Raw genomic sequence first — 72,089 nt, forward strand, 5'->3', positions numbered from 1 at the left:
TGATCAAAATTGAGTTTATCAGACTAGGACTCTGCAGCAGTGTTTTTCAAATGACTTACGTGATAAATAATCAGCCCCCACTTTATATACCGTGCTAACATTTTCTATATGCTAAAGTGCTGTATTTATCTTGTTCAGCCCTGTGTCCACAATTTTGAAAAGGTTATTTTGAGTAAATGAAAGGACAGTGTCTACAATAGATATGTAATTTCCAGAGAAGGATTCAAAAGTGTCTCTATATATTGGAGAAGGCATTGGAAGACCTTCTCTACTTTGTTATTCTGGGAGAAGAGTGTGCCTCTAAAATGGGAAAGTGTGGCTTGGCAGATTTGTTTCCTAAGCAAAAATGTGAATCTCAGAAAGATGATACCTTCAGTACATTTCGAATCCTGCAAGCCTAAGGTACAAAAAAGTAACAAAACACTCATTGTAACTGTTCCAAAGCAATTAGAGGGATGCAGAAATACTAGTTATCTGATTTTGTCACTCCCTTTTAAGACTCTTGAGCAGCTGTTAAATGAGATTTTAAATTGTGTAACACCTTTGAGCTATAATATTTCTGGGTTATAAAACCTAAGTAAAATTGTGTTTATGTAAAAAAAGAAAAATATTTAAATGGAAACAGTAGAAAAGAATTCTCCTTCACATCTTGTTGTATAAGAAGTAGTTTAGAGAGATTCAGCTATTTGAGTTTCTTGCTTTTGAAATAAAGTGCAAACCAGCTACAGGGGAATGCTGTTCTCAAATAAGAAAGAAATACTTTGAAAAGAAAGATTTTTTAGTCTTAATGATAATGTGCCATCTTCAGAGAAGTGCACTTGCTTAATCATCCCAGGCAATCATCCGCTGGGGGAAAAAAAAAAAACTGATTTCCTTTTCTATTTAGATTTCCAAAATAAGCAGGTTTCAGCCACAGGTATTAGATAACTCATTCAAATCCAAAATCATATGCTAACAATGGTAAAAAATGAGAGCTGCATTGCAATTCAGAGCGCTCAATACTTGGCAAAAGAGTTCTACATGAAAATTCCCGAAGCCAGAGCAGAGGAAACAAAGAGCATAAAGAGGAAATAAGGCAAAGGGACTTAAAAAACCTTTTTGTATTCCTTTTATTTTCTGTTTATTTACTTTTTCTTTATTTAAAATGAACCTATTCCTCATAGTGAATTAACTTGGCCAGCCTTAAAACAAGGAGAGGAGTTTAGTTCTACCCCAACTTGATATTCTTGTTGGCATCCATGGGATGCTTGTTATTTTCTGAACAGAAGCAGAGGAGGAATGGATTGGGGGCAGCTGTGGGGGGAAAGCATGGGAAGAGAGGAGAGAGGGGAAATTGTGGTTGGGATGCAAAATAAAGGAATAAATTTAATTAACTCATACATCCATCCTAAAAAGAAATTATCTCACTGTGTAGCTCTGCCTGACCTGGAAATTGCTATAAAGATCAAGTGGGTTTTGTACTCATGGTTATCCTCCTGCTTTACTGTCTATTCTCTAGTGAATACTGGTATTACAAGTGTACCACATCCAGCTCTAATTTTTAAAATTATTTTATTTGATGAAATGCATTAATTAGCTTTGTGAATAGCTATAAATACTATGGTGTCTGTCAAAGAACTTATTTCACTATATCTTAAGTGCAGTAATAATATAAATAAAAACGAACACATTTAGTAGTTATCTTTCACATCGCAGTAACAAATCCCTGGCAGATACAACAAAATGGAGAAGAGGTCTATTTTGGATCATTGTTTCAGGTAGAGTTCCACCTTCCGTTATGGGGAAGGAATGGAGGATTTCACAATGGAAGCCATGGGCAGCCGATTCTCAGATTTTGTTCTACCAGAACCAGCAGTAGGTTAAATTTTCAAAGACATATCACTGATGATCTATATCAATCAGCCAAGCTCCACTTCCTAAAATCTTAAAAGTTTTCAAACTAGATGTACATGCATGGAAATAAACAGTTGAAACATGAAGCTATGAAGTCATTCTAGGTTCAAACCATAGCAACCTTAAAACAGTCATGTAAGTAAAAAGGACACATGAAAATGAAGATAACTTGTTCATTTTTTTTTCATTTTTGGTTTACAAATTTAAAAAGTGAATTTTGTGTGGATTTTGTTATTTATTAAATGAACCCATCTATATTTAAGATTTCTCATTTACCAGCCCCCCCCCCCAAAAAAAAAATAGTTCAGACATTGGGAGTAAGTTACAAAAACTGCTTGGTCATTCTTCATCTTATTTATTTGTACCTATCATTTATTTTTGCCACACATGCATCCACAGAAGCAAAAGGCTTAACATCAGTCCCCCTTTTTTGAGATACTTATAAAATTCCATGTTCAGAAACTTGCATAGCTGTATAACTAACTGGTAAATGATGACGATAGAACCTCATTCTGTTCTTCCACCTTCTATTCCAAAACAAACAAGGGTACCCACCTATTAACCAGCTATGCTTTACTATCAGTCCCAGAAATACATATGCCCAAGCAATAGTCATGTGAAATTCTGGCATTAAATTGGTAGTTATTAAATATCTTTGCTTGAGAATTCTGTCTATGTGTCTCTGTTGATATGAGTCTCTTGTGGTTCTTTGTTGGTTCGTTTAGTTCTGTTTTCTTTCTATTTTGTTTGTTTATGTTTTATTTCATCTTATTTTATTCTGTTACTAGATTTTTGATGCCTATTTTCTAACAAGAGGCAGCCAGGGTGTGGAATCTGATGGGAGGGCAGTTTTTCAGAGGATTTGAAGAGGGGAAATTATAATCGGAACATATTGTATTAAAAAATCTATTTTCAGTTTAAAAATAGAAAACAATTAAATGAGAATTGATTGGGCAAAACAGCCCCAGCATCCCTAATAACTGAACCACAACTGAACCTTGTGAACTTTACAATTTTATAACCTCCAACTAATCAATGTATAGATACTTTACTGATCAAAACCTGCCAACTGTCCTCTAACATTGTGCTTTCTGTTGCATTATTCACTTTTCCATTGCTCTGACAAAATATTTGACATAACTCAGATGACAATTGATGCTCCCAGACCTTTGAGTTCATGATAGCAATGCTGATTTTGGACCTGTGGCATGACAGTTCATCATGGAAGAAATGTTTGGAAAAGAAGCATATATGGAAAGATGATGTCAGAACCACAATATTCTCTTCATGAAAGCATTCACAATGACCTAAATAGCTGCTACTAAATTCTAGCTTCTAAAGACCCCATTACCTTTCTTAATGACATCACATTTTCAGATTTAATGCATTGGGTACCATTTCAAACCTAAAATATAGCCTCAGTGGAATGCTTTGTCCCACTTTTCTAGATACTTTTTTTTTTCTCTTACAACTCCTTGGTGAAGTCCCAGATTATGCATAGACTGAAGCTTCCTGACTCATGAATCATAATTTTCTCAAATAAACTCTGAAAATTCAATGTACCCAAGTTCATCTTTTAACACCATTAAGCCAATATTTGGATTTTCTTTTGCCAGCCATGAAATACATACATAAAAATGAAATCAAACTACAAAATCATCAAGCCAAGAAAAATGATAACTTTTCTACCTCTTGTAGTTTCAAATGAAAATGAAAATCTGTACATTTGTCTGTCCACAGTCTTCAGTAAGACCCTTACCACCTCACTGCTAACAGATTTACAGATATAGCAGCACTCACTGAGTTACTCATGGCAGAATGAAGGCAAGAAAATTGCTTTTGTCAAATACTACTTTCGCTTCTGAAAGGCATCTCTTTAGCTAAATCTCAGAGCAAATCAATAGCCTTTTCTAACTGCCTATTAATTAATTTCCAAAGCCGGAATAAATGAAGAAAGCATCACACTGCTTCTCCCCCTACTCTTTTTGCCAGCTTGTACAAAATCTGCTATTGCCTTGCTGTGTTTTGTTTCCAATGAGGAAAAATGTTACCATAGCAACCAGTTAGTCGATCTACTTTGCTTAGTATTTTTCTGCATAGTTGATGAACATAGATTGTTACACTCATTTAGAAATTTTTATGTGTTTCCATACTGTGTTCAGAGATCCAACCAAATCCCATCTATTATCAAAAACTCACCTGTTGGACTTAAAATACAAATTGCTAATGTAACAATAAATAGATAATGACATAAAACGTATCTAAATGTGTATATTTTAAATAATGTACAAATTGTAAGATGTTGTGTGTAGTTATAGGAAATATACACATTTATTTAGTGAAAGTTTTTAAATCCCTTTGGTTTAAGATGTTTTGTGTTGTTGATTTGAATCTTTGGAATTTGAGTGGTATTTTATTTTCTTCTTTGAAATGCAGGAGACAAAGGAGGCTGCCTCACATAATTCAAGAATAATTGCTTCTCGAATACAGAACAAAAGAATTGCTAATAATTTAGTTGAGCTCAGCTTTCTTTTCAGTGCACAATATCGTCTGGTTCATTTATTATAGAGAGCAATTGTTGCAGGGACAGAAATGAGAGAATGCCCTTGTGCAGACATAGTCATTGCACAGAATTTATAAGAACCACATCAACAGGCTTAGTTTAAATAATAATGGTAATTATTATTTTGAAATCCTTTTCATTGCACAAAATTTTGTACTTTAAAAATGTCCTATAAGATACTGTAATATCATACAACTCTTCCAAATCTTGTAGATCATAGAAACAAGCTCCTAAATGATTTTATTTCAGTGCTTTGTCGAGATTGGATTTTGGGGACTGCTGATGTATGAAACATGTCCCCAACACTTTTTCACTCTTTGGAGAGAGTAAGACAGAGACACACAGAAGGACAGACCTTAGGAACTAGTGTAGTTTGCTACAGACAGAGACCACTACAAAGAATAGCAACCGCCTGTGTCAAAGTTAAGCGTGGTATTCCACCATAGTGAATGGGCTCCAAAGAGCCAGTTCATGTACCAGAGATAAAGCCTTGGCCCACTGCCAGGGGCCACATAAAAGAGGGCTTGGTCCTGTCTCAACTTAATATGGCAGGCTTTGTTGACTCTCCTTGCCCTCTCTGAGGAGTGGATGGAGATGCAGGTAGGGGAGAGGAGTTGAGGAGGAACTGTGGTTGATATGTAAAATGAACTTAAAAATTGAAAAAAGAAACCAAGACAACTCAAAATGCAGAGCTGTGGAACCTAGTACCAATGATACACCTGCAGAGCATCCCCACAACTAAGGAGAACATTAAAAAGGGGAAGGAGTAAGATTGTAAGAGCCAGAGGATCAGGGCATTTGCTTTGCAATTGTCTTGTAGTAATGTCAGAAGCTATGGCCATAAAATCTCATCAATATGACTCTGCAAACAGATGAAAAGGCAGTAACAATAGACATGCTAAAGTGGATGGGGAAAAGCCATGAGGGCCCAACCCTACACATAGAACTAGAGGCAAATAGGGAACATGAATAGTGTTAGAAATAGTCTTCTCCAGGGAAGAGCACATCAGTTATTCATTCAATATCAAATGGTCATCCCTAAAAACACATACAAGTAACATTATACAGATTGAGAAAGTTATATTTAGGAATATATACATCTATAATAAATGAATAATAACAATTAATGAAGAGAAAGGCCATGAATTTGAAAGAGAGCAAGGTACAATATATGGAAAAGTTTAGAGTGGAAGAAAAGAAAAGGACAAATGTAAGCACATTATAATCACAGAAATTAGAAAAAGCAAAAGAAACATAAAAAGAATTAATGTCGTGTTACCAAGGTGCACTAGTCTGAGAGACAAAGCAGTGTATTGTAGTTCTTTAGGAACAGTAAAAGGATATAGAAAATCTATCTCTTGTATCTCTGTCCAGTTCAAAAGGCCAAATATGTAGTCTAAATTCAACAATTGATATCTGTACTCTCTGTCTCTCTCTTTCGCTCTGTGTGTGTTTTATAATATTCTTTATGTAAGTTTCACAATTCTTTTTTTATTTGTTAATTTTATTTTATTTTTTGTTAATTTTATTTTTAAAACAATCTTATTTTATATACCAGTCCTAGTTCCCTCTCCCTCCTGTTCTGCTCCCCACATCTCCTTCCCACCCTACTCCCCATCCACTTCTCAGAAAACATGAGGCCTCCCATGGGTAATCAACAAAGTCTGTCACATCACATGAGAGAGGACCAAGGAAGGCGTCGCCCCCTCTATCTGGGCTGAGCAAGCATCCCTCCATAGGGAAGATTCTTGAGAGCAAAGTATGTGACTTTCGTATTTTGGTATTAATTGTAAAGAACATCTCATGAAATGCAAAAGTTTACAAGAGAATTATTTTGCTTTTGCCATTTGTCATATGGTACTGAGACACTTATACAAATTTATTTATTTGCTTGTTTATTAAAATTGCTCTGGTTCCTGAACTTAACTTACTAAGGATATGTGACCTCTCTTTGGCAATTCCTGCTGTCTTTCAGGATTGTCATTATCCATTATGTCTGATGTCTCAAGCAACTTTTATGTATTTCTTTCTTTCTACAGATCAAGACCACTTCTGTCATATTATTCAGAGTTTATTTAATAAAAAATTTATTTCTATTTCCAACTATATATCAGATTAATTTTATGAATTTGGCAAGTTCTTCTTGGCAATCTATGCCTTAACACCCACAACTATTAAATGTGCCTCATTAGGTCTGTCTTGTTAATTTCATTTACTTGTAACAGCTATCAATTGAGTAAATGACATCACTTCATCTAAAGAAGTTTTCTTAAATTTGCAAAATGATAGAACCCAACATATTTTTCAAATTAAGTTTCCAATATGTTTATGTTTTCCTTCAACGTCTCTTTTGGTTAGGAAAGCGCTTATAAAGGCACATATGCAAACATTTTCCTGAATATGCATACTGTGATTACCTGAGGTCCCTCAATGGCTTCTGAAGAAAGCAAAACTGGAGTCAGAAATGGGACCAGTGTCCATAATAAAAGAAATAAAAATATTGCCCCACCTGCCAAAAAGGATAGAATATGAACCTGTATGTTTAATAAGCTAAATTTTGGAATCGTGATCTTCTAAGATGGTAGAAAAACAAAACAAAACAACAACAACAACAACAACAACAAAACATCTTCAGAAGGAAACTATTCCACCGAACTCACTTTCTTCTTAGGATTGCTGCTAGTCCTTATCATCATCTCTGTGCTGGCCACAGGCAGCAATGGCTAAGAGAGAAGTGTCTTAATCTTTCACTCCATGAACAGACAAATTGTTATAACAAAGTATCCATCTACATTTTGTGTTGTGTTGTTTAAACCAGGATTTTATTTTTTCTTACACAATGAAGGAACATCTGTGGTCAGTAGGAAGAAAAAGAAAACCTCAAAAAACATTAACCAGACAGTGCCATTTTTCAAAATTAAGGCATTAATTCTCAACTTGTCAGCTCTCTGAGTACATCCAAAGTAAGTTTCTAGCATACTTTCATGTGGTCACAGCAATAGATATTAACTGAAAAAGTTCTCCATTTGGTAAGGGTTCTAAAAAAAGAGTCAGTAAGATGGATTATATTTTGTCTTCTTATTGCTTAACACAATTGAAAAATGGGGTTCCTATATGGTGTATATCTTTCCCTAAACGATTAGCTTTCTGAAAAGTCTGTGCGATTTAAGAGAAACCTGTTTCCTCTCTAGTTCTGACACCCTCAGAGGCAAGCCCTTGATGGAGAGTATCTTACAACTTGTCTTGATATACTCTTGCTTGTTTTACTTCTCTACCAGTGTTGATCGAAACAGCACTCTCCAAAAGCCCCTCTAAATGGATGTGTTTCCTCCTCTGGGTCGGATTCCCAGCAACTCTGCTTAAAAAAAAAAGCTCGGGGGATTGGGATGGTTGGGATATAGGAAGGATGGATACGGGAGCAGCGAAGTATATATCCTACCTAAGGGAGCCATCTTAGGGTTGGCAAGAGACTTGACTCTTGAGGGGTTCGCAGGTGTCCAGGAATATGTCCCCAGCTGGTACCTTGGGCAACTAAGGAGAGGGAACCTGAAATGACCCTATCCTATACTGATGAATATCTTGCATATCACCTTAGAACCTTCATCTGGCGATGGATCGAGGTAGAGACAGATTCTCAATTTGGAGCAACGGTCTGAGCTCTTAAGGTCCAAATGAGGAGCAGAAGGAGGGAGAACAAGAGCAAAAAATCAGGACCACGAGGGATGCACCCACCCACTGTGACAGTGGAACTGATTTATTAGGAGCCCACCAAGGCCAGCTGGTCTGGGACTGAATAAGCATGGGTTGATTCCGGACTCTCTGAGCATGGCGGTCAATGAAGACTGATGAGAAGCCAAGGACAATGGCACTAGGTTTCAATCCTAATACATGAACTGGCTTTGTGGGAGCTTAGCCTGTTTAGAAGCTCACCTTCCTGGACGTAGATAGAAGACCTTCGTCTTCCCGCAGGGCAGAGAATTTGGACTGCTCTTCAGTATCGAGAGGGAGGGGGAATGGTGTGGGGGGAGGAGAAGAGGAGTGGGGATAGGGGGAGGGGAGTGGGGGGAGGGGGCAATATTTGGGAGGAGGGGAGGGAAATGGGAAACGGGGAGCAGGTGGAAATTTTAATTAAAAAAGAATAAAAAATAAATAAAAGAAAAAAAAAGGGATAATTTGAGGAATAATACAAGGAAACAGGCTCAAAGATGGGATTTTGCAGCTGGTGGAACTGTTGATTAGCTGGCAGAGCCCTAGTCTCTATGGGGTAGATGAAACACTGATAAGTACTGGCACGCATATTATTTGGACCTTCACATGTTGTAAAGTACAATGATGTCCGGCTAGATGGGAAGAAAAATACAATGTTTCTGTCTTTTGAAAAGTTTGTGGAGAATGTTACTGCTAAGGGCAATAGAATGAAATGGTTTTGGCCAAGTGCCATGAATTCATTAGGGGAAAAAAAAACTACAAGGAGCAACTAAGAGTAATACATCCCAGATTGAAGATTCAGGCTGAAAGTTGTGATAGCTTAAAAAGAAAGGAAATGCTATTTCCTGCAGCTAAAGGAGACTAAAGGCAAGTTTTATGTCCAAGGCTTAATTATTTGAATAACAAAAGTTACAAATAGGTCAATGCTCAAATCTTGGATTCCTTGCTCCACAGGTTCTGGGTCCTGGTTAAAAAGATTAGGATTCCAATACTAGTGTATAGGGAGTATTTGTACTGATTCACCACAAGGCAGGGAGTCCCAGTGTTCTTTTAAGTAGTTAATTTTCTTCCTTCATTATTTTAAGATATATTTATTTTATTTTACATATATAAGTGTTTTTGCTTCCATGAATGTATTGCATGTCCTTGCCTTGTGCCAAAAGAATTCAGAAGTGAGTGTATAATCCTCTGAAACTGGAGTTCCTCTATATTCTAGTTATTGCATACCTTCAACATCTTCTTCCACAATATTTCCTGAGCCTTAGAGGAGTTTGTATACAAACCTCAACTGTCATTTGTTCCAAGCATATTGGGTTGTCATGGGTCTCTGCATTTACCAAATCAGGAAAAATAAATAAATGCAATGCAATGAAAAAAATGAGTATTTTTTATTAAAACTGAGAGTCGATTTTGTGTGTGGATACAAATATAGAGATCTAAAGATCAGCGAGAGAACAGAGAAACCACTTATAAGACCACAAACTATAATTGCCTAAGTTTTGAGAAAGACACCAAAAATATACATTGGAAATGAACAACATTCTCAACAAATTATGTTTGAAAACTTGGATATCAATATGGAGAAGAATAAAACTCCATACAGATCTTTCATCTTATATATAACTCAACTCCAGATATGTCTAGGCTCTTGTCATAAGGTTGGATACTCTGAAACTGCCTAGTAAGATTAAAATTTAACATTTAAGCAATGACAGATAGTTTATAAAAAGGGCTTCAGTAGCACAGAAAATAAGACCAATGGTTGACTAATAGGAACTCATGAATGTAAAACATTTCTGTACAGCAAAAGAAATGTAATTAAGTGAATATGCATGCAAGAGATTTGGAGAAAACATTTTGTCAGCTGCACATCAGGGAATGGATTAGTCTCTCAAATATACAAAGAAGTAAAATGAACAAAAAACTAAATACCAAGACAGCAGCCCAGCTAAAAATGGGATATGGCTTAAAGAGAAACTTTTCAAAGAAAGAAATACAAATGACTAGAAAATATTTCTAAAACTGTTCAACATTCTTATCCATCAAGGAAACTCAGATTAAAATCACTTTTAGGCTTCCATTTCACCAGAGTCATAATAGCTACCATCAAAGTACAAACACAAATGATGACATGGTGTGATGAAATGGGATTCCCTTACATATGCTTATGTTTTTGTTCCATGTATGTATGCATTGTTGACCATTTTTAGGGAACTAGAGGAAGGTCCTTCAGGAATAGATTTACATCACTCCTAACCATTAGGAGGCATCTCAGAAGATTTAATATCAAGGAACTTTCTAATAATAGATAATAAAGTCATTTTTTACAGTAAATGGCAACCCTTTAGGCAAATTTGGGTGCCTAATTATACAGGGTAAATGTACAAACAGTACATTTACAAAATGTACAACACTTTAGAGTGTTGCGTGATTTGAGCGATTGAATCCATATGGGAGGGATAAAATGTAATTATCTTGTTAAAGAATTCATCATTTAAACAATGATTATAAGCAAAAATACACCAAATTATGCTTTAAATGGTGCTTATTTCCAGTCCTTCGGTGCTTACGAATATTCCTGAATCTAATGAGATTCTATTGGCTTTCATACATAGAAATTCTGACGTTATGTATTTGCACCACAGGAAAGCTACTCTTCAAAAGCTTCTTGAAATGATTCTACAGTTTATCAAGTTTAGGACTACAAAGACAATGGATTAAGTCATTTTATTTAGAAAATACTTCCATAATGTACTAGGTACATTATTATATATGATTTCTATGTTGAAAATTAATGTAAAACAATTTGGGGAATATATTTTTCCTTTCTTCAAATTCTGTAAAATAAAATAAATGTGTCCGCAAATGTACTCCACAGATATTATATAGCTATAAGCACTTTGTACATGATATTTACAAAGACAAATAGTTTTAAAAAATCATGGTTTTAACAAATGAAATAGTTTAAAGGGTAATATCTCACAGTACTTAATGTGTTTATGTGCATCATCAACCTATAAAAAGGTGATCTAAGATGGCATAAGCACTTGCCTGGAAAAATTGTCCCTCATTAAGTTTACTGTTAAAAAAAATGGTGAATGAAAAAAATCACACACCACTAATAATCAAACCGAAAGTCTATATAACCCATTGAGCTTCAATATGGTTAGAATCGCAATTTGAAAAGGAGTTGTTAGGGATTCAAAGAGTATTTTATTACGTGTCTTAGGGTTTCTGATAGTCTGATGAAACACTGTAGCCAAAATCAATGAGGGAGGAAATGATTTATTTCAACTTTCTCCTTATAGTCCATCATGCAGCAAATTTAGGGCAGGAACCTGGAGGCAAGAGGTGATGCAGAGGCCATGAAGGAATGATGCTTACCGATTTGTTCCTCATGGCTTGTTAAGTCTGATTTTAATAGCACCCAGGACCACCAACCCAAGGATGGAGCCACCCATAATGGAAAGGTCCTGCACATGGAACAGTAATAAAGAAAATGCCATACAGACGTTTCTATAGCCTGATCTTACAAAGACGTTTTTCAGTTGAGGTTCTCTCTTGTGTCAAGCTGATATAAAACTAGCCAGCACACACACTTTCACTATCAGGTATAATTTTTGCACTTGTATACCACCAAAAGTGAAAAATACATGACAGAGTTAAAAATTACAATTACTTTTACATCCTCTTTAATAGCTTGTGTCCATTATCTGTATCAAGTCCTTTGTCATTCCCTAATATTTAACCCCTTATTTATTTTACCTATTATATTGTACCCACATATATACATAGGTATTTATTATTGACTGGATTCTGCACATGAGGGACAATGGTGTTTCTTTTTCTTTCTGAGATTATGGGAACTCATTTAACACTATGCATCCTAAGTCCATTCATTTTTCTGCAACTTTTGTGATTACATTTTTCTTTGAAGCTGCATAGTATTCATATGTATATGTATTCATGTATTTTGATGTAGTATCCCTAAGTATCAGCAAATGAAACTACATATGAATATAGAGTTTCTGCACACTAAATGAAACTTTCAGCTTAGTAAACAGCTCACACAGTGGGAGAAATTCTTTACCAGCTACACTTTTAAACAAAGGACTAGTATCCAGAATTTACAAAGAATTGCAGAAATTTAATGAAGGCAAATTTTGAGAAGTATCTGACTTACTTTTTGCAGAAGTAATAAAGAATCATGGATCTAGATGATTGCTATGATACTCTTTAATTTCAATGTACTTTGGTACTTACAGTGTTCTGAATGCATCCCCCTCAATTTACATGTTTTTAACAATCAATTCCCAATAATAAATAATAATTATTTATTATTATTATTGTTGTTGTGTGGTACTGGTTATTTTTTTTAAATTCTTTTTTTTTTTTTTTTTTTTTTTTTTTTTTTTGGTTTTTTGAGACAGGGTTTCTCTGTGGTTTTGGAGCCTATCCTGGAACTAGCTCTTGTAGACCAGGCTGGTCTCGAACTCACAGAGATCCGCTTGCCTCTGCCTCCCAAGTGCCACCACCGCCCGGTTATTAAACATAATATATTGCTCATGTTAGGCAGGTTCAGTACCACTGAGCTTTCCTCAAAATGTGTGTTAGTGATATCATCATGCAGTTCATGATGATATTTCAATCAGTATTTGACCACATATGTAATAGTGATTCCAAATCATTAAAACATAGTTGAAGAATCCATATTACCTAGTAATGGAACATTACATGATGGGGCAATACATTTCTTAGAGTTTTTTTCATGATGCTGCTATAAATGAACCTATTTAGATATGCTTAGATGTTTTGATGCATAAATGCCATCATGTTAACATTTACCTATTTATTTAGTATAACAGCTGTGCAGATTTGTTGCCTAGAAGACATCAGCTGTGTATAGCAACAGGTAATATGCATAGTATACATAAATCATCCTGTATATGTGTGTATATATATAGTATATATACCCACTTACCTTTCTATATCATATATATGTATATATTATGTATATGTGTGAATACTTCTTTATTAGGTATATATGTATATTTGTTTTTATATGTGTAGAGATATTCTCTGATATTTACACAATGTTGAAATCATTTACTGGTGCATTTCTCAGATATTATCACAGTCATGATGTAGTTCATGCCTTCATTTGAGAAGTGGGACTTTATGGAGAGGTGTCTAGACCATGAACTTGCAGCCTTGAAAACTCATAGATTATTATCTATGAAAGGAGTGGATTTAGTATGATAAACCTTTTCTGTATGATTCTCTGTGCTGTTTGGACCATACAGACCCTTCGCCATCAAAAAAGCTCTGGCTATATACAATACAATGCTAACCTCTCAGTATACAGTAATTTTAGGAACTAAAACACTATTACTCTATTTATTTATAAACTTCCAAGTCTATTTTTAGTTATAACAACTTAAAATGGATCAAGACAGGTCTGAATGTATTTATCAAGGATTACTAGGAAAATGATGGTGCTATTAAGTATCATTGGAAATGAAAAAAGGCACAAAAATAGCTGTTTAATCCCCAATAAGCCTAAAGGCACTTAATTCTTTATTGTACATTTGTTTTTTGTTTGTTTGTTTTTGGATTTTTTGAGACAGGGTTTCTCCGTGGCTTTTGGTTCCTGTCCTGGAACTAGCTCTTCTAGACCAGGCTGGCCTCGAACTCACAGAGATCTGCCTGCCTCTGCCTCCCGAGTGCTGGGATTAAAGGCATGTGCCACCACCGCCCTGCTATTGTACATTTGTTGACAAGAAGAATGAATTGTAAAACCCTCCAGAATATTTTGAAGTAATGTCCCAAGCTGTTTCCCATATAAAGCATAGGAACTGATTTGTAATTGAGTGTCAGCAAGATATCTCCTGATGTCTTCCTGCTCATCATCATTGGGAATTATTTTCCTTTAGTTTTGAGCATTTTTATGTTTGAGTTCACCAAACTCTTGCTTCTTACTTCTCAATTCTTGCTCTCCATCAAATATCAGCTCACCTTCTGTATTTACTTAAAACTTTATACAAGAAAGAAAGAGAGAAGAAGGAAAGAAAAGAAAGAAAGAAAGAAAGAAAGAAAGAAAGAAAGAAAGAAAGAAAGAAAGAAGAAAGAAAGAAAGAAAGAGAAAAACATTCAGTGGTTTGGTTAGCACACCAAGTCACCTACCTCTTGTTCCCTGTCTTCTCTGTCATATTGGGTTTCTTTCCTTTATTGAGTTTCTATGCCACTGTCTTATTGCAAGAAAATCACTTAATCTTTCAGCAGATCAATTTCTGTGTTTATAGAGCAGAGATGATGGTAGGCTTACCGCCTGCTGAACCTGGATAGATGGTGTGAGGATTAATGGAGTAAACCACTGAGAAGTAGTTGAAATCTTTAGGAGAGTGGAATCCCAGAAGCATGATTTATTGTCCTTGTCTATAGCTTTAGTTTCGTTGTAAATAAGTCAGCTTTTTTAAAAGCAGACCTAGCATTCAGGTAAGAAAAGTAATCATTCTAAAAATCATATGTTTGAAATGTAGTAAAGGTCTCTGTTCCAGAGTCACAAAATTGTAACTTCAAAATTTGTCTTTACAAGTATATACCTATTTTATAGAGTTCCTAAAAGTGTTCATACACTCTTTATGAAGCCTTTTCTCTCTACTTTGTGGAAGTGATGGAGAGGCTACTTTGCAATTACATTAGGTTTTCAGACCAACATGTTAAGTGAATCAATACTGACATTGATCTTTTTCTCTAACATTTGCAAATAAAGTTAGAAGAAATCCTAAGTCTATGTTTCTGTCATTATGTTGGCATGATGAAATAAACAAACACCATCCTTGACATATAGGGCAGGTACCTACTTGGGGAACAAAAAAGAGGGGGGTTGGTTGTCATTTTTTATTTTTTTAAATTAGAAGTGCTTTACTTTATAATTGCTTTTCACATAATCATTCTCTTCAATTGAGTTCTTTATGGCCTCAAAACATAGTCGGGTATTTCCTGAGCTCTACTCAAGTCAGTGTGATCTTTGAAACATTACAAAGCAGAGCTAGAACAATGAATCAGTCATTCAGAGCATTAACTACTCTTGTAGAGGATGCTGGTTCAGTTCCAAGCACCCAAATGGCATCTACAATCATCTGAACTCATGTTGCAGGGGATCCAATGACTTCTTCTGGACTCTGTGGGCACTAGACATGTACACAGAGCACAGACAAAATTTCCATACATATAAAATGAACTTATTTTAACTTACAAAGGATTAGTAGAACAAATACAAACTTATGACCACAGTATAATGTAGCACGATTAATAAAAACACAGTGACAGATATTGGGGTTCAATCTGAGGACCAGAAAAGCAAAGAAGCCAGCCACTGGCTTTTACCTCTATCTTAGCCCCCAAATTGTCATCCCGTCTTTAAGAATCCCAGAATGAGACTGTGTGTGAAAGCTCTACCTTCCTATTTATATTCCTCTCTAGTTTTGGGATTAAAGGTGTGCACCACTATCACCCAGTTTCTATTGCAAGCTAGTGTGGCTGCTAGGATTAAAGAAAAGTGTGTGTCACCACTGCCTGGTCTGTATGACTGATAATTGTGCCTCTTTTACTCTCTGATTTTAAGACAAGCTTTATTAATCAAAAACACAAACGAAATATCACTACAGCAGCATTGTTGGACTTTTAAGAAGTACAACTGTGAGTTCGAGGCCAAGTCCGTCTACAGAGAATGTTCTAGGACAGCTAAGATTTCACAAAGAAACCCTGTCTCAGAAAAATAGAATATTCAAAGAAACCTACATAAACCACTTGTCTATACACAATTTTTGACGTGTGTACATAGTTTGAGTGTAATATGAGTGTGTATGTGTGTGTCCTCATATGAAGACTACAAGAAAATATACGAAATGTTCATTATCATTCTCTGCCTTCTGCCTTTAAGACAAGGTCTGTTACTAGACCCTATTCTCCCTGTTTCAGACGTGCTAGTTAACCAATGGGCACCATTTGTCTCTGTTGGCCCACACCCAATGCTGGAGTTGAAAGCAAATGAAGTCAGGCTTAGTTGTTTACACAGGTTCCATAGATTTAAACTTAGGTCCTCATGCTTGTGCTTGCAAAGCAAGTGCTCTTATCCTCTGAACCATCTCCCCATCTCCCTCTTTACTGTCTTGGGAATTCAGTAGTATTAATTTCAGTAAGTTTAATCATTCTTTTTTCTCTTCTTCTCTTTAGCCAAAAATTTCCTTTGAGATTGAAGTCAATGATCTTTCAGAATGAATGGGTTTTTAGACCATTCATTATCACAGGTATAGTGTGATACTTGGACTACTGAATATCTATAGACTGAAAACAAATGCTTTTATAAAGATAAAAAGAAGAATATATATAGAAAAGCTTATTTTACATGTTCATATAACACACATTCTTCCACCTTCAATGTTTCTCTTAAAGCTCATGCTTTATCAATTGTTGAAAGTTCCATAAATATAAAACTATAGAGCTTCTATACTCATTGGAAAAGCAATTTCAAAGTCTGAAATTCTTACTAGCATAGACAAAATTGTGAATTTGCTCATTTTTGTTCTGCATGTATCTGAAGGGATTCATAAAGGAGTATTGCTTGGTAATTGCTTTCACTAATGCTGCTGATAGTCATTTCTGCTTATTTGTGATCTTGCTTTCACAATGATCACGACAAATTATAAGATGTTTTTATAAAAATTATTTGACAGGTGTTTTACTGTCTGACAGCTAGATTTCACCTCTTGTATCAAATATGCACAAAATATGAATATTTATTCACATTTTATGATTTTCTTTTGATATTTCAACAAGGAAAACTGTTATCCATTTTGTGTTCAAAAGAACTGAGACAGGATAATTTAACACCAGTATTTTGTACTTCTGGATAGAGACTCTTTTAGCTTTCTATTTGTTCTAGTAACTATTTCCTAAATTCATTATGTTTATATAAATTATCTTAAAAATAGTAAGGATGACTCAATAAGACTCATAGCATCTTCAGGAGCAAATTCATGTAAGTGAATATCTGACAGTGTTTGGCTACTTCTCAAGTATATTTTTGATCAAGTGCATTCCTTAAAACAGTGTATGTACTTAAGGTGAACAGAGGGCAAGTGAACATTTTTCAAGAACTTGACCTTGTGTCCTAAACAGTTTAAGATCTTAGGACTCAAGTCTTCAAAACTTCTTTTCATGTTGACAAGCAAAGTCTTATCTGATAAAAGTGATGGAATATATATATACATATATATAATTAACTTTATATAGTATAGGTCAATAAAATCAATAAAAAATAAAAAGAGAAAATATTTATAAAAAGAAAAAATAATTTTTATGTTCAGTAGTTGTCTAGACACATATATTGAAAAAAATTGTTTTTACTAGTAATCTTACAATTCACAAATTCCTCCAAAGAATTTCCAATGGTAAAACTAATTAAAACTGAGTTAATAACTCATAAGCCATTGTGTCTACCAATCATCTAATGGTATTCCCATTTGAAAAACAAGGAAGTGGGAAATGTTGGTGCTGAGTGTTCCAGTTTTTCTGGGAACATGGAGTTCTGTGTATATCAGGGTAGTTTGTGTTAATACACAAATATTCAACACCTTTGTCTCTTCTTTTCTTGTACAATGTTACCAATGCACAGATATACCTATAACTTTCACTGATATTAGTTTATAAGAAGAATAACCACTTTTGAAGACCCTTATTTTTGTTTCAAGAATAGAAATCTTAACTTTCATTAAATTAACAAACAGAGAGGGATGATGTCTCATGTATAAGTAACTGAAAGTCAAAGTCAATCTTTACAAAGTTACTCAACTCTTGGAAAAACAGGTGGAACAGAGGATAGCAAACAAAGTTAGCCCTCTGCACTGACACACCACATTCTAAGCTCATCACCAAACCATAACAACTCTAAATAAATACTGAGAAAGATACTCATTTCAATTTATAGTAGCAAACTGAATATTTAGCAAAGAAAAAAAAGCCATGTGATTTTGAACAAGCTTTCTGGGCCTTGCTGCCAGCACAAACTCTGACTCTTTCTGGAGGTCTGGCAATGGAGCATTTAAGTGGGGGTTGTGAGCAGTATGCTACAAGGTACTTGGTGGCTACATGGGCTAACTGGTTATCAGAATTGAGGTGGTGAGGATGACTCTTACCCAGCAGTCTCAGAGGCAGTGAACAGACTTCTGCCATGATGAACTGGGTGAAGCCAAGAGGCAAAGCAGCCTTGCTCCTAGCCAAGTTGCTCTATCATTTCAAAAAGCAGTCCTGTGCCAGGTGGTGGTGGTGCACACCTTTAATCCCAGTGCTCCAGAGGCAGAGGCATGCAGATCTCTGTGAGTTTGAGGCCAGCCTGGTCTACAAGAGTTAGTTCTAGGACAGGCTCAAGACAAATTCTGTCTTGAAAAGACAAAAACAAGAAGGAGGAGGAGAAGAAGAAGAAGAAGAAGAAGAAGAAGAAGAAGAAGAAGAAGAAGAAGAAGAAGAAGAGGAGGAGGAGGAGGAGGAGGAGGAGGAGGAGGAGGAGGAGGAGGAGGAGGACAAGGAGGAGGAGGAGGAGGAGAAGAAGAAGAAGAAGAAGAAGAAGAAGAAGAAGAAGAAGAAGAAGAAGAAGAAGAAGAAGAAGAAGAAGAAGAAGAAGGATGAAGAAGAAAGCAGTCCTGGTTATAAAAGGATTACAGATGCACAATAGGACAGATTCAGACAAAAGAAACCACTAAATGGTTTAAATGGTCCCTTTAAAAATATATGTAGGCTTTGGAGAGGAAAGAAAAAATGATAAAAGTCCTTAAAATAAAAAAAGAGTGTAGTTGGGTGTGGGAACACACATCTTTAATTCCAAAACTTGGATTACAGAGGCAGGCAGATCTCTGTTCAAGGTGAGATGGCACACACCTTTAATCCCAACACTTGGGAGACAGAGGAAGGCAGATCTCTGTGAGTTCAAGGACAGCTTGGTCTACACAGTGAATTCCAGGACATCCAAGAATACACAGAGAAATCCTGTCTCAAAAAGCTAAAAATTAAAATAAAAGAAATAAAGTTTAAAATAAAGTCATGTAAAGATAGAAAATACCATGTAAAAATGGGAAAAGAAAGTCTGGGGACTGTATATAATTGTGTTGACTTTAAATTGTTTGATAGCTGAGGAAGGAGCAAAAGCTGCTAAAAGATATTTGATCATAAATTCTGCTGGATTAATTCAATACATATAATTTGAAAGTGCCTTAACTTCAAAATTTAAGTTACTTTGGAGAAGTGGTTTTGTTTTTGTTTCCACTGGAAATGAGAGACTGTGGATTCATTCAGGGATAAGAAAAATCAGGTTTGATCAAGAAAGACCCTTCTGAAGAATCTCTAATAGGAGCAGATGGTCCAAATGATCCAACATTTCAGAGGACCTCTGTTGAATTTTCTTCTGAGTTCTGCATCCAGAACAATTTCAAGACTGCTGGCTGAGATGATCAAGCATCACAGAATTTTCCAGTCAAGACTTGACCACAATTCTAAATTTTCTTTAGGTCCCTGTTATACTATCAGTGCCCCCAATCAGTAGGAAGTAGCCTGGAAAACTATGTCTTCATTCCCCAAAAATTGATTATGGGTGTTTGCATTTCTTTAGAATGTTGGTTACAAGTTGTTATGCATAATGGTCAAAAGAAAAGCTAAACAAAGAATATTAGATTCAGAGTTCTTGCTTTTTTTAAGGGAGAAGTGCTGTGGGACAACGATCTTTTAATCTTTGTCACTTGTATTATTTTTAATAAAATGCTGATTGTCCAGTAGCCAGCCAGGAAGTATAGGCATAGCAACCAGGCAGGAAGTAGAGGTGGGGCAATGAGAACAGGAGAATTCTGGGAAGAGGAAAGGTCAATCTGCAGTTGTCATCCAAACACAGAGGAAGCAAGATGTGACTGCCTCGCTGAAAAAGCTGCCAAGCCACATGACTAACACAGACAAGAATTATGGGCTAATATAAGTTATAAGAGTTAATAAGAAGCCTGAGCTAATAGGTCAATCAGTTTATTATTAATGAAGACCTCCATGTATTTCTTGGGGCTGAACAGCTGCGGGATTGGGCAGGACAGAAATCTCTGTCAACAGGTAAGTAATGCAGAGTTAATGGTATTCAATAGAGCATGCCTGTTGAGAATAAGTTAATGAGTAACATTAGTGAAAGTAATTAAAAGACTAAGAATGAGGTGTCTATTTATGTTGTAGTAGCACTATAATAAAGCAACATGACCTCTATAGGGATAATGTCCAAGATAGTGGGTATTGGATTATTGTGACACTTACGCCCCCCCCCCAAAAAAAAAGACAGAGAATTCTTTAGGGTTCATACCATCCTTATATTTTATTAAGTCAAAACATATTTCTGTGAGTACTCACAGCAGGAGGATGTAAATTAAGAAAAGAAAAGGACTATAAGATCCAGAGGTTATAAAAAAACCAGTACAAAAGTATATTTTCCAGCCGGGCAGTGGTGGTGCACGCCTTTAATCCCAGCACTTGGGAGGCAGAGGCAGGTGAATCTCTGTGAGTTCGAGACCAGCCTGGTGTACAAGAGCTAGTTCCAGGACAGGCTCCAAAGCTACAGAGAAACCCTGTCTCGAAAAACCAAAAAAAAAAAAAAAAGTATTTTCCAAATGCTATAAGGTGTGGCACATAAGAGAAAATAATAGATGAAGGAGGGAGAAGCTAAAAGTGGGGAGGGGACTGAGAGGAGAGGAGGGAGCAGAAACTAAAATCAGTATATAACATAAATTAAAAAATGAAAAATGTTATTTAAATAAGAGGAAAAAAAGAGAAAGAAAAGAACAAAAGCAAACCTTTGTTCCTACCTAAGACCTTCATAGATCCCAGCCAACCAAATCCCACCAGGAGTGGGGGAGGAGTCAATGAAGTCTTGTCCAGAACTAAGGAACTTTTGGAATTTGATGGCTACTGGGAGAGGAAGTGGAGGGTGAATTTGACCAAAACACATTGTATTCATGCATAGAATTTGCAAACAATATTTACAAAATAAAAAAGATTTAAAACTAAAACAAAAATAAAAGAAGACAGTAAATTTTAAATATTAAAAAATCTAGATGTAGTTTTTTTTTAGTTGTTTTGTTTTGTTTTTTCCAAGACAGGGTCTTTCTATGTAGCCTTAGCAGTCCTGAAACTCACAGGTATAAACCTGCCTCTGCTGGGATTAATGGCATGTACCACCACTGCCTGGCTGGATGTAATTTTTATTACTTGTCTCAACCAAAACAGAAACTGGAACTGCAAAGGAAATTCAGAGGATCACTCTCAGAAGAATATTTTCTAAGAGTCTCTGTGGATTTCTGAAACCACTGAACCACATATATGATTGTATACATACACATTTTTTCCTATATAGGCATATCTAAAATATCATTTGATTTATCAATTAGGTTCAGTAGGATATTAACAGGAATAACTGTTGATATGAGAATACAACAAACTATTATAACAATATACTGTAATGAAAATGTTAGCATTTTTTTCTCATTGTATTGTTCTCACATTTTCCTGCTAAATGAAGTTGACCATATGCAACTAAAATCAAGGATAAGAAGGAACTAACTACTTGTTTTTTCTAACTGGTATTTTGTAATATACATCTCCTGATCAATCGATTTTTTTTCATTAATAAACTTGTGGCAAACCATTGACTTATGGAGGATAGTTTTCTTTTAACATATTCTCTAGATTGGGTTTCTTCCAATTCAGGTGCTCAGAGAAGGGCAATGGTTTTTGGTTTGTTTTGTTTTTCATCAGGCCAAGGGGTTTATAAGAAGTTATGTTATTGTAATAACTGCTGAAGACTCAAATGAAATGTCTTCTTTGGTTCTCTAGTACTTTAACTGATTCCTATGGCTTGTGGCCTCTCTTAATTAGTGTTGCTTGAAATTTTATTGTTAAAATATAACATTTAGAGATATCAGCGATATGCTTCTTAATTTCTTAGAATATCCACTTGCCTCGAGGTTCACTCCATTTGAAGATAATCTTTGGCATTCATTGCCTCAGGACATATGGTTTATAGTAGAAATTTTGAGAAATAATTGATTTGATGTCTATTTTGGAACTAGTGGTAGAGAAATAGGTTAAAGAGATAGTTTCCAAAAGTCCATGCATTAACAATCAGAAGCCAAAGCTATAAAAATTTGATTAAAAAGAATACATGATGATGCATAAGCAATTTACCATTTACTAAAGGAAATAAAAGATTTTCTGAAATGGAGAGAGTAGAAGAATATAAGAAACAAGAGAGAAAAATCAGTTGGTACTTTTGAGACCTGATTCTAAGAATTCATATGCCCAAAATATGTCCTTGGTTAGGATGAATAGAAAATAAAATATGATCACATGGAACAAAGGGCTGATGCTTTAAATTTCCCAGTGGATAATTCAAGGTGGTCATGAACTTTTTTCTTATGCTAATGGGGGTTAAACAACAACAGCATAGAAATGTTGTGCTTAATGGTATTGTGTCTAAGACAGATAGAGAACCTAAAACAATTTTAGTCATTTCTTGAGATCCAATGAAGGATGGAGAAAGGTACCAAATCTTTTCTCTTCACCGTGAGTGGAAGACACGGTGGCTTAGAAAGGGATAGGAAACTAAGTATGACAGTCATAGCTGTGTGTAGTTCTGTACATGTGTCATTATCTAGATAGTCTATGGATTTCAACAGGTGCAGTAGGAATATCTGCCAAGAACTAAAAAGCAAATATGTCTTTTCAGTAATACCAAATCCTTGGCGTTTTGATCCAATTCTGGTATAAATACAAACCTTAAAGAGAAAGTACAACTTCTCTGAGAAAATTTTTGAGCTTAATTTAAATCACCTTGAACAAATTATTTCAACAACAGAGAAAATGAAACTCAAAATATAAATTAGGATCTATTTTAGAAAAAATGCACACTATAGATTGTATTTTATAATTATTAGAATGACTCTATTTTATTGAACTCTTTAAAGAAACAGCATGTATGATACATAAAACATGAGTATCAAGTTAATTGAGAACTGTTAAGTGTTATAGAACTAACAAAAATATCTTCAATGAGATCCAATTAAATAGTGAATGAAATGGGCTATACGCTTTTTATTTCAAAGTATTTTAGAAGAGAAATTTTAGTGATATAAATATTTGTGCTCTGAATTTCCTGCATTAAGGGCCTTGTAAAATATTGGAGAATCTTGGAACTCTGCAGACAGATGTGTTGAAAATTTGTGAGACAGTTCCTATTTTAAAAATTCCATAGAACTTTTGTTTGACACAATATCAGGAAGGGTTAAGCAATGGCAATACTATTGCACATTTTCTGGATTTGATCAACTTTTCCCAACAGAGGGGGCTGTAAACCTGAAAAAGGAAGATTATTTTGAGGTTACAAAACTTGAGAGGGCTTAGAAATCAGGACAGCTCTTATTGACTGACAAGGTTTCTTCGGTTCAGTCTTCAAATCTTGTTTCAGTGGTTGAAGTTTGGAGGCATATTCAGAAGAGTTACATATTTTATAAAACGTCAAGCCTCAGTGGCTATAGTCAGCCCATTGAGTTCATATAGAAAGCCAGAGTGAAAGGTAAAAACAAGGACAGAAAGTTCTGAGTTGGAATGCCAATGAAGGTTTTGTTTTGCTTTGTTTTATTTAAGTCATTTAAGGGCTAAATGACTATGCCCAAAGCCCAAATCTCTTCCAGTAATTCATATACATGGTCTAGGATATTAGTTTATACAGTTCATATTATTAATAAATCTGTGAAAAATAGATGTTTTGAAGAGGGGAGGAGAATACTAGCATAGTTTACTTAGTGATGCTTTCCACATGCTCCTAGTTAAAAATCAAGAAATAACATCCAAACTAAAATTATTCCTTCCTTCAGTCATGTTATGTGCATCTTTAATGCATCAGGACCATGCTGTATCTTAAATATAAACATAGTGTTGATACTTTCAATTCCTACTGTACAAAGAAAAGCACACTTTCATATTTTTTGATTGTTCTTACTGTAGAATTTTGCAAAGTTTGGTCTGTAGCTATGATCTATGGCCAAATACTATATAACATTTTCCTCAAATTCTTTTTATTTATATTTAAAAAGAAATAGACAGTGCAAAAATTTTATTATAAGTGCTTAAAGTACTTTGTGTCAATCACCAAAGTATACCATCACAGAATATTTAGTGAAGCTGGATATAATTACCAAGAATGAAATGTTCAACTTTCTTCATTTATGTTTCACCCTTCCCTATTGATGAGCAAAACAAATCTCTAAAGCAGATAATTAAACCTGCATATAGTGAGATGTGATGTCCTATTACTTGTGTGACTAGTAACAGTTGATTGCTTTTGTTAATTTATAAAATTTTGCTCTATGTCTCATATTCACCACTTAATAAAATTATAGTTCTAAAATACAATTCTGGATACTATTATAGAGCATTTGCCTAAATGAACCACACCTGAAGATTGATTTCAAGAATAGAAAAAGAAAACAAAAAAATCTATCCACATAAAAGATAATAGTACAGCAGAAATAGAGTGCCATTTCCAAATTTTTAAAAAATAATTCCTAAGAAAAAAGACTACAAGATTAAAAACAATCTCTCCATTCTATCACAAAACCCCATTATAATAGCCCACCTTAAATAAAATCTCCCCACTGCTTCTTAAAAAGAAAACAGGATAATTTTTAGTGACACCAAATGATGGGAAATCCTACAGACAAACCCCACCCTGTACAACAAATCTGTGTTAATATCTTTAGGTATTTAGGTGAATGGAAATCCATGAACTCATGATAAGGTTGGCTTGTTAATCTCCTGTCACCCTAATCCATTGTAAGACACCTAACTCAAGAATAACAAAAAGCACTCAGCCCTACTCTTCTCATTTCTTAACTTCTGGAGAAATGGCAGGAAACAGAATAAGAGCAACGGGAGAGTTTACCATAGGCTTTTCTTGTCACTTAGTTTGAAAGTCAGAGCAATTTGTAATTTTCTCACCTTGGAAAATCTATCCAAATGTGACTGATCTGAAATGTGTCAAAGTTTCACAGTGGTGTTATTAGCAGAAAAAAGCACTTTGACGTAAATGTGTTTGTCAGATCTTATATTCTACATAAAAATGATTATTTGAGACAGGATAACCAAACAGATATAATTCCATCAAAAATTTCATCCAAACCCTTCTGAGTAAAACCATTTCTACCTAACAGAAATATAGATTGTGCTGACATGAAATATTTGAATCTATTTTTTGTCTTTATTCCTAATGTGTGTACTGGCCTTTTGTAATACATTCTCTTTGGAGGGATGCCTTTTCCAACCTACATATAATGAAAAGTGCCTCGGTCCTGCCTCAAAGCTATGTGCTACATTTTGTTGACTCCCCATAGGAAGCCTTACCTTCTCTGAGGAGTGGATAGGGGTGGGTTTGGGGGGAAGGTGGAGGGAGCAGGAAAAAGAGGGAATGAGTAGTAGGATTAATATATAAAATGAGAAAAGATAGTTTCACAAAAACAAATAATGATAAAAATGAAGGTCAGAAGAAATCATGTCATGAAAAACATCTACCCTTTTGAGTCTATTGCATTCTGGTGGTCACAAATAATTGTAGCAACAGGGAATAAAAAGCAAATTGGAATACTATAATGGCTCTCTGGAAGTGTAGTAATAAGAGCGGTGGGGCTGCTTCCCGCCACCTGGCTAGCTTTAGCTTTACACAAAATAATTACATGAAAACTGTATTCTTTTAAACACTGCCTGGCCCATTAGATCCAGCCTCTTATTGGCTAGCTCTTACATATTGATCTAACCCATTTCTAATATTCTGTGTAGCACCATGAGCTGGCTTACCAGGAAAGATCTTAACCTGCGTCTGTCTGGAGTGGGAGAATCATGGCGACTCACTGACTTGGCTTCTTTCTCCCAGCATTCTGTTATGTTTACTCCACCTATCTTAATTCTACCCTATCAGAGGCCAAGCAGTTTCTTTATTAATTAACCAATGAAAGCAACAGATAGAAAGATGACCCTCCTCCATCATGGAAGATTTGGAAGATAGGCCCCCATTGCTGGTGCTTTCTCTCTTCTACCTCTCTGAGTCCTGGAAAGGCATTCTGCTCAATCTTTGCATCTCTTTTCCTTCATATGCTCTTTCTCTGTAGCCAATGGACAAGAAGAGTATGGGTTCCTGAAATTTTTCAAATCTCTGTGCGTGCCTTGACCTTTACCCTTGTCGGCTTCTCAATTTAGTGTCCTTTATCCCTACTTAATACCTGCTTTTGGATGTCTCCATACATTTCAAGTTACTTCTCTGTTTAAGTAGTTCATACCAAAGTCAATGACATTCAAATCTCTCCAGGTTTCATTTTAATCAATTGATTAATTTTTATTGAAAATTGATTTTTCTTTCATATAATGTAGTAGTAATGGTGGGGCTGTGTCCTACCACCTGGCTAGCTTTATACCCGAAATAATTACATGGAAACTGTATTCTTTTAAACACTGCTTGGCCCATTAGTTCTAGCCTATTAATGGCTAATTCTCACATCTTGACTTAACCCATATTTAGTAATCTGTGTAGCACCAGTCTTACCAGGAAAGATTCAGCATGTCTGACCTGATGGCTTGCTTCATTGCGTCTGCCCTGGAGAGCAGTGGCCTGGCATCTTACCTCACTTCCTTTTCCTCCCAGCATTCTGTTCGGTTTACTCCACCCGCCTATGTTCTAACCTATGAGGCCAAGCAGTTTCTTTATTAATTAACCAATGACCTTCCTCCACCATTTCCCCTTTTTCTGTTTAAAGAAAAAGGAAAGGCTTTTATTTTAACATAGCAAAATTACATATAACAAAACAGTTATCAAGCAAGAATTACAGTTACAATATTTATGTCTATTTTATCTTTTATCATAACAAAGGAAAACAGCTATAACTATCTATCTCTTCTTCAACTCCATCAAAGACTCCAGAAGGATATAATATAACCTAAGTAAATGAGAAGTAAGCAACTTACAAAACTCTAGAAATCACAGAGACATCTCGCTGCCTGGACAGTCACCCAAAGTTCATCCGTACTGTTGGGGCATCCATCTTCGGCCTACAGGTCCATAGTATCCAGAGACATTTCCATGAAGCAGGAAATTTCAAAGGCAGTTCAGTCACTATCTGCTGTGTCCTGCAGAATGTCTCGCAGACTCCTTCATGAATCAGGAACCCCGAAAGATCATCTCACCTTTAGGCAAGTTCAGTAGTCCTCTCTCTGTGGGTACTCTGTGTCCAGTTTATACAATAATCCAGGCAAGAGCAGTTTCTTGCCCAAATGGCTATCAAACTCCATAAGGTACCTCTTCGATGCCCATATTCTTTATTCTTGAAATAGATTGGTGCTGCCAGGAGCAGATGTGTCTCATTGTCATGAAAAACCCTAAGTTATTAAAATATTTAAAATGTCATATTCTCTAGCCTTTGAAAGATATGATGAATGCCTATCTGAAATATATCCATGCACATCTAGAAAATCTAACTGACTACAAACTTGACTATTATAGATGATTATCTATTAACAACCTATATACATTACATTTTTACATGAACTACACAATCACAATACCTTAATCAATATCAGAAATACATATACATATAACAAGATTGAGCTTAAATTTATATCAATAAAGTCAAATCCATACCAATGCAAATTATTCATATCTATATCATATCCCCCTATAAATGTAAAAGAACATTTATAAGCAATATTTGGGAATATGGGCACAGTTTTTTCTCTCCAAAAACAACAGCCTGGGGGCACTGTTATACAGGTCTTTCATGGTATAACCTGTGTGCTAGATTCATCTCAGTCAGCAGTCGAGTGAAGTAATTTTTTGAAGGTGTTCACAGCAACCTTTCAGGAGGGTGTGGTCTATCATACCATATTGGGATTGAAGCAATCCATGGGGTTTCATCATCTGTGAAAACAAAAGGAGAATCTCTTTACCAAAGTATCATATCCTTATATCCAAATTCTGAAGTCAAGGTATTTTCAAAATATCTATGTTGGTTAGTTCAGCAGCATTTATAAACAAATATCTTTTAGCAGCTGTTGCTCTTTCCTCAGCATTCAAACATTTCAAACAGAGCATAATAGCATGCAATATCAAGATTCTCTGTGTACTTTCCATCTTTGTGCAACTTTATTTTAACCTCTATTTCATTTATTTTTACTTTCTGAGACAGGTTCTCTGTATCCTGGAATAACTCTGTAGACCAGGCTGTCCTTGAACTCTCAGAGATCCTTCTGTCTCTGCCTTCCAGACATTGGGATTAATGGTGTGTGCTACCACACCTTGAAGTCACAGAGGTAAATCTCCCTCTGCCTCCCAAGTGTTGCGATTAAAGGTGTGCACTACCACACCCAACTACTTTCTTCCTTTTTTACTTTTAAGAACTTTAACTTTTAGCCTGCATATATTTTTAAACACACTGTAAATCATTTAAAGGTTTTCTTTATCTTTGAATCTCTCTTTACTGTATATCTCTCTTTTTCTGACCACACGAGCCTTTAAATTACTGAGCAGTATGGGTAGGATTAAGCTGTGGCTTTGCCAGCTAGATCCAGCCCATTCCTTAGATTTCCAGCCTCATGGTGGAGGTACTGCTGGAGTCATTTTTATCGCCACAGCTCTGTGACGTTTCAAAGTCCCTGCCAACAAGCAAGTTGCAGCATTCTGCTCACAGATCACACTCATTCAGACTGACTGCCTGAAAGAGTCAAAAGTTTGCCCTGGCAGGACAGATCAGAAAGCCAGCATTTTAAATAAAACAGCACAACTTTTTTTCCTGCGATGGCTGAAAACAAACAAGCACGCAGTCAGCTTTTATCAATACCATTTAAGTGTTTCGTGTCTGGACCTCTTAATGAGCTGCAGGGTTTTGCAGCTAAAGCTGAGTTAGGAAGCCTCTCTTAGATGAGAGTGCTTGCTTGCCTCTAGCAAGCAGAGCAGCCCCGAGAAACTGCTGCAACCAGGCAAACATGCTTTACTCTATTCTTTATGAAGCTTTCTCAGGCTTTCTGTGGATACAGTTGTCCACACGTTGGACGCCATTCTGTTGAGGGAGCTGCGGGCTGTGTTCCTGCCACCTGGCTAGTTTATGCCCCGAAATAACAACACATAAACTGTTTTCTTTTAAACACTGCTTGGCTCATTAGCTCTAGCCCTTACTGGCTAATTCTCATATCCTGATCAACCCATCTCTAATAATCTGTGTAGCACCAGTCTTACTGGGAAAGATTCAGCATGTCTGACCTGGAGGCTTGCTTCATCGTATCTGCCCTGACATCTTACCTCACTTCCTCTTCCTCCCAGCATTCTGTTCAGTTTACTCCACCCACCTATGTTCTAACCTATGAGGCCAAGCAGTTTCTTTATTAATTAACCAATAACCTTCCTCTATCAATATAATACCTCCTGACCAAAACATTCTCTCACTCCACTTCCCCCTCGACTTCCCCCTATATAACCCAGATTCAGAAAAGAAGAGATCTCCTAGAGACAACGTCACAGAGGCCAAACAGGACACAATAAGACAAGTTGAAAGCCCTCAAATTGAGGCTGGACAAGGTAACTCAGCAGAAGGAAGTCTCAAGAGCAGGCAAAAGACTCAGAGATACATTTGCTCCCACTGTTAGGAGTCCCACAAAAACAATAAGCTTACAGCCATAACATATATACGGAACCTGTTACAGACCCAAGCAGGCCCTGTGCTTGCCACTTACATTTCTGTGAGCCCTTCTTAGTTGAGTCAGTGGTCTATGTTCTCTTCATGTCTCCCATCCCCTCTGACTCCTACAATCTTTCCTCCCAAACATCCAAGGAGTTTCCGATCATAGAAAGGGAGAACCCAAGAGAGACCTACAATTTAGAATCTTTCTTGACATATCTGGCTGTGGGTCTCTGCACCTATAGGCTGCCAGAGCAAAATGCTCTGATGACAAATGGTCAAGGCACCAAACTATGAATATAGCAGAATATCATTAGGAATCATTTCATTCGTTTTTCCCTGTCATGCTTGGATCTGAGCTACCCATCCTGGCAGTGTGGAGCATGGTCACTCACATGAGTTGTATGCCCCAGTGCATCTTGCGGGCAGGGCAGATTGTAGGTAAGGTGTTTTGTAGCCAGACTTCGACAGCTCAGCCCAGTACTCCACTGCAGGTTTCTGCCCTTGTCGCCATCAGTTGCTGGATGATGTTTCGATGGTGACATTTAAAATAGTCATCCATATGAGTACAGGGCAAGGCCAGTTTGGGAACCCTCTACACTATTCTTAGGGTATTAGCTTGGGACATCCCTATGGATACCTGGAAATTTCTCTAGTGTTATGTTTCTTACTAGCTACATAATGGCTCCCTCAATTACAATAACTTGGTCCTTCCTCAGAGCAATGTGCCTTGCCCTCTCTGGGGAATGGATGGAAGTTGTGTGTGGGGAGAAAGTGGAGGGAATGGGAGAAGGGGAGGGAGTGGAGACTGGATTAGGTATATAAAATGAAAACAAAAGATACTTTGTTTTCTTTTTAAAAATAAAATTAAAAATGATAATGATTCAAATATATATATATATATATATATATATATATAGTTTTATTGCTGGGTTCATGTCCAAGTTTGTCCTTTAGTAAGCTGCAGAGTACCTTCTCATGCCAAAGAGATTAAAATTCAGAGATGAAGGTTCCATGCAAACTTCAGCTCAACCTATTAATGTTCAATGAACTATGTGTATGTTTTTTTTCCACAATGGGGCCCTGTTGTCAGTTTTTAGAGAGCCACCTTTTGTAATAGCATGTGCTTGTGTTGTTTAAGGATTTCCAGGGTAGCTCTTCAGCAAATGAGTCATCTGAATGCAATGCAGTCCCACCACCAAAGAACTTGTCAGGGTACAGAAGATGGCCACTTAAGGCTCTGTATCCCCAGTAACTATGAGTCCTATCTAAGGTCACCCTCATAGATTCCAGGAAGTTTCCACTGTACTATCTTTCCACATCACCCTTACATCTCTTCCCAAGCTTAGCTATCTCTCCCCAAACTGTCTCCCTCCATTACTCGCTCTACCTGATCCCTCTTATTTCCATCCCCACATGCCCCCAGTACACCAACAAAATCCATTTCCCTTTATCAGAGCGATCCATAAATTCCCTACTAGAACCCTCCTTATTACTTAGCCTTCTGGGTCTGTGGTTTGTAACATGATTATCCTTTCCTGTATAGCTAATATCCACTTATAATTGAGTACATATCATGTATATCTATCTGGGTATGGGTCACTTCACTCAGGATGATGTTTTTGAGTTCCATTCATTTGCCTATAGATTTCATAATGTCATTTCTTTTTAATAGTTGATTAATATTTATTGTGTAATGTCCCATATTTTCTTTCTTTATTTTTCAGTTTAGAAGTATCTAGGTTGTTTACAGTTGCTGGCTATCATAAATAAAGCTGCTATGAACATAACTGAGCAAATGTCTTTGTGGTAGGATGGAGCATCCTTTGGAAATATACCCAAGAGTTACATAGCTGAAACTGGAAACAGAATGATACCAAAATTTCTGAGCAAGAACCATATTAATTCCCATAGTGGCTGTGCAAACTTGCACTCCCATTAACAGTGAAGTTTTTTCCCCTTGAAATCAGGATTGGTGATTCCTGCAGCAGTTTTTGTTTTACAGGATTGCTTTACTTACACTGAGTTTTTGGTTTTTCCATATGAAATTGAGAATTTTTCTTTCAAATTCTATAAAGAATTGTGTTTGAATGGTGATTGCATTGAATTTGTAGATAGCTTTGGTAGGATGGATAGTTTTACTCTGTTAATCCTATGGATTCGGAAGCATGGGAGATCTTCCTATATTCTGTTACTTTCTTTAATATTTTTCAAAGATTTGTATTTTTATCATGCAAGGTGTTCACTTACTTAGTTAGAGCTGGTTATGTCAAAATATTTTATATTTAAAAATATCCCCTGCTAGAACAGCTTGTATCCCCTACAGATACATGCACAGCCTATACCAATTGGAAGAAGAGATGAGTGATTTGTCTCTCAGATAAATTGTCACAATCCTTAGGCCATAAGCTACAGGGAACATTCCCTGCCTTTCCCTTTCCATCTCAGCCCCAGCAGCCAGCAAGCAGTCTTGCTGCAGGCTGCTCTACCACCGCCACCACCTATTGAACAATGTGACCTACAAGACAAGCTCAACTACCCACACCCAGTGAACCCATTAGTTTCCTTCTGACCAAATATCTCCTGCAAGCTCAATAGCTGCTAGAGGCACAAACAACCCTTGCACCAATTGGAAGAAGAGGTAGGTAAATGGCAATGTAGGAATAGATTCAACAGCATCAAGAGTAAATTGGTACCACCAGAATCCAGTAGTTCAACAACAGCAAGACCTGAAAATCCCAACGCAGATGAAACAGAAGAAAACAACCTTAAAAATAACTTTATGAAGATGATAGGGGCCCTTAAAGAGGAAATGAAAATTCTTATAGCAATCAAGGAAAATACAACAACAAATTGGAAGAATTTAATAAATTCTATACAGAAAACCAAGAAAAAAAAAACAGATGAAGGAAACAGTTCAAGACTTGAAAATTGAAATAGAAGCAATAAAGAAAACATGGACCAAGGGAATATTAGAAATGGAAAATCTGGATAAATGAACAGGAATTACAGATGCAAGCATAACTAACAGAAGATGAAATACAAAAGATGAAAGAGAAAATCTCATGTATTGAAAATACAAAGGAGGAAATAGATTCATCGGCCAATAAAAAGTTAAATCAAACAAAATTTTAACATAAAATATCCAGGAAATCGTGGATACCATGAAAAAACTAACCTAAGAACAATAGAAATAGAAGAAGTGCAGCTGAAGGCACAGAAAATATGTTCAACAAAATTAAATTGATTTTTAAATATAAAATATTTTGACATAACCAAGTCTAACTAAGTAAGTGAAAGACTTGCATGATAATCATAGAAAAAATCATAGAAGAACACTTTGCCAACCTAAAGAAGGACATGCTTATGAAAATACAAAGAGTTTACAGAATACCGAATAGACTGGACCACAAAAAGTCCCCTAGCCAAATAATTAAAACACTAAACATAAGGAATAAATAAAAAATACTAAGACCTGCAAAGGAAAAATGCCAATGTTTTACATATAAAGGTAAACCTATCAGATTTACATCAGAATTATCAATGAAAATTATGAAAGCCAGAGGATCCAGACAGGTATTTTGCAGTCACTTTGAGACCATGTGTGCCATCCTAGACAACTATACACAACAATCACCATAGATGGAAAAAAAAAGAGATAATCCATAACAAAACTAGATTTAAGTAATACTATCCACAAATCCAGCCCTACAGAAAGTACTAAAAGGAAAACTCCAACTGAAGGAACTTGGTTATACCCACTAAAATACAGACACTATATAAACCTACACCAGAAAACGTAAAGAAGGAAAACATCCACTACTTTCACCAAAGTCACCATGAAAACAAAACAAAACAAAAAAAACCAAAACAACAACAAAAAAACAGAAATTAACAATCACTGGTCATAATATCTCTTTTTTTTGCTTTTTTTAAATTAATTAATTTATTTATTAAAGATTTCTGCCTTCTCCCCACCACCACCTCCCATTTCCCTCCCCCTCCCCCATCAAGTCACCCTCCCTCATCATCCCTAAGAGTAATCTGGGTTCCTTGCCCTGTGGGAAGTCCAAGGACCACCCACCTCCATCCAGGTCTAGTAAGGTGAGCATCCAAACTGCCTAGGCTCCCACAAAGCCAGTACGTGCAGTAGGATCAAAAACCCATTGCCATTGTTCTTGAGTTCTCAGTAGTCCTCATTGTCCATTATGTTCAGCAAGTCTGGTTTCATCCCATGCTTTTTCAGACCCAGGCCAGCTGGCCTTGGTGAGTTCCTGATAGAACATCCCCATTGTCTCAGTGTGTGGGTGCACCCCTCGCGGTCCTGAGTTCCTTGTTCATGTTCTGTCTCCTGCTCTTGATTAGGACCTTGAGATTTCAGTCCGGTGCTCCAATGTGGGTCTTTGTCTCTGTCTCCTTTCATCGCCTAAATGTTTTAATGGACTCAATTCTCCTATGAAAAGATGAGCTAAAGGAATGGCTATAAAACAGGAATTATCCTTCAGCTGCATACAAGAAACATACCTCAACATCCTTCGTTATCAGAGAAATGCAAATCAAAACAACTCTTAGATTCCATCTTATATCTGTAAGACAGGTCAAGATGAAAGCACTGATGACAACTTATGCTGGAGAGGTTGTGGGCTAAAGGGAACACTCCTACATTGCTGGTAGGAGTCTAAGCTGGTACAGCTCCTTTGGATATCTATATGACAATTTCTCAGAAAATTAGGAAACAACCTTCCAGTAATAGCACTTTTGGGTATATACCTAAAGGATGCTCAATCATACCACAAGGACATGTGCTCAGCTTTGTTCATAGCAGCATTGTTTGTCATAACCAAAACTTGCAAACTGATGGCACAAGTCATAAAAATCCCACACCAGTTTGGAATTGTGATTAATAGGGTGGTATTTATTTAAAGGGGAATAAACTTACAGATCACCATCCCAGACAACAGCCCACTGTGCACGCAATTAGGAAGAAGTCTAGTCGCCGGAACCGGAGCAGGAAGTAAAAAGAGAGAGGAGGGAAGTAGCCGCTTTTTTTAAAGGGAAAGAGACCATGCCCCAATGGGCTGGTATCTCGGCAGCTATTGGCTGGAGGAGCGGAAGGATCTCCCGCAACACCTCCCCCTTTTGTTTAAGTAAGAGAGTTCTAAACCTACTATGAAATTATATACAATAAGTACAAATATCCTATTCTAACTAGCTTAGGTCTTATATAATAAATAGCTTGGCTAAGTTATGAGTCGAAAGTAACTACATTTATATAGTCTTCAACCCCATCGAAGATCTGAGAAGGGAAATAATGTTACCTGAGTAATTAGGAAGTGCAATCAAACAACTTCCAAAACATGCAACAAATCACAGAGACAACTAGCTACCTGGGCAATCACCCAAGGTCACGTTTGCAGCTTTGAAGCAACCAACTTTGGCTAAGGCCTAGCATAACTGACACACCATTTTCAGAGGCAAGAAACTTGTCAAAACTATCTTACCCTGTCTTGGCAGGATATGACAGTCCTGTTTTTTCCATTCACAGATACTCTGTATTTCTGTCAGTGGTTGAGGTATGGGCATTTCTTTACCCAAAGGCCAGTTCAGCCAAGAAGAAAGGCTCCAGGTGGAGTGTCTTTGGTGCTCAACATTCTCTCGGGAATAGAGCGGTGTTGCCAGGAGCAATTGTTTCTCACTACCACAAAACTCTGAGTTAGATTAAAGGCCATTTTCTACAGCTCTTTGAAGAGGTTGAAGATTATCTATCTATACTGAGTATAATCTCTATGTATCTAAAGAACTTGATTAGTCTAATTATAAATGACAAACTTAGAATACTATTGATCTATATAATTCTCAATACCTATCTAACTTAAAGACTAAGACAATAAACAACTGTGAAACAAATGAGGACAATGACCTCCAAATATAAACAATGTACAAATATACATTGCAGTATGGTAAATATATATCAATACACAAGCAATATGTAAGTATCTTAATCAGAGGTAGAAATGTACACTGCGATATGGTAAATATATACAATATATATCAATACAATATATGTCAATACATAAAAAATGTTTTTAAACAGAGGTAGAAACATGCATGCATATAACAGTCAATATAATTTCACTTTGTATCAATATATCGATACCAATACATTTGTCTCAAAACAATAACTCACAAGTACCAACAAGTACCAATCTATTATCCCTCTTTTTTTTTCTCAATGATCCCTGAGCTTATAAAATTCCTTCCCCAACCCTCAACCGTATGCCAATTATAATCAACTCCTAAATGATGTCCCTAAACCCAAGGGCAAACTCTACTGGGAGAGGGGACGTTGTCCTCTAGAGTTACTTCCAGCTGTCATGGGGGTGACGTTCTTTCTGGGGGATCCTGTGAAAGTAAAATGATGTTTAAATTTCAAGATCAATGTCTTTTAAAATTGCAAATAGTCTCTGAGTATTTTGTGCAGGTCTGGCCAGAATGTTGTATAAGATGTGCACCATTTCAGCTAACCAAGTTGGGATCGTCTTGTGCAGCTGGTACCCAAAACAGGTCTTGTAGTAGCACTATCACTATCATGACGTCATACCAACCAGATGGAGTCGTTGTTATGGGGCCCCATCTTCTTCCTGGAATCTTTAAATGTCACTTCAGGAAAAACTCATTGTTCATTGTGAAAAAACTTAAACATTAATCATATAGATACACACACACACACACACACACACACACACACACACACATATATATATATTCAATGAAAGGAATGATAGATATATTCAATGAAAAGTATGATAGATATGAAGAAAAGCAAAGATGTTTTCTAAACTCATATTTCTTTCTGTCCCCTATCATGGCTCTTGACATGAGACAGAAACTCCAGAAACTCTGGGTTTTTCTCTAACCAACAGGCATGGAATTGGAGAGGGACTGAGCCAGAGTCCAACTTCAAAACCAGCTCTATAAATTTAGAAATATTGTTTAGTATATTTTACTTACACAACTTATTCAGTTTTCTTGATAGTTCCTATTGCGCAGGTATTTTTCCATCTGTCAGTATCCAAACATCCAGGATCCCTTGAATTTTTCAAGGATGAGTGTTTTTCTGTGGAGATAAGAAAAGAACCCTGCCCCCATTCTATATGTTTTTCTTACCACCTGTAGGAATATCATCATTTTGGATGAGTTGTCATTTCTCCTTTCCAAGAGGTTTCTCCTCTTCAAATCGAACCTTTATTAATTTTGATGGTATCCACAATTTTTCTTCTCCTGTGGAAACAAGAGCAAAACCCCTTCCCCAATGTAGCACATCTCCTGGCTTCCATTGAGAGGTCAGCACATCTTTGAAATAAATTGGTTGATTTAGATCAGCAGACTTTTCCATTATCCAATGTCTTTCTGCTGCTGTCGTTCCTTTCTCATTAGCGTTAAGAAAATTCAAGGTCAATAAAGCATTATGTAATCTATTTCTGTGGGTATTTTCGGTCCCTTTCTGTTTGTTCAGCATATCCTTTATAGTACGATTTGATCTTTCTATAACTGCCTGACCTGTGGGATTATGTGGTATACCTGTAATGTGTTTTATATTATAATGAGCAAAAAAGTGTTTCATTTTCTTAGATACACATGCTGGACCATTGTCTGTCTTTATTGGTGCAGGTATTCCCATGATGGCCATAACTTCCAATAGATGTGTGATTACTGAATCAGCCTTTTCTGAGCTCAGGGCAGTAGCCCATTGAAAACCTGAATACGTGTCTATGGTGTGGTGTACATATTTTAATTTACCAAATTCCATAAAGTGGAGCACATCAATCTGCCAGATTTCATTTCTCTTAGTACCCTTTGGGTTACTCCCTGCAGGCAACGGTGTTTGATTATAGAAAGAACAAGTAGGACATCTCTTTATAATGTCCTTAGTTTGTTGCCATGTAATGGAAAATTCTTTCTTTAGGCCTTTACTATTGACATGATGCTTCTTATGAAATTCTGAGGCCTGCAACACGCTTCCAATCAATAATTGATCAATTTCAGCGTTGCCTTGTGCTAGAGGACCAGGCAGACCTGTATGGGACCGGATGTGTGTTATGTACATCGGACAAAGCCTGTTCCTGATTATGTCTTGTAGCTGGATAAACAATGAAGTCAACTCTGTGTCATCTGGTATAAATTCAGCGGTTTCAATATGTAGGATAACTCTTTCTGCATATTGTGAATCTGTAACTATATTAAGAGGTTCTTTAAAATCCCTTAGCACCATAAGAATGGCATATAATTCTGCCTTCTGGACAGAATTATAAGGGCTTTGTTCCACCTTACTCAATTCATCTGACTTATAACCTGCTTTCACTGATTTATTTGCATTAGTATAGAATGTATGGGCTCCAGTTATTGGAGCATCTAGGAAGAATCCAAGAAGTTCTCTTTATGAGGTTAAGTCTACCACTTTTGGGTTAGTTGCTATTAATTTCTCCCAAAAAATTAGCACAAGCTCTTTGCCATGGTTCATTGTCTTCCCATAACTTTTTTATTTCTTCAGTAGTAAAAGGCACTATAATTTCTGCTGGGTCTATACCTGCTACTTGACGAAGTCTCAGTTTACCTTTTATAATTAATTCAGAGACTTTTTCCACATAAGTTTTTAATTTTTTACTTGGTTTATTAGGTATAAATATCCAGTCTAAAATAATATCTTCCCTCTGCATTAGAATCCCTGTAGGAGAAATTCTGGAAGGCAATATGACTAGGATGCAGCTAAGATTTGGGTTCACCCTATCTACATGTGCCTCCTGTAATTTTTCCTCAATCATTGTCAGTTCCTTTTCTGCTTTAGCTGTCAGTTTTCTTGGACTATTCAAATCTTTATCACCATCTAAGTTTTGTTTAAATGAACTATTAGATCAGGTGTTATCCCAACAGCTGGTCGTAGACTGGAAATGTCTCCTAACAATCTTTGGAAGTCATTAAGAGTCTTTAACCGGTCTCGCCTAATTTGTGCCTTTTGCGTTTTAATTTTCTCTAACCCTATTCTGTAACCTAGGTAATTAATAGAATTTCCTCTTTGAATCTTTTCAGGGGCAATTTGTAATCCCCACTTAGGCAAGACTTTCTTTACTTCTTCAAACATCCTTTCTAAAGTATCTTTATTTGAATCAGATAACAAGATGTCATCCATGTAATGATAAATTATGGACTTGGGGAATTGTTTACGAATTATTTCTAATGGCTTACTTACAAAATATTGGCACAATGTAGGACTATTGAGCATACCCTGTGGGAGGACAGTCCATTGATATCTCCTATTAGGCTGAGAATTATTATAAGTAGGCACTGTGAAGGCAAATTTTTCTCTATCCTTTTCTTGTAACGGTATGGTGAAAAAACAATCTTTCAAATCAATAACTATAAGAGGCCATCCTTTTGGTAACAGAGAAGGCAAAGGAATTCCAGATTGTAGTGGGCCCATAGGTTGAATTACCTTGTTGACAGCTCTTAAATCTGTCACCATTCTCCTTTTACCGGATTTCTTTTTTACAACAAACACAGAAGAATTCCAAGGGCTGGTTGATTCTTCAATATGGTGAGCTTCTAGTTGCTCTTGCACCAGCTTTTCCAATGCCTGTAATTTATCTTCAGCTACAGGCTACTGTTAGATCCATATTGGCTTCTCAGTTAGCCATTTTAAAGTTAGGGCTGTTGGTACCTCTAAAGGTTTGCTATTTGCTGTATGTTCTTGTACAGCTTGAATGGCTGGTGACCTTTTCCCATAATATCTCATCATGTCCTTCCCAGAATTATGAGTTCCTGGAACTACAGGAATGTTAATCTGGGTATTCCATTGCTGTAGCAGGTCGCAGCCCCATAAATTTATTGCAATATTGGCAATATATGGCCTTAGTCTTCCTTTTGCCCTTCAGGCCCTATGCATTCAACCCATCTTGTACTTTGTTTTACACAAGATAGGGTTCCAATTCCCAGGAACTGAACATCTACCTCTTGAAGAGGCCAATTCGGATGCCAAGATTCTGGAGTAATGATACTTACATCCGCACCTGTGTCTAATAAGCCTTCAATAAAAGTGCCATTTATACAGACTCTTAGCTTTGGTCTTTGATCATTAATAGAAGTCTGCCAAAATATACGTTTACTCTGTCCTACTGGGTTTTTCGACTCATCCTCCATGCGTAATTCATTATTTAGACCAGTAATATTTTTTACAGCAGAAATTGGAGCTTTTAATTTTCTTGGTGAGGCACGTTCTCTACTGTGACTGGGAATGACTGGGCCACTGTTGGCTTGGGGGCCTGCGAGAGGCCCCTCAAGGAGTTTCCCGACGCTATCGGATTGCCTTGTCTGTCTGTTGTTGACCTGCATTCGTTGGACCAATGTCAGCCTTTACCGTATCTCCTACATATACCTGAAGGCCGAGGTCTCCTATTTTTGTCATTCCCAGAAGGGATATTATTCCTAGAAATCCTTTGCCTGCAATCCCTTTTCAGATGTCCTAATTTACCAGAATTAAAACACCTGGCAGTTTGATGTCTCCTCATTGCTTTGGAAATCGCTTCTCCTACCCAAGATTCATCATTATAGCTAAACGTCTCAACATTCATTGTATGGTGAATCCATTCATCCATAGGTGCTGATCTAAACTTTAAAGGCCCAATTATCATTTTGCATTCTATGTTTGCATTCTCAAAAGCTAGAGATTCAAGAAGTAGTCGTCTAGCTTCTGGGTCTGTTACCCCTATGTCCAGAGCCTTAATTAATCTTTGCAAAAAGTCAATAAAGGGTTCTCTTTGTCCCTGCCTAATTCTGGTATATGATTCAACCCTTTTTGCTGGATCTTGTAGATTATTCCAAGCATTTAAAGCTGCTTGGAGACATAAACACAGTACTTCATCATCATAAAGAGCTTGGACCTGTGGGTCAGCATATTCTCCTACACCAAGAATTTGATCTTGGGAAACCTCCACACCTTTTGCTCTTCCTTGCTGTTCCATATGTTTGGATTCCTCTCTGAAATAGATTCCAAACATCAAGGAAGGTCCATTATCTAAAACTGCAGACACTAACTGATGGAAATCGTGGGGGGTAGCTCTAGCATTAGAAGCCCAAGTCCTTATCATTTCCTTAACATATGCAGAGTGCAAGCCAAAGGTAACAATAGCTTGCTTAATTTCTTTTAGATCATTCAATGCTATTGGCATCCATCTAGCTTCTCTGACTCCCTTTGAGCCTTTAGAAGTTAACGCTTTGTCAGAATGAATTACTGGCTATGTCGCTAAAACCCTGGGTAAGCCAGATCTAATAGCTGGTGGTGGCATTGTATCCTGTCCTTGTGCCTTCTTACTCTGTTCACCAGCTCCAATAATTTCTTCAATCATTTCAAGTCTTTTTATCATTGTCTCTCTTAAATCCTGAATCTCCTGAGCTACATGTATTTCTAGTGATTTCACTGAGGTATCAATTTTTTGGTCCCCATTCTGCACCTGTGATTTCAAAGCTTTTGAATCCTGAATCTTCTGACCTGTATTAGTTTCTGGTAAAGATTGTATGGTTCTTAGGATTGCCATATTTTTCCTAAATAATAGAATATTAAAAAGAATACTGAAACCTAGTAACCAGTATATTAAGTTATCTCCATAGTAATATAAACCTTGCATGAAAAAACCCATTGTTTTGGTAGCCAAAACAGTAAAATTCGTGTTGGAAATGAAAACTGCCATATTACCTATTATCCAGCAGGTGGCGCTGTTGCCAAGTCGCGACGAAAACGGGGTCCTGTTTCAGTGTCCGCCTAGTATTTGTTAAAAACTGAGAAATGCAAGTTGCTCAACAAAGTAAATGTAATAAAATCAATTCCGTACACGGAACCATAAACCCAGAATCCAGGGGTAGAGAAGAGTAACCCGGAAGCCGTGTATGCCTCCACGTGACAGAGTCGTCCCAAGGCGTTGCAGCTTTCGGCAACCGGTAACCGCATGCTCTGGTTCGCTCTGCTTAAGAGCTGCGCTTGCAAGGGAGATTTGAAAACGACTCAGAAAAGAGCAAACCACGTGGGCAGAGACTACGTGGGCCTGTGGAATTTAAATCCACGTAGGGAGGCAAACGATAGGCTGTGTGGGACTTGAAGTCAATCTGAGGTGTCTAAAGGGAAAATATAAAGAACTGCAGCAAGAAAAGCCACTGCGTGATGATTTATGTTAAACTGCTGGCTCCACGCACAAGGCACAGTCCGCGGCCGAACTGGCGGCCGGCAGCCGAGCGGGGGAAGAAGGGGTCCTAAAACCAAATGTTGGGTGCCAGATGATGGTGCAAGTCATAAACAATCCCACACCAGTTTGGAATTGTGATTAATAGGGTGGTATTTATTTAAAGGGGAATAAACTTACAGATCACCATCTCAGACAACAGCCCTCTGAGCATGCAATTAGGAAGAAGTCTAGTCGCAGGAACCGGAGCAGGAAGTAAAAAGAGAGAGGAGGGAAGTAGCCGCTTTTTTTAAAGGGAAAGAGACCATGACCCAATGGGCTGATATCTCGGAGGAAGGACCTCCCGCAACAGCAAACAACCTAAATTCCCTTTGACCTAAGAACAGATAAGGAAAATGTGGTACATTTGCACAATGGAGTACAAAACAGCAGAGAAAAATAATGACAACTTGACATATGCAGACAAATAGATGGAGCTACAAAACATGATATTAAGTGAGGCAACCCAGACTTAGAAAGACAGTTATCATATGTATTCACCCATAAGTTGTTTTTAAACATAAAGCAAAGAAAACCATCTTACAAATCATAATCCCAGAGAACCTAGACAACAATGAGGACCTTAAAAGAGACATACAGGGATCTAATATACATGGGAAGTAGTAAAAGACAAGATCTTTTACTTGTCTGAGATCTGAGAGCATGGGAATCATAGGAGAAGGTTGAAGGGGAGGGGAGAGGCAGAGAGCGAAGCAGAGAAAAATGTAGAGCCTGGATGGAAGTGGGAGGACCTTGGTCTTCCTGTAGGGCAGGGAATTTGGACTGCTCTTCAGTATCGAGAGGGAGGGGGAATGGACTGGGGGGAGGAGAAGAGGAGTGGGGATGGGGGAGGGGAGTGGGGGAGGGGGTAATGTGTGGGAGGAGGGGGAGGGAAATGGGAAACGGGGAGCAGTTGGAAATTTTAATTAAAAAAGAATTAAAAAATTAATAAATATATAATAAAATCAATAAAAATATAACAATAATAAAAGAAGCACGCCCCAGTCTCAAAGACAAACATTACCTCATTGTAAAGGGTTGAGAAAAGATTTTCCACTCACATGGACTTAAGAAGCAATATAATATAAAACAAAATAGACTTCAAACTAAAATTAATCAAAAGATATAAAGAAGAACATTACATATTCATCACAGGAAAAATACATCAAAATGATATCTCCATTCTAAACATTTAAACCCCAAATACAAGGGCACCTACATTTGTAAAAGAAACATGATTAAAACTTAAAGCACACATCAAGCACAGCTCATTAATGATTGAAAACAGCAACACTCCAGTTTCACCAATTGACAGGTCTGACAGACAGAAAATTAAAAGAGAAATAATGGAACTAACAGATGTTATGACTTAATTGAACTTAACAAACATGCATAGAAACATTTAACCCGAACACAAAAGAATATACTTTCTCCTCAACACCTCATAGATGCTTCTCTAAAACTGACTACATACTCAGTCACAAAGCAAATCTCAACATATACAAAAAATTGGAATGACCTGCTATATTTCATCGGATTGCCATGGGTTAGTGTTAGAATTAAGCAACAACAGAATGCCTACAACTCATGGAAACTGAATGATTCTCATCTATATTACCACTGGGTCAAAGACAAAATAAAGAAAGAAATTAAAAACTTCCTAGATTCCAATAGTAATGAATACACAACATACCCAGTGCTAACAGGAAAGATCATAGAACTAAGTGCTCACAATAAAGAATTTGGAGAAGTCACACACTGGCAACTTAACAGTACACCAGAAAGCTCTAAAAAAAAAAAAGAAAATATAAAAACAAAGAGAACAATACAAAGAATCAATGAAGCAAAAAGTTTTTTATTCTAGAAGATCAACAAGAAAGACAAACCCTTATCCAAACTAACCAAAAGGCATAGCAAGAATATCTAAATTAAGAAAATCAGAAATAAAAAGGGGGATATAACAGTAGACACTGAGGAAATATAGGGACTCATTAGGCCATACTTCAAAAGCCTGTACTCCACAAAATTAGAAAATCTAGAGGAAATAGAAAAATTTCCAGGAAGGTACGACATGCCAAAATTAAATCAAAACCAAGTTAACAACTTAAATAGACTTATTACCCATAAGTAAATAGAAGCAGCCATTAAAAATTCCCCAATCAAAAAATGCCAGAAGCAGATGGTTTCTGCACAGAATTCTACCAGAATTTCAAAGAGCTAATAATACTTCTCAAGTTGTTCTATACAACAGACAGAAGGAAATTCCCAAACTCTTTTTATGAAACTACAGTTACCCTGATATCCAAACCACACAAAAATTCAGCAAAAAAAGAGAGAGAGAATTACAAACCAAACTCCCTCATGAATACTGATACAAAAATACCCAGTGAAATACTGGCAAACTGAATCCAAGAACACATAAAATATCATCCACCATGGCCAAGTAGGTTTCATCCAAAGGATAGAGATTTTTTAACATATGAAAAGCTGTCACAGTAATCCACCATATCAACAAATTGAAAGAAAAAAAAAACATGATTATCTCATTAGATTATGGAAAAAGCCTTTGAAAAAATCCCAGACACCAAGGAAATACAAAGGATAGTAAGGGCATACTTTCAAAACCATTACTTCATCTAATTGGAAAACCTAAAAATAAAATGGATATAAGAACCACTTGCCAAAATTAAATCAAAGTCAGATAAGAAATTCAAATAGAACTATAACCCCTGGTGAAATATAAGCAGTCATTAAAATTCTTGCAAAAAAAAGAAAAGCCCATGGCCAAATGATTTTTGCAAAGAATTTTATCAGCCTTTCAAAAAAGAACTAACTCTAATCTCTAATACTCCTTGCATTACTCCATAAATTAGGAACAGAAAGAATATTACCCAATTTATTTTATGATTCTGTGGTTACCCTGATACCTAAACTGCTGTAAGAATTCCTACCACCAGTAGCCTTTAAATTACCCACCCACTTGGGCATGGCCTCTTATACTATATATGCTGATGTAATGAGTGCATCCAGCCTCTTTCATGGCTGCTGGATTCAGTTGTTTTTCCCTGTTCGAGCAAAGGATTGTGATATGTGAGTTTGCCCCTAAATAAATAACCTTTTATTATATTCAATTCTGAGCTAGTGTGGGATTTCTTTTTCAGCGTCCCTCTTCACTAAACCACATAAAGGTTCAAAAAAAAAAAAAAAAGAAAGAGAATTACCAATTTCCCTATGAGCATAGATGTAAATCACACAATAAAATACTTGGCAACTGCATCCAAGGACATCGTATGAAGAGACACTATAACCATGGCAGCGCTTATAAAGGAAAACATTTAATTGAGGTTAGATTACAGTTTCAGAGGTTTAATTCATTATGATCATGCAGAACATGACTGTGTTTAGGCAGACCTGCTGCTGGAGAAGGAGCTGAGAGATCTATAACTTCATCCACTGGTAGCAGAAGCAGCTGTGTGCATACTGTGCCTAGATTGGGCATAGGAAACCTCCAAGTCTGTCCCCACAGTGACATATCCTCCAACAGGGCCACACTTACTCCACAACGTCCGACTTTGACATATGGCCTCTCTTTATGGGACCATTTTCTTTCAGGTCACCATACTCACGAAAAGATCATTGTTAAAGCACATCTCTAATCTGCATTCATTTTCTTCACTCAACATATTCATTTTATTTACGTAATCATTCAGTTCCTTCTTATCATTCCTATCAGAATCTAAACTATAAACTTAGGCACAAAGTTGACTGAATTCACAAACATATGACTTGAACATATCTGAAAATCTAGAATAAATTGTTAAGAAGCATGTGCTTTACTTAGAACAAACATAGAACGGAGCAGAATATCTAGAGAATAGTGTCTAGGATAAGGCCACAGACTATAGCTCAAATATTCATTGAAACACACAACTATCCTGATAAATAAATTCACCAAAATTTCACAGTGTGTGTGTATGTGTGTGCAAGTGTTTGAAAAGATAAATATCTTTGATTCCTTCTCATTGTTTATTCAAAATGCACTTAATCTTGGTTATTTGAAGCACCCATGTTTTATCAAAGCAAGCAAGTCATGTTTCAAACAGCATTATGATTCAAATTCTCAATTTCTAGATCATTTTTCCATTTTTGATGTTACACTATATAGGCTTGAGTATTTGATGAGGGAGAACTTATCTCTTTTTCTTCTACAAACTGTACTTTGAGCCTAAGTGAAAAGTCTTTATACAACTCAAGGTCAAAAGAATTTCCTCTAATTGCTTTTATAAATTTTAAGACACAATACACAGAGATAATGCTGCCTTTATGTGCTATAAAAGTTTAAGTATACCTTTATTTTCAAATGCTTTCTAGCTTTCATGGTACCATTTGTTGAAATGACTTTCTCCCACTGGATTGTCTCAGCAAAACACAATTTGTGAAACATGCATTTCTTTCTAGATCCTTAATTTCTGTTTCTTTAAAAATGTTTTGTAGCCTTACACCTAGTTTCAGTCTTCCTTTATCCTCAGCATTTATAAGTACATTATACTTCTTTCCATTAAAGTATATTCTCCTCTCCTTAAGTTTACACCTGTTTTTATGCATTTCTGCCTCTTTCTTTTTCCTGTCCCTCTCCCTCTCTTCCTGCCTCATTCACACCCATTTCCCACCCAACCCACTCATTGCTTGTGTTGCAAAGTCCATTAAACCCAGATTCTGTCATGCACTACAACCCCAGTCCACAGTCCTAGAGCTGGTCCATTTGATCAGAATAAAATGATAACTCAAAGAATTATTATGCAATTGAAGTAATGTAATGCCAACAAAAAATTGTTAACAAAAGAAGTTAAAGGTTAAAGTTAGCATTTTGGTCCACATTTCTTGACAATAATTTCCTTGAAATGTACAGATATTATGTGTAAATTACTTCAGATGAACTTATTTCACTAAGAATAAATCATTTTAAATTTTTATTTGTTGTATTCATTATAAACTTCTGTTTGAAGGGCCAACATGTCTACATTCTTACATCTAATATGAAATATAAGTGCTTTGTTTAATTTTACAAGAATCTAAAATAAAAGTCCAATAACATTCTCTTGATAAATAGAAACAAGAGAAAATAAGGTCCTAAATATGTTGCTTCTTATTGGCTACTTTGTGTTGAGAGATACGGATTTTGTGAACATTGGAAATAAAGTCATGAGTGGAGATAGAGTTTTGTGGTATATGATTTGCCTATTTTCTTTCTTTTTTAATTGATTTTTATTGAGCTCTACATTTTTCTCTGCTACCGTCCCTGCCTCTCCCTTCTCCCCTTCAACCCTTCTCCAAGGTCCACATGCTCCCAATTTGCTCAGGAGATCTTATCTTTTTCTACTTCTCTTGTAGATTAGATCTATGTATGTCTCTCTTAGGGTCCTCATTGTTCTCCAAGTTCTCTGTGGTTTGTAGGTTTGTTTTCTTTGCTTTATGTTTAAAAACCGCTTATGAGTGAGTACATGTGATAATTGTCTTTCTGTGTCTGGGTTACCTCACTCAAAATGATGTTTTCTAGCTCCATCTATTTTCCTGAAAAATTCAAGATGCTGTTATTTTTTTCTGCTGTTTAGTACTCCATTGTGTAAATGTACCACATTTTCCTTATCCATTTTTTGGTTGAGGGGCATTTGGGTTGTTTCCAGATTCTGGCTTTGACAAACAATGCTGCTATGAACATATTTGAGCACATGTCCTTGTGGCACAATTGAGCATCCTTTGAATATTTACCTAAAGTTGGTATTACTGGGTCTTGAGGAAGGTTGTTTCCTAATTTTCTGAGAAATTGCCACATTGACATCCAAAGGGGCTGTACCAGCTTGCATCACCACCAGCAATGCAGAAGTGTTCGCTTTACCCCACAACCTCTCCAAAATAAGTTGTCATTAGGGTTTTTGATCTTGGCCATTCTTACAGATGTAAGATAGAATCTCAGAGTTGTTTTAATTTGTATTTCTCTGATGACTAAGGGTATTGAATATTTCCTTAAGTGTCTTTTAGCCATTTTATATTCTTCTGTTGAGAGTACTCTATTTAGGTCTGTACTCCATTTTTAATTGGATTATGTGTTTTTTTGATGACAAATTTCTTGGGTTCTTTGCATATTTTGGAGATCAGACCTCTGTCTGATGTGGGATTAGTGAAGATCTTTTCCCATTTTGTAGGCTATTGTTTTGTCTTGTTTACCGTGTCCTTTGCTTATAGAAGATTTTCACTTTCAGGAGGTCCCATTTATTAATTGTTTCTTTCAGTGTCTGTGCTGCTGGGGTTATATTTTGCCCATTTTCTAACTTCCATTCCGGGAATGACAGGAATGGAAGCATGGGGGAAGGGAAGAATTACTGTATTCAGTATCAGTGAGTTACATATATCCAAGGATCCTAAATACTATCAAAGGGGCATTGGTGGCTTGCAAACAATGTTGAACTAGGAAACTCTCAAACTCTTGCTAGTAGGCAACTTTTCAGATATATATCTGTTTCATCAATGAAAACAGATGTATTGGTGTACATGAGATGAATAGCTTTGTCAAGGATTACATGTAGGATACATTTGAAAGTGTTGCATATATTCTGTGGTTATCTCAAAGATTTTTACCATGATTTTTAGTACATGTAACATTGAACTAATTTAAGAACTATAGACAGGAAAGAGTCTGAGAATTGTTTAAAGAAAATTATAAATATTTTAGAGCTCCCATATGAATATTAATTAACTAGGTTGCTCTTTAGCAAATGTTATGCAAATAAATGAAACACAGCAATTTAACTATAATAGGTCCAAGGAGTGGCAAAATGTATTATTAAGAAACAAGTTATACCATTCCTTCCAAAGTTCTATACTTTATACAAGAAATATCCAAAATAAAAAATTATGGCTTGTAGTACCCATATCTGTCAGTATTCTCCTTATTTTGTTTCCTATTCAGGGATGTAGAATGAATGCCAGAGTCAAAACTTGAGTGTTCTCATTTCTGCATGCTGTGGGTGTAACAATAATTTCATTAATGAAAATTTTAAATCTTCCTTTTCCCTGAACTCATATGTAATAAAGCAGCAGGTGTTTATAACTGTGTCCTTAATACTTCTGTCTTCCTTGAACTTATCTCCATCTGCTTGACAGGATATTAACTCAAAACTTCATCTTTTATCCAGTCACTTTTGATACACCTTCATTTTGAACAATTGTAATGTAATTGTTTGTTTTCTTCTCTCCAAACCCTTTCATATACCTCTCCTACACCTACTAATCTGCCTTCTCTCAAAATTTTTAGCAGATTTATTGCACCCAAAGTAATAATTTTTGTCCCAGAGGACACTTTTAATATTTGTTTTCTATTTCATCTTTTCCACCTTTAGTTTTCTAACACCAGAGAACAAAATTAAATCTAACATTTTTATTTCAAACTAAAATGAGTTAAAATATTTTGTTTTGATTTTTTATTTTTGAGATTATATTATAAATAGATCATTTCCCCTTCCCATTCCTCCAACCAAAAACACCCTGAATACCCCTCTTTCCTCTCTTTCAAGTTAACAGCCTGTTTCTCATAACCTGCAGTTATACACATATACATATATGTGTATTTATATATATTCATAAATATAACCCTCTCAGTCTGTGTCTCAGTTATGGTTTCTATTGCTATGAAGAGAAACCATGTCCATGGCAACTCTTCTAAAGGAAAATGTTTAACAGAGGCTAGCTTACAGTTCAGAGGTTTAATAGATTACCATCACAGCAGGTGGCAATGGTGACATACAGGCAGACATGGTGCTGGAGTAGGAACTGAGTTTTCTATCTTAATCCACAAGGAGCAAAAGTAACTGTGTGCCACACTGAGCAAAGGAAACCTCAAATCCCATCACCACAGTGACACATTTCCTCCAGCAAGGTCACATCTATTTCAACAAAGCCACACCTCCTAATAGTGCCACTCCCTAGGGACACCATTTTCTTTTGAACCACCACAATCTACATAACCTGAGCAGGAGTTAGTGAGTCAGCATATTGATACTGGAAGGAGCCTAGACATTAGTTACTATATAGACAGGGGTAGCCGGACTAGATTAGGGCACTGTATTTGGAACCGGGTCTTAGATTTGGAAGGTCAGGGAGAATGCATGGGTGGAATGGGTCAGGGAATTTTTTGAGCTAACCTGGAGAAAGATGTGGGCAATCTAGCTGGGTCAAAAATTTGAATCTAAATTAATTATCTTAAACTAGGATTGTGACCTACTCATTCTTCTGATTAACTTTTTTTAATTTTCAGTTTATTTTTCATATGTTTTTTTTTATTTTGAAACAATATTATTTTACATACCAATCCCAGTAGCCTCTCCCTCCAATCGTCCTGCTTACCCCACCTTTTCCCTACCCCATTCTCCATCCACTCCTCAGGGAGTGAGAGGCCTCCCATGGGGATTAGAAAAAAAAACTGTTCTCATCACTTGAAGCAGCACCAAGGCCCTCTGCCCTGTATCTAGGCTGAACAAGTTATCCCTACATAGGGAATGGGCTCCAAAGAACAAGCTTGTGTAATAGAGATAAATAGTGGTACCATTGTTAGTGGCCCCACAAACTTTTAAGATCTGCTGTTTCCTATAAGGTAAAAACTAAATTTCTATTTTTATTGTTTCTTTCTTTTGATTCTTTGAAACAGAGTCTCTGTCTATGCCACTGACTTATGTTGGGAATCACTAGGTTCTTCATGTTGGCAGGAAGCTCATGATCAGTAATGTGGTCTTTCCCGTCTCTATGGCTATATGGCTGACTTACCATCAACTAAACTGAACAATTGTTCCCCACCCTCTGAACTCATCACAGACTCTTGTGTCTCACTCATTCCTATTCTTTTATTTTAAAACATTGAGATTATATAACTTGTATTCCCTGTCCTCCTAGTTTTTAGGCATTCCTCATGTCTGCTTTTCTGTCAATATTTCCAATGGTGTCTTCTCACTTAAGAGGTGGTTAGTTACTCCAGTCATTGTGTTGTGGTATGGTAGGTATTTGAGTCCCCCATTCAAAACATTTTCACCTACATGTTTTCTCCCAGCAAAAGAACTTAGCACTAAATAAATTATAAATAAGACACATAGTAATAATTACATGATTAATAATTTTTGTCTTCTAAATATGTTTATTATATATGTATATATATATATATATTATTCACCCCTCAGAAAAACATAAAAGTGGCTACTATTACTATCCCAGCTGTGAAAATAGAGAAACTAAACCCTAATATCATGAAATTATATATCTCACTTGTTGAAACTGAAAGAAAATAGAAAAAAAATGTTAGAGTCCAGGTAGTATTGATAGATAGCCTTGATATTTATGTACTCTTAAATTCTTTAGCTGGATGTTTTCATTGTCTTCACCTGAATGAGGAATCCGTAGTTCTAAGCTAGAGGTAACAAGATTTCAAGAAAATGGAGCACCCATTGCTATGTAGAAATGAGACATTTTTACCATCAGAGTAGTTTTCCTGAATTCCCTGAAAATGACTATTGAGCAAATGGCATGATTTGGTTTGGTCCTTAGCACAGAGTCAGTGGGTATTGGAAGAAAAGGTGACATTGGCTCTATATTCCACATTTACCACAGGCGATTGAACTACTTCAAAAAGGAAGCATTCATGAGACATGTGCTTCCTTTGCCCATCAAAGCAGCCTTACTGAGCATCAAGCTCTGTTTTATAGTCAAAGTCTGAATCAAAAACATAGCAGGTAAAGGAAACAATAAAACATTTGGAAGGAAACGAAAAACATACAGAGTATTATTGGCTTTATTTTAATTCTTGAATATTTCTGTTATAAATAAGAAATGATAATATAGTTAGTACTCAGTGTAAGCTGTGATAAGATTGTCTTTGAGATCCTCAGGGTACTGTGTTATATTGAGAATAATATAATAGACCTGCAATGAATTTGAACTTTCCCTTTTGCACCATTAGTCTCTCAATGATGTGCAACTATTTGCCCTACAGAATAATAAACCTAGAAAATTGGATCTAGTTAAGAATTCTAAATGTTAGATCTTTCGATTTCTTTACTTGAGTAGACTTTATGCATTTATATTCAGATACTACAGTGTGTATTTGATGAGAGTTCTTCTATCTTAGATCTCAGGAGCTGCTATATGCAGCAGATCACATTTCATTGTTGCCCAAAGTTGCCTAACGCAGCATCATATGCTCTGTGTGTCATTTCACTTCTTTATTAATCTTGTCACAATTTTGGTGAAACACTGATATAAAAAGAACAGCTCTTAAACTAGGGCTATTCTACAAAAAAAAAAAAATGTTATCGTGTACTTCCATACCCTTGCTATTAAAAATGCAAGATTTGGAGAATAAAATATCTGAGAGAATTTTTGCAGTTTTGATATAAAAATCTGTCACTAACAAAGAAACAGGAGTGTTCCCATAGGTCTTCCACAAAAGAATAAAGCTCAGAGGCAGCAAAGGGCTTCTTTGGTGATTTTAAAAAATCAATTTGTGGCTTAATATTTTAATATGAAATGAGACGCATTGAATACATTGAAAATAAATAGAGTTGACTGCATATTAATTTTCCTAGAAAGGAAATAATGCCTAGCAAGGTGGAGTACCAGTGAACACACACAAAAAGATGGTCTTTTGTTTAAAAAGTAGACTTAGTTTTGTTTCTAAGCAGTAGAAAATACTTTCAAGTGCTATTGATGAAACACATGGTATTTGGAAACAACAAAAACAATGCATAGTCACCAAAGGCACAATTGCATAGGTGTGTTAATAGCTAGTTGCCTACTTACCCATACATGTAAGCCTGTACAGGAAAAAATTTTAGCAATCTTTTGCCTTGATCATACTCACTAAGTACTTAAAATTGGTTGATACATTTACCAGGTGCAGTTTAAAAGAAGAGGCAAGGTTCTTATTATTCTTATTTTTCATGGTGTATTGTTTTGCAGCATTAACTACATAAATCAGCAGGAGGGTTTTTAGTGACTCACAGACTTGAAGAATATTATGAGGATACTCAAAATAGGTAAAAAAAAAGTCTGAGAACTGTCCCCACTTTATTATAAAACACATTTTTGTTTGTATATAAATAGACAAAGAACATCTATAAAATATAGATTTATTTTCTTAGGCAAGGTTGGAAAGACACCAATTCAGTCCTAATTCTTTAAATCTCTTCACAGAAGCAGATGTACTACTAAAGTTTTATTACAGTAGCTACCACAGTTTGATAGCCATTATATTTTTGCCCTTTTCATTATATGAAGAAATTATTCCTAGGATCAAAATAATATTTATAATTAATTTGTAGTGGATGATTTCTGCATATGATCAGTTGAACCCATGTGACAATGATCTATATTTATCACTCTTGGGTTTAGGATAATGCCATTTTCTGACTTCCATTCAACATTTCAAAGATCTATTACAATCAGAGTCATCACACCTTCTGGAATTATTTGGCAGGCACTCAACCCTCAGAACAAGCACTTTAAAGCTCTATAACTTTTTTCCCAAATGTTGAAGATGATCTTTGTTCTGAATATGTCTTACTCTTTAACAAATGTCCTTTGAATAACTATCTGTGTGGGATGTGGCCACACATGCAGTGAGCAAGTGAAAGTAACCTTTCTGCTCTGGCAGATTTCTAAAAGTGATCAATCATGAGAGAATGTAATTAGCCTGCAGCTAAATCATCCACCAAGGGATGATTAGGTTTTAACTTTGTAATTCTCAATTTTTGAGTGAGCATCTGTACACTAGTAGAACTCTATTCATCCCTCTTATTTGATCTTTACTCTCTTTTAGCTTAAAGAAACAGAAGAAGCAGAAGAGATTTCCAATTTAGTTTATTTGCCCACTTGACACAAGCTGCTGTTATCTCAGATGTTGAAAGAGAGTCGACTGAGAAAATACCTCCATCAGATTGGCATGTTGGCAAGTCTGTGAGAGCATTTTCTTGATTCATAATTAATATGGGAAGACCCAGGCCACTGTTAGCAATGCCACTGCTTGGCAGGTAGGCCTAGAAATAAAAGAAACATACCTGAGAAAACCAATTAGCAGTGTTCCTCCATGATCTCTGCTTCAGTTCCTGCATCCAGGTTGCTTTCCTGTTTGAGTTCCCACTGTGGCTTCCCTTGGTTATCTACCAAGCATTCTGTTGAATAGAAGAGTTTGGAATGAGCAAAGGAAATAAGAGTTAACTATTATTTAGTTGCACAACATCGAAATGAGTCAATAGCAAATAACAGAAGAATTATAAATCCTAAGGAATAATAAATGTTATGGTATAGAATTTGAAATATTATATATAATGATAAAGACTGATTGTCTAATAACTGACAAAATGGGAATGTATAATATGAATTTCTAGAATAAGATTCTAATCTAAGCTCTGAAAATGTCAAAATTGCTAGGAGAAAATCAATTATTCAAAAGGAAAGGATTAAATATGTTATCCACTGAAACAATTAGGCCTGAATTGCAATGCTACACATTGGACACAAAAGTTATTCAGTGTATTTAAAGAATATATGCTAGGAAAACACTATGACTGAGTGAAAAGAGGAGTGGAGTGTGACACATAAATGCTTAGGTTCGAAGGTCAGAACATTTAAATCTACATATCTTTATATCTATCAAACTTTCATCTATATATCATATAAATTGTATGGTATTTGCACATCTTTGCCATTTTAGTATGAGTTTAATGGTTTTTTTGTTTTGTTTTGGTTTGCTTTGGGGTTTTTTGAGACAGGGTTTCTCTGTGTAGCTTATTACCTGTCCTGGAACTCAATCTGGCCTCGAATTCACAGAGATCTGCCTGCCTCTGCCTCCCGAGTGCTGGATCAAAGGCATGTTTCATCACCATCTGGTGAGTTAAAGGTATTCTATCACTCTGATTTTCATAAATGGGGAACAATATTGATGCTACTAACAGTCACTTTATGAAATGTAAACTGATGCTAAAGTTTAAGGTACAATTATCATTACCACTGAAAAGATTTGGTTGATACAAGCTGCATACTCATAAATGCTTCCATTTTATTTTCTCGAGTTATAGTTTTGAAAAATATGCATAATAGAATGAAATCAAGATATAAACAAATATTTTCTCATCTCAAAGATTAAAAACACTCATTAAATTTAGAGACAGACAAACAAGGTTGGGCAGGAGTATAAATACAAATCATTGGGAGTCTCTTCCAAGACAACAGGATTTTATTTTGTTCGCTTTTGGATCTTTTCAATGTAGTTTATCACTGTTATAACAGAACATATTCCAATGAGTTATTTGTTGATCTAATAATATTGATACTGTTTATCAAAAGGCAGTAATGAAATGGCTACAATCTGTTTTACAGGACAGAAAATGGTTGTATGCCAAAAATGAAATAAAACAAATGACAATTTTGGCCATTTTAATATGCCCTTTGTAAAATTACCTTATACCAAATATATACACTACTTGTTCTGTTGATGCCCCAAATAATGATTAAGTAGTTATCTGTCAATATAATAGAAAATAATCTGTTATGAAGTACAGTCTGATGGGAATAGAATGATAAGTATAATTTGACAGCCATAAGTTTGTTCACTGGTTTATTACAGTTATTTGCTAATAGACTCTAAATCATACTTTTGGGGTTTTTATCTAGTTACAGAGTTTTCATGATGAAAAACTGAGGTTAAAATGAAAATAATTCCCTTGCTCTTGTATGTGGATAATCATTTTCCCTTCAGTACTTAACAATAATATCCATTCTTGTATGCACAAAGACATTTGAGAATTTTGATTAAGTTTATATCTCAGAAGTTAACAAATTCATTTTAAAACAGTCATAATTAAATTTCCACACATATAAATACAATTTTCTGCCATTTATTTTGCATTCTGATAAATGCAAATCTGCTTGTGCAATAATATAAGGACATTTTAGAGGTGATAACAGTAGTAAGCAGTACAGAACGTGTCAAGCATATAAAGGGCCACAAAACTAACCATCCAACCAAGCAAAAATAAGATTAACCTCCATAAATCTGCACAATATATAAATGTCATAACATTTTAACATATAAGACATTAGATTAAAGCATTAAACTCTATATAAACAAGCATTACCAAATGTGAGGAGGAAACAGCAGTAATGTAATAAGTAGATCTTTTTGAAGGTTTTTGGCATCATCACTTAGAAATTCAGTTAATAGCATGCATTCACCCCTCAAAATGGACAATTATCACTAAATATGGGAAGATTTCTGTCAAATCTAGTAACAGTTTATGAAATCTAAGCTTCCAAAACTACAGGTAATATCATACAAAAATCTGATCTGGTACGATGTGGCAATATGAATCTTCACTACTCAAATAAATAACCAGATCTCTGTTAAATATAGACCACAAATATAGATCTGAAGAAGTTTGGTGTACATCTAAAGCAATCACATATAAAAATCAATAACACAAATTACACATACCTTCCCAACACGTGGTCACAGAGACTGACTCAGTTAAATCAAAACAAAATAACATGAATGCGGAAAAGGGAGTTGTAGAAGGGTACTAGCAGGGACAAAAGTTAAGAGTGTTGCTGTAGGAAATTCTACATCCAATAGCCTTTAAGTTAACTGCCCACTGGGGCGTGGCCTATTATACTATTTATGCTGATATAAAACATGCGTCTGGCCTCTTTACTGGCTGCAAGATTTGGTTGATATTCTCTGTTCCAGCAGAGGATATTGATTTGTGAGTCTACCCCTAAATAAATGACCATCTATTTTTCTCAATTCTGAGCTGGTGTGGGATTTCTTTTAAGTAACCATCTTCAAAGTAATTCAAAAACATTTCATAATATATGAAATATGATGAAGAGCAATAAAAGATCCATATTGTTTCCTCTTAATATATACACAAATTCACTAGGTATGTGTCATAGGTGTATGTTTGTCTTGTAACACAATAGTAAAATTCATAACAAAGTACAAAAGAAAAGATCAATAAATTGGGCCTTTTTAAATAAAATAAATCTTTATTATTTAAAAGAAACACTTAGAAGAGATAAAATGTATTGGGGGAAATATGGGTAAGCTCATAATTACCAAAGGGAATTATATAAAATGAATAAAAATTTCAAACAATATATAGTAAAACCTAATTATAAGTAGGTCAAATGTGTTAATAGATAATTAATAAGAAAAGATACAGAAATGTCTTCAGTTAAGCACTGTGGTTCGATGGAAGTTGCTGTTCAAGATCCTGGGTAATAATTCACTTACCCATTTGTGAATGCTTGTCACACCCATGGCAAGTGATTTGTGGTCAGTTATTGGGTGGCAAGTGTTACTCACATTCCGCAGTGCTTCTTCATCATGTTGCTCTCCCAGAATCTGTTTCTGTGTTTTACTGCAACCCCTACCTCTGATAAGATTTCATCATCAATGAATATTATGTGTCTTTGAATATAAGTTTTTTTCCCCATTGTCCAGAGTTCTTCTGTAATGTCATTGTCACCATACAGTTCTGTGGCAATCACTCTATTCTGAGGCAATTAGTATCACCAAGATGGTCACATAGTAAAGGTTTTTTTTCTTGTTTTTTATCAAGAAATTTGCTCCTCATTTTACATATCAACCCCAGTTACCCCTCCCTCCAGTTCTCCTGGCCCCAAACTCCTTCCCTTCCCATTTCCCCTCTACTCCTCAGAGGCATAAGGCCTTCCTTGGGGAGTAAACAAGGTCTGGCATAGCAACTTGAGACAGGACTAAGCCCCACCCCTGTATCAAAGCTAAGCAAGGTATACCACCATAGGAAATAGACACCAAAAAGCCATTTCATGCACCTGGGATTATCTTTTAAAGCCAGGCAAGGCGGCACATGCCTTTAGTCCCAGCAGGAGGCAGAGGCAGGCAGATCTGTGTGAATTTGAGGCCAACCTGGTCTTCAGAGTGAGTTCCAGGGCAGCCAGGACTACACAGAGAAACCCTGTCTCAAAAAACCAAAGTAAAATCTTTTAAAAGAAAAATATACAAATTAAGTTTCAGTATCAAAACATCCATATAAAGTAATTAATGAATCAAAACACAAGCAAAAACATTGATATGCTAACATTTTGTCATATCCTACACTCTGACATTATTTTACCTGTTTTGTTAATTTACCAGAGCTTAAATGAGTATATTTTAGATTAGATTAACTTCATCATTTTTTTCTTGCTCATTAAAAACAGCTTTTTTTTTTTTTTGTATTCCTGGAAAGTCCCAGAGGTCTGCTATTCTTCTTAGGCCATAAACAAATAGTTTCTTTATTATTAAAATGAATGTCCTCATTCAAATTTATGGTAAATTAATTATTTATTCCACTATAATAATCAAAACCCTTCTGCCTTTATTTAATTTAACACCTCTGCCCTCTCCTGATCACAGGATGATCCCGGTAAGAAACCTGAAGTTAGGGAGGATGGCATTGTCTGTCACTTCTGTTTCCTAATCCACCTTTGTATTCCTTGTTCACTACATAAGGTTTCTCACTTTTCTAAGATTACAACGATAAGGGAAAGACAAGTGTAGAAAAATGGCAGACCACTATGGCTCCTTTAGCTAATATATATTTTTTGATTTCAGATTTTTGTGTCTATTCAATGAAATATGATCACACCCACTTCCTGTTGTCCTCCTCCAACTCTCCTCATATCTCCCTCAACACAGCTTATTTCCAATTTCATGTCTTATTTTTCTGTGTGTGTCTGTGTATATTAAGCCAGTAAGTTGAATTAGTGCTGTCCATATGTCATGGGACACCTACAAGTTACCCCCCCACACCCCCAAAACACAATCGATTTTCTCTACCCCAGCAAATATCACTGTCAATAGTTCTTTCACATTGGGTTGCGTAGATCTCATGCAGGGAGGTACAGCAGCTGCGAGTGTGACAGTCTTATGTCCAGAGGACTGCCTTGCCCAGCACTTCTTACCTGTACTGCTATTGTTGTTTGCTACACAATTCCCTTGAGGTTCTTCTCCTGCTATGAATGTTCTCTTGTGAAAATTTAATAAGAAAACAATTTTTCTTTAGCTAACTTCCTATTATCTTTCCTTTACAGTCTGATGAGAAAATTAGTCCCATGTGTCTGTTCCCAATGTTTTCTTCATTTGGGGGTTATTGTTTTTACTTTTTGCCAGTTTTTGTGTACTGTGAATATAATGGTAGTTTCTTTCTATTATATATATATATATATATATATATATATATATATATTTTATATATATATATATATATATATAATGATAGTTTCTAAGATAGAGGGAGAAAGCCTAGGTCTGTAGCTGTAAGCATCGAGACTAATTAAGTTTATTTTGTTGTAAATAAACACAGATCAAATACAAATTTCAGGTTGGTCACGATCATTATACTACATCAACTTTTAAAACATTTTCTACAGAGTTAATTAAGGGTTTCTCTTGTTGTCTAGGTTCCTAATTGGTTTCTACTGTTTTTGTAGTGAGATACTTCAGGAGAGCCTAGGCAGAAATACTGAATAAATTATCATATGGTAAGTGATAATGTGTAAATGTTCTGAAGTCACCAAGCTGTTAAGAAATGTAGTTAAGGATCATGAACCTTGCAATGGAATCTTTAAGAAGTGCTTAGAGACCCTTTCTAGATGTTATGACATGCTGAGCACAGATGGCTGCTTAAAAGACCTAGCATGAACAAAAAATAGATTATTTCCTTCTCAACATGTAAGTTTTGCTTAATTAAACTTTAACAGATTTGTAATGAAACACAAATATAAAGATTACAAAAATGTCCTAACTTTATAAATTTTGTATTTTAAATATCTAGTAAAGGAGTACTATACATAATGATTAAGTACATTATCTACTGTGTGAAAATGACAGTCACTACATTTAGTACCTTAACATGTTTTTTTTTGGGGGGGGGTAGCAATGTTACTAGAAGGATTTGATTGAGTTTAAGTAGTGTAACACTATCTTCTTCAATAGAGGTTAATAAAATATCCTTCTATTGTCCAATCATCATGATGAGATATATCACATTAAAAAATGAAAAGTATTAAGATAATATATATTTTGCAAGCACAATACAGGTTGTGTGCACATTGGGAAAAAACAAAGCCTAAGGCCTTTTGGGTTCCCATGTGATGAATTCAGCTACCATCATCAGAATCTATATACATATATATATATATATATATATATATATATATATATCAAGGAAAAACATAAAAATAATGCAGAAGAGAAAGCTAAATAGGAAGAAACAGAAACACATTGCGCTCAGGTAAAAGAAGGAAGTCCTTTCCAGAAAGAGGGGCCTAAGATAAATCTAACAGCTGCTGGATCAGAAACCTCTGCAGTATTGACTTTAAAAAAAATGGGTACAGAAGTTTGAAAATTCAGAAATACTAGTCTTTGTAGATAATTTGAAAGTATATTTTGAGTATGGTGTCACTATGATGTGGTGGGCATATGTGTCCTGACAAATGTTTGGAATCAGAATCTGTTGTTGCAGCCACCTTTATATGAGCTATAGGGAAGGAACTCAGGCTATCAGGTTTGCACTGGAAGAGATGTCACACACTGAGCAGTTTTACTGTCTCAAGCAGCAACCTTTAGAAGATAATATACTCAATAGCAAGAGAAGCAGTTCAGAAAAAGGCTACATTTCTTACGTACTTGGTACAAACGAAAACTGAAAGAAGGAGAGCATATCAAGGGTCAATAGTGCAAATAAGAAATTCATGATATCAAGTCTGTCCACCAGAGGAAAATGTTCTCTTGGTTAAAGACACATATATCACATATGTAGCCTGTGTGTGATGTTGTATACCTATAATACCAGGCAGGGTTGAAGGCTTGAGCAGTTTGAGACACATAGCAATATACTGTCAAAAACTCAAGATAAAGCAAAGACTCTTCTCTAATAAAAGAACAACACTAATTGCATGCAATCTTAAGTTATCAAAAATATTTCCATTATACAAGACCTTTTTAAAAATGTTTTTAATTAAAATAGAAATACATCATGCCCCCCACGAGGCATCAAGTTCTATCCTTTGAACTCCTTCCATGCCCCCAACACCTGCAATTGATTATTATTGGTGTGTATGTGTGTGTGTGTGTGTGTGTGTGTGTGCAAACAGTAGGGGCTGGGGATATGATTCAACAGGTAAAAGTATGTGTTTGATTATTAAAAACTGTAAACACAGAACTCCTAAAGAACAGAGGTAGAGATAGAAGACTCACTCTGGACCTGGCCTACAGAGTACTGACAAAACAAGAAGGAAAAGTAGAAGAGAACCAACACCTGAAAGTTGTCTTGTGAGCACCACCTACGCTAACCTGAGTGCATATACTGTGCATCTCGCAAACTTATGCACACAAATGCAGGAACAATTAATTCGATGAATAAATGTGAAGAAAAAAAACAAAATGAAAAGAGTAGCTTGCATCTAAATAAAACAATTTTGATAATATAGTTTTATCATTTTGTGATAAGCTCAAAGAAGGAACACACTCTTTCAACTGATGAAATTTATTTATACAAAAATAAAGCAAAAATTTAAAACAAACCATGTCATAAAAGCAAAACACGACAAATATAAAACACAACTTTAAATCAGAATTGCTAGCCACAGTCGACACATGAACAAAAAGAAGTAAGAAATGATCCAACTTAGGACTGAAATTGAAGTAAAAAAAGGTTTGCAAAGTGAGGATTATTTGTCAAGGTGCTTAGGGGAGAATGTATTCAACAAATAAAATAAGAGTAAAGGACAAAGTAATGACTAAGTGCTTGATGATGACTGAGTATAAACCTCTCCTATAAATTGCAATTATACTCTGAACATAAATCAAAGTCACAAAGGAGAATACAAAAGCAGGAAATTTGGCTGGAGGGTCTGCAGACTGACAAAGGCAGATGTATCCTTTAAACCCCAGTTTTTACTCTTCAGTACCACAGTCGATTCAGATTTGTAAGAAATATTGGAGGCATTCTAGCCTGAGGAATAAGAAGATTGAGTCTGGCGTAATCATGAAGAGAAAGAGATGAAGAACAAGCATGTAACATGTATGGAGAATGAGAAAGCAGGTTACCTAAAAAACAATATAGGAAGTCATCAGCCATGCAAGATAGCAAAAAAACTTTCAAAAAGAATAACACTAATCAAAGAAAATGCTGAGAAAACAGTCCCTTGAATCCATGTATGAACTAAACCAGGTATTGTACCACGTACTAGTCCTCCAGAGGAAAACACAAATCAGCTGGCACAGACCACAAGCCGGGCAGCATTACAGTTACTAAACTGAGATTTTGAAGCAGCCGTTATCCTTTTACTCAACATTATAAGCAGAGGTTCATAAAAGATGGAAACATAAATTTTAGTACCTAAATATTAAATTTAAAAGAATCAAATGGAAATTGGACAAATTAGAAATAGACATGACCATAGATGTTTTAGAGAATATTTTACTAAAAAAGAACCCAGCAATTAATAAATATTACTACTTGACTAAAGAAGGTAATACAACAATAAGATAATAATAATGGAGTTAGAGGCTTTGTCACTTCACAACCTGTGGGTCATGACCCCTTGGGGTTGCATATAGATATCCTGCATAGCAGATATTTATATTATGATTCATAACAGTAGCAAAAAGCACATTGGATGAGTACATTTTGCTTTAGCTAGCTAAAGATCTACACATTTGCATGAATGTAATTTGCATAATTACAATTATGAAGTAGCAACAAAATAATTTTATGGTTTGGGGGTCACCACAAATTGAGAAGCTGTATTAAGGGTCACAGAATTAGGAAGGTTGAGAACCACCGTGTTAGACAGACAAATCAGACCCATTTTTTCCCCAGTAACTGCCAATAGCTCCTTCGCCAGTGGTAAGACTTTCAGTGCACTTCTCCTCTCCATGCTGGGACTTGATCTGGGTTGAGTATACATAGGTATGTGTATGCTGTAACAATCACTGTGAGTTCAAATATTTCAACTTTATTTCATCCCCAAACATTTTATTTGATGCTTTAGTTATTACATCATTCCGTCATTACTCACCAGTGAAACGAAGTACACTTCTACAGAAAGATAACCAGATCAGAAGTTCAGTTTCAGAAATGTGATTAAGCTTGAAAGCTGGAAAATAAATTAGCTCCACAGAAATCTCTGAAGGGAGCAAAATAATTAAATTACATATCTAAATAAATATTTTAAAGGGAAATGAACCAATCATCCCTGGAAGGTTAAACAGCATTTGTTGTGTTGCAATCCCATTAAACACCAGGCTGCAATTGGAACACAGCATCATATTCATTAATTTTGCTTTCTACTTTATTTCTCAGAAATTTTATTGTCATTTTTCTTCCTAATCTGAATATTTGACATATTATGAAATGAGTGAGATTCTAACAAAACTCCAAATGACTGGGAACTAATAGACACTAAAGGTCTATGTAAAGTAGTGTGTCCTGACACTTTTTTCCTCTCCATAGCTGCTGTCTGCTTCAGTCTTTTGCTTGCACATTGGATGAGTACATTTTGCTTTAACTAGCTAAAGATCTACACATTTGCACAAATAAGCAAGGAAACAGGGAAACATTCTTAACTTGTCTCTACTTCATATCCATATGTATAGGAAATATCTTTTATGTTGATGTCTAAAGAGTCCTGTCTTTCTTAGAAATTTGAGGTCATGTAAATGACTACGAAGACTGGTCAATGTCCACTATGATGAGAAAGGAGATTTGATGGAATTCTCAAAGAAGGATTACTTTTGAAACTTAAAATTTGGGGCACCATTTTCATTTGTGAATTCATCATTAAGGCAATTATCTCATGATTCACTAATAGAGACAGATGGAGTGTAAATTTTCTTTAACACATCAATGTTCTTGGATTCTGTGCTAATGAGGTCATTCGAATCAACATTGTGAACTATCACTGCTTTGAATTCTACTTTCTGTGCATCTAAAATCTGTACATCAAAATTATAATCAAAGTTTCTAATGTGTCAGATGAGTTTTCTTTTGATGGGGGAGCAATATGTAATCTCAAGCCTTCTCTGTTTTGAATTATATAAAAAATCAATTAAAAGTTGGAAGTTTATAATCAAATCTTGCTGGAAGGTCATAAAATATCTGAGATGCATTTTCAAAAATATACTAAATATCTGCTTCTACATACACCAGGATTTAAGAACAAAGACCTGAATACTCAAGATATTATAGGTTTGTGTAGTCAACAGCAGAAACATTCCTATGGTGAGAAATGTCTTCTTGTTATTTCACCCCAACAGTATGTTGGTGTAGTTTAGTTGTAGGGGATTCACCTGCTTCTTGAAAGCCGGCAATTCCTTTACAATACTGATATGTATATGGGAATACACAGTGTCTTTATTGATGTGGAAGAATTCCCTACTATAAGTTCAGGCTTCACTAACACTGACATTCCAGAACATGAAAGATCATACACAAAAAATTAACATAAACACATACAAACAGTAACTATGCATATTCCTTACATGTATTATGTAATAGCTAATAACTTCATAATATTTTTGCATATCAAAATATTAAGTTTCAAGTGTTAAATGAAACTTATCTTGCTCAGAAAATTCATTGCTATGTATTTAAATAACTTAAAAACAAGATAAACTACTGGATAGCTTATGCCTTCAGTCTCAGTACTCAAGCAGAGACAGGCAAATCTATTAGTTTTAGGCCAGCCTGTTTTACAGAGTGAGTTCCAGGAGAGCCACAGCTACACAGAGAAACCCTGTCTCAAAAAAAAAGAGCATATAAACAAACAAAAGCAAGAAAGAGATAAACTCACAATGGAGAGTAAGTCTTTAAATGTCTTTGAATGGTCACAAGATATCTTGACAAGTAGGCATTTATCAGATCAAGAAATTTTCAGTAAAGTCCATTAAAAAAGGAAATAAAAAGCTACAGGTAGTATTTTGTGGTAAGAATAGGGAACCTGCATGGAGCTGACCTAAGCACTCTGCATATATATTATAACCGTGTAACTTGGTCCTCTTGTAAAACTCCTAATAATGGGCTCAAGGGCTGTCGTTGACTATTTTACAGGCTTTTGGGAACCTAGTCCTCATAATGGATTGCTTTGCCCAAATTCAATACATGGTGTGTATGTGTGTGTGAGCACTTAGTCTTACTTCTTATTACAACCTGATATGCCATGTTTTGTTGATACCCGTGGGAGAGCTGTCCTTTCCTGGATAGGAACAGAGGAGGAACAGTAGATTGAGGGAACAGAGGTGAGTGAGTTGAAAGGAATATAGATAGATAGATAGATAGATAGATAGATAGATAGATAGATAGATAGATAGATATAGATAGATAGATAGATAGATAGATAGATAGATTTTTCAAAAGAAGAGAATATTGCAAAATCTCCAGTGTGAACTTTGATTTTCCATTTTCATATTTATTCATATGTTTATAACATTTATTACATGCCAGGAACACTAAATTTTGCCCTGACTAATTTTGTATTCCAAGAGAATTTCTTAAGTTTTCTTCTGAGATTCTGTTAAGTTACTTGAAATGGTTTTGAGTTTTCAACTCTTGTTTTCCATATTTGAAAGTCCCAGAGAAGAGCAATTAATCTAGAGATAATCTGTCCTACTACAGAGGCAAAGAGCATCTCATGAGTTGATCTACTGTGATCACTGGGAGCCGTATTTACCCTTTATCACCTCTTTGAGGTCACTGTCACTTTTTATTGTCTGATACCCAAATCTCGAAAAACACCTTTCTACATATTTTATTGAGTTGTGAACAACAACTCAGTTTGATGAAAATCTAGTCAGTGGTTTTCAGTTCTAACTGTGTAATAGTTTTACACATTCCAAAATAGAAATGTGAAAGTTTGAGAAAACAAACATGACAATTAAATACATGCTGTCATAACTATTATATAAAATTGATAATCACAGAGGAAAAAATAGATTTTAAGTACAACATACCTTAAACAAAAAGAGTGCATAAGAAAGTCATGAGCTTTTTTATATTGTTAGTAGTAGTATTGGAAAGTAATTATTTTGCAGATAAGGATATGAATTGAGGAAATTGCAAATTGTGTTTCTTTGTTAATAAGGATGTAAAAAATAGACTATGTTACCCTTTCATGCTGTATAGAAATACATGCATAAACATTCCTGCTTTATAAGAAAACTTACACTTAATATAGGAACACCAAGGAACACCAATGAACTTCTGTGTTTATACTTTATTATGTTCATCTTTCATTAATTTTGTTTATATTGACTTTTAACATTCTTTGTTTTACATAGTTGGGCTATAAAATATATCTAACTATCACAGATTCTTTGAAAGTTCAAGCATTTCCGGTTACCTTTTTAGTTGGTCAAGAGATACAAGGAAGCCACTTCAAGGCACTTTAATCTGTGACTTTTGCTTTGTTAAAGATATGCCATACTTTAAATAACTTTTGTTTTAGGATAAATAAGAAGGATGTGTGGTACCAGGCTTCTTTTCCATTTAATTAGCACTTAAAAAACATTTCTAATTCCGTATCCTCTCCAATATACACTGCCCCTAGTATGTTTTTTTATCTTGACTATTCTGACAGGTGTAAGATGGTATCTCAGAGATGAAGAAGGTGAACACTCCTGCACTGCTGGTGGTAGAGCAAACTTGTACAGCCACTTTGGAAATCTGTACAGTGGTGTCTCAGAAAACTTGGAATCAATCTACCTTAAGACCCAGTGATACCACTCTTGGGCATATACCCAAAGGAACTCCATTATACCATAAGGACACCTGCTCAACAATGTTCATAACAGCATTAGTCATAATAGCCAGACACTGGAAACAACCTAGATACCTCTCAACTGAAAAATGGATAAAGAAAATGTGATACATTTACACAACTGTGTACTACTCAGGTGTACAAAAAAATGACATCATGAAATTTACAGGCAAATGGATGGAACTAGAAAAAAACACCCTGAGTGAGGTAACCCAGACTCAGAAAGACAAACACAGTATGTACTCCCTCATAAGTGGATATTAAATGTGAAGAAAGGATTACCAGCCTAAAATCCACAGCTACAGATATGCTAGGTAAGAAGAAAGACCCCAAAGAAGAAAACATGAATTACGCTGGGAAGGGGAATTAGAGGAGATCTCCTGGGTGCAGGGGGGGGACATATATTGATATTCCTGTCTGTATGACTCTCCATTTCCTTTACTTATTCTTATAGCCCTACCTTAGGGCAATCTCTATCCATGATATAGCAGTTCTGTAAAGTAACTAGGACAGAAAACTCATTTCACAGTGGAATAACTGAGAAAAGGTTTTTCTGTTATGCAAAATGCAAGTAGAAAACTCATAACTTGCACATCTTTCTTTCATTGGACTATCTGGATCCAAGTACAAGGACCTATGTCCAGCACTATAAGGAACTAAAACGTTTGAGAGAAATCCATATTTCTAGACATAAAAATATAGACCATAAAACCAGAGAATTTTAAAGAAATCCTTGAAAAAGAAATGACTTTAAGGACGTGACTGTTTCGGAGTTTGAGCTAACAGAAGTTAAAGAGTCACTTCTTAAGGTGGGTGTTCATGAAGGATATCCACAATAGACACTATAATACCCCAAAATTGCAAAATAAAAGTAGTCTGAGTTTCAGACATACCATTAGATGGCATGTAAAATGAACACACAGACATTAATAAAAAGGCTATGGAAAACAAACTGGCATTGGATCCCCTCAAAAAGGAAAGAAAAGTAATTTGGAAGTCTGAATCTAGCCAGAAACATTTTTTTTTTGCTGATGGAACTGAATAAGTCACTGTAACAACAACAAGAAATAGGATACTTTTCTCTTTGACATTGATGAGTCCAAATCTATGCTTTTGGATATGCACTTTACCATTGAGTTATAACCTGGTTTCTCAAGTTTTGAAAAAAACATTAGTTCCAACTGGCCTTGACACCTTGTTATCTTAGATGGCTCCAGACTTGTAATTCCTTTTCTTCTGTGCTAGGACTACAGGCATTAGGGGCTGTTCTCAACAATACAGAAACAAAAGCTTTATCGCATTATTCAAAATGTCAAGGATGCAATACAAAATTACTCTACCAATTAAGAAACAGAAAAATATAGTAAAATATAGTAAAATAAATTAAATACACAGACACAAGCTTTGAGATAAAATAAGTCTAAGTATGATTAAAAACCTTAAAAGAATTTTAAAATTTACAATGTTTGTTGTTTAGCTTTGTGCATAACTACATTATGATTTTATCAAATCCATTCCTCCTCCCTCCTCTATTACTACTCCCATACCACCCTCACTGCTTTTCCCTCCTAACACCATGTCTTCTCTTTCTTGATGTACTCACTTCACTTAGTAGTGCTTGTGTATACATGGAACAAGGGCAGCCCATCAGAGCTTGCATCTAATATAAATTGACTTTCCTTAAGATAGTCATTGCCAGAGCTTTTCAATTAGTGGTAGGAGTCCAAAAGTCCCTCCCCCACCTATGCTGGAGTTTTGGCTGGCTCAGTCATGTGCAAGTCTTGTATGTACTTTCACAATACTACGAGTTCATGTGTGCAATGGCTCTGCAATATTCAGAAAATTGAGTTACGTTGAATATGTACACTACCTCTGACTTCTTCAATCTTTCCAAACCCTCTACCTTCTTGACAGCTGGAATTGGGTTTTGCTGTAGAACAATGGTCTTGAACCTTGTAAAGATTTGCCTATTGTATTGCATTAATAAAATGCTGATTGGCCAGTAGCCAGGCAGAAAGTATAGGTGGCCTGACCAGAATAGGAGAATTCTGCACAGAGGAAAGACTCAGTCTGCAGTTGTCACTCAGACTCAGAAGAAGCAAGAGAAGATTGCCTCACTGATTAAAGGTAACAAGCCACGTGGCTAGCAAAGACAGGAATTATTGGCTAATTTAAGGTGTAAGAATTAGTTAATAAGAAAGCCCGAGGTATAAGGTCAACAAGTTTATACTTAATGTAGACTTCTGTGTATTTCTTTGGGACTGAATGGCTGTGGAACCTGATGGGACAGAAACCTCTGTCAACAAATGGCACCAATTTAAACAACTAAATCAAGTTAAAACCTGAGAGAGTTTGGGAAGGAATTCTAGAAACAAAAATAACAGAGTTAAACACAGCCTTTTGGTAGCAGCATTTTTTTAGGTGGGCTTTGTTTGCTAGAGGCAAGCATGTCTCATTAAGAGAGGCTTCCTGACTCATCTTTAGTTGAAAAAGCCTTGCAGTTATTTTAAGAGGCTCCAGCACCAAACAAATAATGTTTATGAATAGCTGACTCCATGCTTTTTGGTGGTAACAAAGACCTTGAAACTACATAGAGTTGGAGAAGAGGTTTTGTTTTTATTTCCTTTCCACAGGAAATGAGAGCCTATGGATTCATTCTGGATTAAGAAAAATCAGGTTTTATCAAGGAAGACCCCCTGAGAAATCTCCAATATACAGATAGCCCAGATGTCTGAGTTTTACATCCAGAACAACCTCAAGGCTATTGGTTCAGATGATCAAGCCTCACAGAATATTATAGTCAGCACTTGATTATAATTCTAAATTTTCTTTAGATCCCATAGAATTGCCAGCACCCCCAATTGGCAGGAAGTAGCCTTGAAAACTATTCCCACCTTCCAAAATGGATTATGTATGCTTGTCTTTGTTTAGAGTGTTGGTTAAAACTTGTTATGGATAATGGTCAGGAAAAAAGCTAAACAAAGGAGATTAGATTCAGTTTTTGTTTTGATACAAAGGGGGGAGTGCTGTGAGGTAATGGTCTTGTACCCTGTAGAGATTTGCCTGTTGTATTGCTTTAATAAAATGCTGATTGGCCAGTAGCCAGGCAGGAGGTATAGGTGGAGTGACCAGAATAGGAGAATTCTAAGAAAAGATTCAGTCTGCAGTAGTTACACATACACAGAGGAAGCAAGATAAGACTGCCTCACTGATAAAAGGTACCAAGCCACATGGCTAGCAAAGACAAGAATTATTGGCTAATTTAAGATGTAAGAATTAGTTAATAAAAGCCTGAGCTATTAGGCCAACAAGTTTACAATTAATGTTGACTTCTGTGTGTTTCTTTGTGACTCAACATCTGTGGGACCTGATGGGACAGAAACTTCTGTCAATAGTTATGATATAGGTATGATATACGTGTGTATTTTTAGACCTAAGTAATCTTAGTCTCTTATGCTCTTAACATTGACGAGCTGGGGGGGTCTCTATTTATTGCTTTCTACTATGAACACAAATATATCTGAAAAGATTGAAAGATATGCTAATCTATGAGTATAAAGATAAGGATTTATGAAAAAGGTTTATTACTATGTCCATTTTGGCAGAAGAATAGTCTTAAGGTCTTCTTCCCTTCAGCTTGACCTAGTCAGTCAAAGGTAATTACCCCAGTTAAAAATACCACACATGAGTCTGTTTTGTGGATCAGACTTTGAATTCAATGATTGTTTGGTTATACCACAAACTTTCCTGATACTACTGCATCAAAATGTATATTTTATTAGGCTGGCCATTACTGTAAAACAACTGGCATTATTATGTGCCATTAAGTGAAAGTGAATAAATACTCTGAAATCAATTGCAAAAGAAAAATTCTGAAAAAGTGATACAAACCAGGCAAATAAACACATTTTAAGCTTAAATGACATATTTTAAATTAAAAACCACCTATGTGTGAGTAGATGTGACAATTGTCTTTCTCTGTCTGGGTTATCTCACTCAAAATAATGTTTTATAGCTCCATCCATGTTTCTGCAAAATTCAAGATGTCATTTTTTTTGCTGTGTAGTATTCCATTGTGTAAATACACCACATTTTCCTTATCATAGGTATTTTATAAACACAAAGCAAAGAAAACCAGCCTACAAACCACAATCCCAGAGAACTTAGACAACAATGAGAACACTAAGAGAGACTTACATAGATCTAATCTACATGGGAAGTAGAAAAAGACAAGATCTCCCGAGTAAATTGGGAGCATGGGGACCTTGAGGGAGGGTTGAAGGGGGAGGGGAGAAGCAGGGAGGGGAGCAGAGAAAAATGTAGAGCTCAATAAGAATTAATAAAAAGACATATTTTAAATTAAAGATATATACTGGGTGATTATAATGTTGGAATAAAATGACCAAGGGGAAAAATCAATGAAATCTAAGTTAGGCCAGTAGAAAAGGTAAAAATTGAAGAGTAGAGAGGAAAATATTAAATTTACACAATAGAATTTCAGTGACTTCCTGAACTGAATTTTTCCATTTATTCTTATGGCTGTCCAAGTACTTAACTTTATCCAGTGCAAACATTAATTCCCTCCTGTATGTTGGCATCAGTTCCAGTCAGAAAGGTGAATGGTTACAACCATAATAGAATTACCAACATTCTACTTGGGTGCTGTTTTAGCAAATTGGTAATCCAAAACATAGGTTCAGCAGTTAAATAAGACTAATGACATAATTCTCATCCAGTATTCTATGTAACACTTTCTGGAATTATGAAACTTAGCCAGCAAATAGGAAACTTCAAACTCAGTTCCAGCTTTATTTTTTGATGTTTTCTAACCAAAATATCTCATCAACATTTCTGAACCTGGTTTTTATAAGTGGTTTTTTTTTTTAATCAGATCATGCTTTCATTTGCCTTGTACATCGGTGAGTCTCATATGGATGTGTGCATATATATGTATGTGTGTATACATATATGTTCATTTTCAATGGAAAC

The sequence above is a fragment of the Chionomys nivalis genome, chromosome X (assembly GCF_950005125.1).
Source record: "Chionomys nivalis chromosome X, mChiNiv1.1, whole genome shotgun sequence".
NCBI classification, from domain to species: Eukaryota; Metazoa; Chordata; class Mammalia; order Rodentia; family Cricetidae; genus Chionomys; species Chionomys nivalis.